At 37.3% G+C, this 72,089-nt stretch overlaps 1 protein-coding gene across 7 annotated transcripts; it reads right to left on the minus strand.

Moving 5' to 3' along the window:
- Window positions 1–8,494: 8,494 nt before the first annotated feature.
- ZNF239 (zinc finger protein 239) lies at window positions 8,495–27,417 on the minus strand. Of its 7 annotated transcripts, XM_016158857.2 has the most exons (5): window positions 27,310–27,417; window positions 26,507–26,543; window positions 20,177–20,303; window positions 15,929–16,034; window positions 8,495–11,831 (listed from the first exon to the last, which is right to left on the minus strand). In XM_016158857.2, the coding sequence occupies exon 5, from the start codon at window positions 11,735–11,737 to the stop codon at window positions 10,352–10,354; it is 1,386 nt and encodes a 461-aa protein (XP_016014343.2). In that variant the 5' UTR covers window positions 11,738–11,831; window positions 15,929–16,034; window positions 20,177–20,303; window positions 26,507–26,543; window positions 27,310–27,417; the 3' UTR covers window positions 8,495–10,351. The 7 variants fall into 7 exon arrangements, with proteins under 7 accessions (XP_016014343.2, XP_016014334.2, XP_016014353.2 ...); XM_016158848.2 differs by lacking the exon at window positions 15,929–16,034; XM_016158867.2 differs by lacking the exons at window positions 15,929–16,034; window positions 27,310–27,417 and adding an exon at window positions 26,720–27,288.
- Window positions 27,418–72,089: the final 44,672 nt, after the last annotated feature.

A 72,089-nucleotide genomic window follows, 5' to 3' on the forward strand; every position in this document is an offset into this window, starting at 1 on the left:
CCAGGGCAATTTGTGGGTTATGTGGGGCGGGGTCTCAGGGAGACAATGGCCATCAGATCAGTACCGCATCAGTCTTTCTGCAACTTTTGTAACCTTTCACTCATTCCCACATTCCCACAAAAGTCCCTGATCACAGCAAGAGCGGCTTCTGTCTGGGACTGGCCCATGGATCCCTGAGATCCACCCAGGTTTGTTTTGGCAGCAGTGATCTGCCTGAAACTGTCTCCAAAATGTGTACTCAGCGCTGGCTGCCAGCTGCAGATATTTGGCCCTGAATCAGTGCAGGGTGTGGCAGCCATCCAGTAACAAAAGCCCTGGGCAATCTGCAAGCTGGGTGGGGGGAGGGGGGGCAATCTCAGGCTAGAGCTTCCTAATGGCCCTGTGGGAGGGGTCTGCTTGTATGGTCTGTAGACTGCCCCTTAGGGTGTTGACTAAGGTACAGTGATGGACGCCCATTCAACCTTTGCTTTGGAGCCAGGAAAGGCAGTCTTACCCTAGGAATCTTACGGGAGCCTCTGACCCACCACCAGTGCCACAGGTGAGTGTCCACAGTATAGAAAGTCTGTTTGTGAACCCTTCAAAGAGGTGTCTAGGGTTTCAGTCTCCGTCTGTCTCTCCTAGATGGACAGAATCCCCTCTGGTTTTTATAGTTAGAGTTTTTGGAAACTCCTCTTCCCTGAGCTGGAACCCTGGGCTGGTGAGTCCCTGAATGAGGCTAGGTTCTCCTCTCCTTCAGGAGAGTCTCTGTAGCTTCGCTCTCCCTCCCGCATTCCTCCACCACCCTTGGGTGCAGTCCAGCTCGATTTGCAACTGTACCCTTCCTCCAGGCTTCAATATGGCTCCTTTATATTATCATATGTCTGTGTTGTGATCAGCTAGACTTCAGGTGATTCTCTACGTTGATTATTCTATAATTTGGTTGTAATTTCAATGTGGACCTGGGAAGAGGCTAAACCTGCTTTTATATATCCACCATCTTCCCTTCTCTCCTCCTTTTGTTGTAGCTGCCAGCCCCCGAAAGACACACGGACCACCGGAAATAGGAAACACTTTATTCAGCCAGCTGGGCCTGCCAGGGGTACACAGACCCCAAATTAAGCAGACCCGAAATGTAAAGGTACAGGGGTTTTAAGCCCCAAATCCCATTCTTCATTCTGTCTAAACACAAAGGTCTATCTTTCTTCTATTTACTACCTGTCAACTCACAGGTCAGGTGCATAAGTGGGGTACAGAAGCAGAAGGCTTGTTTAGAATGTTATGTTCCTATAATCAAAGGCCTATGTGCCCATAGCGATAGTTAAACAGTAATTTCCAGTAAGAGTCAATTTTTCAGCCACCACACTTTATTAGTTTTTAAAGATGAAACATTATTTGCGCTCATTCTTATTTTTTGAGATAGTCCTGTAATGATAGGAACTTTCCGCTATTTACTGATTTTTCTGTGTCCCGAAAGTTTCTATATGTTGTACTATCATTATCATTCGTTTCTATGTATCTCTAATCTCTCTTTTTATTTCTTTTCTGATCCAGTCATTCTTTAGTAGCACGTTATTTAATTTCCATGTATTTGTGACTCTTCCCACTTTCTTTTTACAGTTGATCTCTATCTTCAAGGCATTATGATCAGAGAGCATTGCTGCAGGATACTCGGACAGAGAGTTGGGACATTGAGGCAATATGCAGACAGTAGCATTTATTGGTGCCGGCACCGGCTCAGTTGGATTCATATCCAAAGGCTGAGCCCAATCGCAGCGGGGCTTTCCCTTTTATACACATCTTATACTTCCTCATAGTTATAGATTTGAATGTTCTTCCTATATAAGGGAAGTGTATTTTGATTGGTTGGCAGGCTGTAAGGGCAAGTGAGTAACTTTCAACAGTCCTGGGAAGCAGTTAGCTCAGGCCTTTCTACCACATTCCCCCCTTTGATGCTTGAGCCCAAGATTGGGTCAGAGAGCATCATCCTCATCCTGTTCTTCATCTAAGCGCTGGTATTTCCATGCTGTATGACCTGACTCCCTATCCTGGTTCCCTCTTTACATTTATAGTTTTAGGGGTCGCACTCAAGGATGAGCTTAGTAGAAACACAAATAGAGCCATTAGGGGTATGTTGGCTATCTTGATGGGGTGTCGCCATCCTCAGGCTTCTGTGTGTGGATTGGTCAGCTTCCGGTGTGACCAAAGCAGGGCCAGTGTTCTTTCGATCTGCAAGTCCAGTTGACATCTTCTTTCGGAGGGTTAATCTGAGGGACTCTGTAATGCACTCCCAGTCGGTGGCCATTGGCTTTAGCCTGCTATGGTGAATCCAAGGTATCATCTCGGCAACCTTTATTGCAGTGGGAGTGGACAAGATAACAGTGAATGGGCCCCTCCAAAGAGGCTTTAAGGGTAAGACATTCCATTCCTTGATGCACACCGAACCTCCTGGCCTAAAGGAATGGGCCTCAGTAGTCAGACTAACAGGCAGCCTTTCCCTAACCCAGTGGTTGAGAGCCTGCAAAGTGTAGTACCCAGGGCTTGTAACTGCTGTCTCAGAGTCAATTTGCCTGTTTCCTGGTCATGGTTTCTTCTCCCTCCAGAGAGTACTCAGATGACTTCAAGAGCTGATCAGACTCCTCTTCTGCTTTTTAGGGGTAGGTCAAATACTTGGACCCAGGTCCTCGCTAGTCTATCAGGCGGTGCTCCTGCACTGCTTCCTGCGTCTCACCGGTTCTATTGTGCTCTCAGAGCCTCTGCCCCGGTCCAGAGGAAGATTCATTTTTCCCTGCAGACAGCAGGTCCACTGGTGCCAGGTGGAGTCTGCTTCTCCCAAGCATCCCGGGGGCCAAACCCTGATGACAAGGGAAGTGAAAGCTCGCCATCTCTGATCCTGGATAAGCCCCCAGAAATGTTGCAGGATACTGGGACAGAGAGACAGGACACCAAGGCAATGAGCAGCAAGTAACATTTATTGGTGCTAGCACCAGCTCAGCGGATTCACATTCAAATGGCTGAGCTCTGACTGCAGCGGGGCTTTCCCTTTTATACACATCAGGAAGTAGTGTTTACAGACTTGCATGTTCTTTCTATAAGAGGAAAGTGTATTTTGATTGGTTGGCAGGCAGTGAATAACTTTCAAGAGTCCTAGGACGCAGTTAGTTTGGGCCTTGCTACCATAATATAGTTGGTATGATTTCAACCTTCTTATATTTGTTGAGGCTATCTCTGTGTCCTCATATGTGGTCAGTCCTTGAGAATATTCCATGTGCACTAGAGAAGTATATATAAGAAGCTGTTTTGGGATGAAATGCTCTGTAAATGTCAATTATATTTAGTTGGACTAATGTGTCATTTAAGAATGTTATTTCCTTATTGCTTTTCTATTTGGATGATCTGTTCCTATCTGACAATGGGGTGTTTAGGTCCCCTACTATGATAGTGTTTTGAATTGTTTTTCCCTTTAGTTCTATTAGTAATTGCTTTATATATTTTGGGGTTCCCTGATTGGGAGCATAGATATTAATGTGTTATTTCTTCTTGGCACATGATTCCCTTTATTGTTATGAAGTGTTCCTCAGTAACTTTCTCTTTTTTTATTTTGAAGTCTATTTCATTCAATATTAGTACCACTACTCCCATTTTTCTCTGTATGCCATTTGCTTGAAATATCATTTTCCATCCTTTCATTTTGAGTCTATATTTGTCTTTGGAACTGAGCTGTGTCTTCTGGAGGCAGCATATGGTTGGGTTTCATTTTTTGATCCAATCTGCTACTCTGTGCCTTTTTATTGTTGATTATAGTCCATTTACATTTAGGATGATTATTGAAATATGAGGTTTTCCTTTAGCCATTTTGTCTTTTTCTTTTTGGTAGCTCGGTGTTTCTATTTTTTCTTTGTCCTTCAGTTTCTGTCTGTTATTTCAATTTGATTGTTGTTGTTTTTTTTTTCCCCCTGAGTTTTCCCTCTGGTTCTTCTTGTTTTATGTTATGTACTTCAGTTCTGGATCTTTACTATGTGGTTACCATTATATTTATGTAAAGGATAGTTATGTATACATACATGCATACATATAGTAGCCTATTTTCTTCTGCATGTGCTTTTTCTTCATTTCCCTTCACAAATTTGGATCTTTGAAATCTTCCCTGTTCTGTTATTGTTGTCTCAAATTGTCCCTATGTATGCTGAATGTTCATTTCTATCTTGCAATAGCAATTGTCTTATTGTTTAAAGCGTATAATGTCCTGTTCTTGATAAGGGTTTCACCACTCTACTTCTGTCTGCCTGCTAATTGCCTTACTCGTAGTTAGGATTTTTTCATCATTTTGTTTTAGGTGGGCTGACCCCTTTCAGTATTTCCCATAATGCAGGTCTCATAGCAGAGAATTCTCCCAAATTTTGTATATCTGTAAAGGTGTTTTATTTCTCCTTCATATTTAAAGGAGAGCTTTGCTGGATACATTATTCCTGGCTGGTAATTCCATTCATTTAATAGTTTGAATATTTGGTTCCATTTCTTTCTTGCTTGTAAGATTTGTGTGAGAAGTCTGAAGATAGTCTAATGGGTTTTCCTTATATGCTACTGTCTTCTTTTCCCTGGCTGTTTTGATAATTCTTCCTGTCATTAATTTTTGTCAATTTTAATATAACGTGTCTTGGAGAAGGACTAAATGGGTGTTCTGTTAGCTTCTTGGATTCGAAGCTCTAGCTCATTCTTTAGATTTGTGAAATTCTCCTCAACTATTTGTCTGAAAATGGTTTCTGATCCCTTCTTTTCTTTTCCTTCTGGAATGTTTATTATTCTTCTGTTTCCTTTCCTGATGCTATCATCTCCTTCTAGTCTTCCTTCCTTCCTTCCTTCCTTCCTTCCTTCCTTCCTTCCTTCCTTCCTCCCTTCCTTCCCTTCTTTCCTTCCTTCCTTCCTTCCTTCCTTCCTTCCTTCCTTCCTTCCTTCCTTCCTTCCTTCCTTCCTTCCTTCCTTCTGTCCTTCTTTCCTTCTTTCTTTCTTTCATTCTTTGTTCTCTCCTTCCTTCTGAATTATTTCTAGATTCCTGTTTTTGATATCAGTGATCCTTTCCTTCATTTGGTCAACTCTATTTCCTAAGCTTGCTATTTCATTCCTCATCTCTTTTAATTTGTTCTTTATCTCCAGAAGTTCCTTTTGTTTCTTATTTAAGGTTTCAGTCTCCTTGCTAAAAAACTCATTCTGCTGGTCTAATTTTTTTCTCAACTTCTAGAATTTTTAATGAGATATTTTGGATCTCATTGAGTTTTTTCAGAATTACCATCCTAATTTCTCTGTCATTTAAGTCGCATATTTCTATATTTAAGCTTTTTTTTTTTTTTTTTTTTTTTTTAATGAAGATTTTCCTCTTTCTTTCTCAGGTGTTTTGTCACCTTGGTTGTTTATGGTGTTTGATGGACTGTTTCTTCGCCTGGGCATTGATGAGGTGTATTTTGCTTCCCACCACCCCCTGCCCCGGAAGATTTATTATATAGAGATCTCTATTTACCCTGTTGCTAAGAAGGTGTTTTTCTTTTGATTTCCAGTAGGAGGTGTCCAAGCCTCTTGGATCCCTGCTTTGAGACTTAATAATGCCTTTTTTTTCTTATATTCAATTGTGATTGCTTCTTTCGGTTTCCATCTCTGTCAGTGTTAGTGACAGTTTTGGTAGCATTTGCTCAAATTACCCTAGGGCTCCGTGGTGTTCCGTGGAGGACATGCGGTGGAGGGAGGGCACATTCTGGTTGGGAGGTGGGGGTTACTGTTAGTCTTTGTGTCTCGGCCTTGCACTTTGCAACCATGGCTGCTTAGACCCAGCGTTGCCCCTCTGTACTTAGTTACGGCTACACTTTCTGCCTTGATCCCTGGAATCTGCTGCATAGAGCTTATAGATCTCACAGGCAGGGATGTTTGTTGAACCAGCACAGTTTCTTCCTTCCCCCTTCTCCTGCAGGGAGCTCCAGCCACAAGAGGTAGCTTCTTTGTTCCTCCCAATATACTCCACAGATTCCCATGGTTCTGACCTCTGGAAGCTCTCATAGATCACTCACTTAGGCATGCTTGTGTACAAGGTAGGTATTATTTGTTGAGTTGTAGATTTCAGCTTATTGTTATTTCAAGGGGAGAGATCCAGGGACATCTCTCACTCTGCTAGGCTTCTAACTTCACTCTCGTTTGTCTTTATAATGATGTCAGATAGTTGTCGTAGAATTCTTTTACTTTTTAAAATTTTTACTTCTCTCTCTTCTTCCTCTTTGGTCAGTCTAGGTTTCTATCTTTGAGCTTGCTTAAAATCTTTCAGTGACTGTGTATCGTTTATAGGAAAAACTCTACATCCTTATGTGACATACAAAATTATTTGTAAACCCCACCTACTCAAGATATCACTCACTGCCACCCATTCTGACTACCTTCTTGTATTCCTTTAATCTGATTTGTTCTCCTTTGTACCTCTTTATGTGTTACTCTCTCTATATGGAAGGCTCTTCTCATCCTGTTTCCTCATTTATTCAAAATCATTTAAAACATTACCTGTTTGAGAAACCCTCTCTGAACCCCTAATTTTGACAAATATGCTCCTCCTACTCCTCATTGTTATTTAAGTTTATTCACAGCCCTCCTCCCAATAAACGGTGGACATCATCAGAATTTATTTACCAATAAATAAGTTATTCATTTACTCAACTCCTAAACCTAATATAGAATGAGTGAATGGATAATTTAATGAAATAATGAAATTAAATGTATTAAAAATAGAAAAATAGGGTGGTCAGGGAAGAACATAACATGCTTGAAGAGGTGTCATTTGAGCAAAGGCCCAAATAAAATGGGTTATAGATCTGTAATCAGTCTTGGGGAATCCTGGCATAAAAGCCTGTGATAGGAATGAGCCCATGTGTTTGTGGAACAGCTAGAAAGCTAGTGCAGTTGTGGAAAAGAGCAGTAAGTAGTACCATAAGATGAGGTTAAAGGGGAATAGGGCCTAGAGGACGGGTTGAAGAATTCGGATTTTATTATGAGTGTAATGAAAAACCATTGGAGGTTTTTTGAGCAGGGGAACGATGTAATCAGATTTGTGTGTTTTAAAAGATAATTCTAGAAGCTGTGTGAAGATTAGTTGTGAAGGCCAGAAGTGGAGTTAGGAGGTGATTGCAGTAAAGCCAGATTAGTTATGGTAGCCTGATATTGGTGGAGGTAGTGGGGTCAGATTTAGGACATATTTTAAAGACAAATGGTAGGACTTGCGATGATCTGAATGCATGGTATGAGGCAAGGAGATAAATTAAAGATGACTCCTTGGTTTTAGACCTGAAAAACTAAACAGTGGTGTCACTACCCAGATAAAGAAGGGGAAAGGAGCAGGTTTGGGTTTGACAGACACTAAGTCTGGAGCTCACTCAGGAGGACAAGGAAAGAAATATAAATTTAAAAGTTCATTCACAATATGTGTAGGAGCCCAGTAAATAAGGAATCAATATTTGTTGTGTCCCTTCTTCATATATGCAAAATCACAAAGCATGAAAGAACAGAGGCCAAAACCCGGTTCAGTAAACAGTTTTTCTGAGGCGAAGAGTGTGAGCAGTACATTTTTTTTCTAAAATTTTAAGTCCCCCTCCCACATGCATGCACACATATAATATGTAAGTATATGTGCATATATATACAGTTGTCCTCTCTTATCTGTGGTTTTGCTTTCCATGGTTTCAGTTATCCATAATAAACCACAGTTAGAAAGAATTAAATGAAAAATTCCAGAATTAAACAATTTATGTTTTAAATTGTGTGCCATTCTGAGTAGTTTGATGAAATCACATTCAGTCCTGTCTGGGAAGTCAGTCATCCTTTTGTCCAGCATATCCATGATGTATATACACTGCCTACCTGTTAGTCACTTAGTAGCTCTCTCATCAGGTCAGTAGTAGCCTAACGTTATGTCACAATGCCTATGTCAGTCACCTCACTTCATCTCATCACTTAGGCACTGTATCATCTCATATCACAAGAAGGGTGAGTAGAGAACAATATATTTTGAGAGACTGCATTCATATAACTTTTATTATAGTATAGTTATGTTGGTATAGTATAGTTATAACTATAGTATAGTTAATAGTTGTTAATCTCTTACTATGCCTAATTTATAAATTAAACTTTATCATAGGTATGTATGTATAGAAAAAAGTAGTATATATAGGGTTTGGTTCTATTCACTGTTTCAGGCATCCACTGGGGGTCTTGGAACATATGCCCTGTGAATGTGTGTGTGGGGGCTACTGTACACACTTTCGATTATGCAACAATGTGCTCCTTGAAAAACAGAACTGAATGAATATGTAGTATCCACTTTGCTCCCTGATACACAGGCAGTATTTGCCCATTAACTGTTGATATAAATAACTTTGATAACTGCTGGTGTGATGAGCCTCTAGTTTATTAATGTATTTTTGATAGCCATTGATTCATTGTAAACATTAATTGGTTGCTATATCACTGAAATATGATTAAGAGAATAAAGTTACTTTTGAGATTTTTTTATTGCCATTTTCATTCAAACATGCATTATGACTCATGAGCTCTTGATATTAAGTGTCCTGTGAACAAATAACTTTAAGAAATCCTAAGTTGGTGAGTTTCATAAATATTAATCCTTTAGATTTTTGTAAGAGATGGAGATGAAAATGGCATAGAATAATATGTTGATAACACTTGAAACTGAGTGATTAGTTCATGAAGCGACCTTTTTATTATTCTGTCTAGTTTCTGCTGTTTGAAATTTTCTATAATAAAAAGGTTAAAAGAAAATGAAGGTAAATGAACCTTAGGAAAAAGAGCAGTATCTCATCAAATTCCCCCAAATGAGGACCTAATGGTGGATGTTCAAGAGGATGAAGCATCATAGGACTTTTACAAATCAAGATTTTAACTCTTGCAACGTCCTGAGACTCATGCAGACTCAGAACTTTGGGGGAAAAACTCATGTAAATGAATCAAAGTGTTCACAGGAAAATAGGGATTAGTTGGTGGCCCAGGAAACCCGTCAACAAAAATTTGTAGGGAGAATGTTTCCCTGAGCTCCTAGAAACCTGTTGGTTTGATAGCAGAGTAAGTCCAATTTTCAACAGTATGACAAGTTGTATTGTAACTTAGGATTTAGTTATGTATTTGCAATCACTTTCTAGTTTAAACTGTTGCATGAGTTTCTTATATTAACTCCTAGAGGATAAATGCCTAACTTTTTCAGTTATCCTAGCTTCATACCCAATCCCACCCCAAGTGAATTATGTATGATACAATGCGTATTTTAGGCTTATCTTCCCAGACTTACTCTCCAAATATGGTTTAAAAGTTTTTACATATCTATTTTTATATGAAGTACTTTTACTCAAACATAAAAATAACTTTATAAATATGAGTTAGATGTCTACAGTGAATTTTAAAGAGGCTGGGAATCTTGCAAAAACAAATTACTTTTTTTGGAGGACATCAAATATTATAATATAGAGATATGCCTGAGGAGACAAATATTGAAAACTTTCTCTCCTTTTTTTTTTTTTTTGCTTAGTATAGAACATGGTAGTGAAGGAAATTAAGGAAACAAGAGGGAAGTATTGAGAAAGGAATTAAATTCATTTAAATAGGTTTCACTTCATTTGACATGTTTCAACATGGTGTATATAACCTACTCAGCTTTAGTTTGGGGAAGTCATATGAGATGGTGATAGACTAGCTGAAACCAGGAAAAAGAACTACAGTACTTATGGTCTTGAGCAGTTGCTTTAGGGGGATGAGGAAGTTCAACATCGTATAAAGTGGTATATAGGGTGTACTACACGAGTAGCTCTTCTCCACCTCCTTGTTGTGTGGCTACAGACTGTTATACATTTTTGCAATAAACATAAAAAATTTCCATGTCTATTTTATCTCCAATCACCCTCCCCCGGCCTAAAACCAACAATCATAGTTTAGACAGAGCTACTCAAGGAGGAGGACATATGAAAATCACAAGGCACATGATTTGGTGACAAGTCAGAGTTCTGATTTCTGAGAGCGTGTGAACAAAGGGAAACATGCTCTGCTTGGATAAATAACAAGTTCTTCCCGTTGTAAATACTGGGTAGGATAGGTAGTTCTAATAACACTGGCTGAACTCCTGAGGACAGATGTGTTCATTCTACCCAACTAAGGAACTAAAACAATCAATTCACTGCATAGCATAACAAAATTCTTGGTACTTAAATCCTTTAAATGAATGAATGATTTTTCAGTGAGGGAACCTATCTGAATAATTCTTATTTTCTCTCTCCTGCACTGAGTATAAAAAGTGATGTTAAAAACACTGAAGTCTTGTACAAGCATGTGACTGAAGAGCTCTTTAATGGGGATCTTTCCTGTGAACCCGTTGGTGGATGTGGAGGTTGGAGCTCTGGCTGAAGCCCTTCCCACACTTGTTGCACTCATAGGGCTTCTCTCCAGTATGTACTCTCTGGTGGATGAGGAGTTTGGAGCTTTGGCTAAATCCCTTCCCACACTTGCCACAGTGATAGGGCTTCTCTCCAGTGTGGACTCTAAGATGGATGCGGAGATCTGAGCTCTGGCTAAAGCCCTTCCCACACTCATAGCACTGGTAAGGTTTCTCGCCCGTGTGTATGCACCGGTGAATGTGAAGGTTTGAACTCTGACTGAAGCCCTTCCCACATTCTCCACATTTGTAGGGTCTTTCTCCTGTGTGGACTCGTTGGTGGATATGCAGGTTGGAGCGCTGACTGAAGCTCATTCCACACTCCCCACACTCATAGGGCTTCTCACCAGTGTGCACTCGCTGGTGAATATGCAGTTTGGAGCTCTGACTAAAGCCCTTTTCACACTTGTCACATTTATAAGGTTTCTCACCTGTGTGGACTGCATGGTGAATGAGAAGACTTGAACTCCTTGTGAAGCCTTTCCCACACTTGTCACACTTATAAGGTTTCTCATCTGTGTGGATTGCTCGATGGATGAGGAGACTTGAGCTCCTTGTGAAGCCCTTCCCACACTGTTCACATTTGTAAGGTTTTTCTTCTGTGCAGTCTTTTTGATGAAGTAGTAGTTCTGAGCTCTCACTGAAGTCCTTACCACACCGACTATATTGGTATTGTTTCTCTGCAGTGTGGATTTTCTTATGTAGATGACTATCTGAGGTGGTGTTAGGTATTTTCCCACAGTCGTAACAGTTATAGGGATGCTCCTCTGTATGAGCTCTCTGATGACTGACTACCCATGATTTCCACCCATAAATGTCTTTGTGGTTACAGTCAAAGGGATCTGAGGATTCTTTTGATTGGCCATTTTGGCAGATTGCCTCACCACTGATCAATGGTGACACCAGTTCTGTTACATCAGATGTAAATTTAATATGATGGTTCTCTGAACAATGGTCTATGGGAGGACTTTTTCTTCCTGTCAATTTTCTTTTGGTGCTTTCTTCAGTTACAAACAGACTTCTGATTTCTTGAGGATCCTGGAGCTCATTCTTACAGAATGTCACTGAGGAGTCCTGTGTGGCCATATGATTGGGAAATTTCAAAGACAAATAATCTTCACTTTCTATATTTTTGAAATCATCATTTTGAAAGGTTACTACACTGCTCTTGTTTCTGGAAATGTGAGAAGATAGTTCTCCCCACTTTTGATAAGGGGAAAGATCTAGTTCAGGGTTTCCGTACACTTCCCCTTGAAGATTCACAATATAATCCTGACTACCAGTTATCATACTGGCCATCTCTTCAAAATTAGCCGGTAGGAAAACTCTTTATATAACTGATCCCTAAGTCCTTTCTCTTGAAGACTGTCCACAGAATTTTCATTCAGGTCTCCTAGAGAACAAAGAGAATTCAGTGATAAGAACAGAGCATAGATTTCAAGATTTTAGAACTGGAGTGCCTAAGTTCTGAAGACTTAGCAATGAGGAAGAGTTCGGTCTTGTTCTTATAGTAATGTCCTTTGGGTTATATCAGAGAGAAGGCTTGGGTACACATGACAGAAATCTTGTTTCTGCTTTTAAACATAGCCAATAAAAGTATTCCTCTCTTAACTCTGTAGAAGGCTATGAATCCCATACCTTTGCCATAAATTACATTTAATTTCACTTTACTTCATTTTATTTTAATTAAATTTGCATTTAATTGGCAACCCCAAAATAGATGCTGGGGAAATAGATACAAGGAAGAAAACAGAAATCTCTTTGCTTAATAAGCTAGTGCCTACTGGGAAGGAAGACAAACATATCGACAAAGATAACATCATATTAGTGCTACAGTAGACTCAGGCACAACCAGACATGGGAGTACAGAGTAGGAGCATCTGACCCAAACCTGGGGACAAATGTACAGGAAGAAAAGTGCAATGTGGAGAGAAAAATATGACATGTTCAGGAAAAGAATAAATGACATCTCGTGAAGTAGATAAAGCAAATGATAGTGGTAAAAAGTAAGTCCTGGAGAGGATGGCAGGAACCAGACTAAAGGGTTTGATGTGTACTACTAAGAATTTAGGGCTAAAACCCTTAGGATTTCAAGCTACTCAAGGATTTTGATTGGGAGTGAAATGACTGACTTGCTTATCAATGAGCAAGACTTTAATTAAAGAGACAACTGCTGTAGTAAATCAGGAGAAAGGTGATAAGGATGATGAGTATGGAAAGAATGGGAGAGAGAGATTCTAAATCATATAATGGCTGACTAAATATAGAGGGGAAAGAGGGCACCAACCATGGTCCCACATTTCTTGCTTGAGTGACTAGGGTGCTATGTAATTATATAGGGAATATAAGAGGAAAAGGCTGGAGTGGAAAAGGAGGACAGATGACAAATTCTAAATCTGATGTTTAATTTATGGTGCTGGTGGAACCTTATTGCACTGTTCAGTAAGCAGTGAGATATATGTGTCTGGAACTCCTGAGAGAACTGTGCTTGAATACAGATTTTGAACTTAACTAGTATATATATTGGTCAAAACAATTAGAGTGAATATCCTAAAATTACATTGATAACAAAAATGAAATCAGTAATAGTCTTGGGGGAAAAAATGTTGTTATCACTAGAATAAAAATGTTGAGGAAGTCCTAGATGATAAAGAGCAGATGGATTAGGAATGATTGGAGAAACTAGGAAAATAACGTACAACTCAAGTCATGTACAGGAGAAGCCTTCTTGAAGGAGTAAGAGATCTCCTCAAGAAGCCCTAGAAATTCAAATTCCAAACTCAATCAACAATTATAAAGTAAGATAGGTTTATCTTGGAAATTCAGGTTTGTTAACTCATGTTAGACATTTCTGATGGCTGGACTAGTTGTTGCCATCAGCAGCACCACTCTCCCAACCATCCTCCTCCCCACAAAAAATGAAATATTGGGTGATTAACAAAAGTGGCCCCATACAAAATCTCAAGAACAAAATAAATGATCTGCTAAAGAAAGACTCTTAATTGTGTTTGTTAGGCTGAAAAGAGAAGCAGAAGTTGAGGTAATACTGAACCTGCACAATGACAGGTCGATTAAGGTACGAAAAGAAGCAATTGACTCCACATGTGTCCAAGACAAAGCCTCAAGGTAACCCCTGAAGCAGGATTTCTGACAATAGATAACCCAGAGCTGGAGATCAAAGCAGGGCATGCCCCAAATAACTGACCTGCTTGAAGAGGCAACCTCAAAAAAAGTGGTCTACACCACTCATCATCTGGGTTCTTACTATATCCATCCCAAGCCCAGTCAGCAGAGGTGATCCCTATAAGTAGAATTTGCATGTACCCAAGAGGGCTTGGCGTCAGCTGAGGAATTACACTCCAGTATCATACTGTGAACATAAGACTTTAAAAAAGAGACTAAAAACTGTAAGTGGACAAAAAAGTAGAAAGTAATTTCAACAAAGTGGCACAAACTCAAGAAATAGTGAACAGAGGAAACAGAATTTAAAAGGTACATAACTAAAACCTCAGAGAAGTCTGAGAGGATATCACATCTAGAAAAACAACACAATCTAAAAATGTAAACACATGCCATTAAAAATAATCAGATTCTTCTAAATCAATAAAAGGATTGAAAAAGATGGTAATCATAATAACACCTACTCTGCTGATCTGAAGCACTCAGGCACTAGCTAGCTGCACGATCTGATGTAAGAGGAACTATTAGGATACCCATTCTATATACAAGGAAACAGAGGTTGATTCTAAGGCCTGCAATCTAGATGGGCTGAATAGCACAATAAACACATAGCTAATATGGGAGACCGAGGGATTCTCCTAGAATGTGAAGTAAAAGGAGTGATAGATGGAGGGAAAAGGTAAACGCCCATCTTGTAAGAGTTCTATGCATATAGTGGATGAAAGGAAATAAATGATTAAAGAAATAACAACAACAACAACAACAAAAACCTAAAATATTTCCTAGAACTCAAGATTCAGGTCCCATTGAATGTTAAAAATAGTACATGAAACCTCAGGACTTTAAGAGAAAAAGAAATCCCAGAAAATGAAAATACATGAGAATTATACTGACACTGAACTACTAATCAGCAATACTGGACACCAGAAGATAACTGAGAAGTATCTTCTAATTTTGGAGGAAAAGTCATTATGAAATTAGTATTCTATACCCAGCCAATCATTTCAGTGGGAGAAACAGATAAATACTTTTTCAGACAAGAAAGGATTTAAACAATTACTGAAATAATTACTAAGGAATGTACCATAGCAAAAAACCTTTTAATTGCTTTAAGAAAAAGGTGATAATGATATAAGAAATAGCAGTGATTGTTATTTACAATAGCCAAGATATGGAAGCAATCTAACTGCCCATCAATAGAGGATTGGATACAGAGGTTATGGTTCATATATACAATGGAATATTACTCAGCTATAAAAAGATGAATTCCTACCATTTGAGATGACATGGATTGACCTAGAGGGTATTAAGCTGAGTCGAATAAGTCAGACAGAGAAAAATAAATACCATATGATATCACTTATATGCGGACCATAAGGAGCAAAAGGAACAAACTCAACAAAAATAGACTTACAGATACAGAGGACAATCTGGTGATGGCCACAGGGGAGGAGGGGGTTGGGTGAAAAAGGTGAAGGGATAAAGAAATACAAATTAGTAGTTACAAAACAGTCATGGGGCACATAGGGAACAGAATCAATTATATTGTATGGGTGCTAGAGTAATCGGAAAAATCACTTCATAAACTATATAAGTGTCTAATCAATGTACTGTATACCTGACACTAATATAAAATAAAAATAAAAAAGAACACTACAGGTAATAGCCAGAGTGTACTGAAGAAAAGAGAAGTTGAGTTTTTATAGTACAAAGTAATTTGATAAGTTCCTTGTTAAAATAGAATGTACCTAAGAACAAAGACAAATAAAAAAAGGAAATAGCAATGATCAAAGAAGTCAAAAAAACAGAAAATTAAGTTGAATAAATTGTTGGCACATAAAAGAAACAATAGTAATTAACCAAATTAATGAAAACTCTATAAAACAGTATGAAATGAAAATCTCCCTAGTTAAAATATATTTTAAAAAGCAAGTATGAGCTTTAGGAACGAAAAAAAAGGAACTGTAATCATTGTATACTACTTTGCAGGGAATACGAATTACAAAGTCAATATAAGCATTAATCACTGATGAGACTGACAAATTCTTGGGAGGATGGGCATGTAACGTAAAAGAGCTAGATCCTCATCTATGATATAAAGAAGTCAATAAAAAATATCAAATATCTATAAAAAATAGCAGTATATCATAATATAATAAATTCAAAAGAAAACTATACTGAGGTACCAATTTCTACCAGTTACGCTGGCAAAAACCCAAAGCCTGAGGACATACACTATGAGTGTAAATTGGTATCACCCTCCTAAGAAGGACATTTTGATAATTATTGATCAAAAGCACAAACATATACACTTAGCATTCTGGCTTGGAAGCTTCATTCTTCAGATTTCCAGGTACAGTTGTGAAATGATATTTGCATAGGATCTGCAAACAATCAGAACCTGGGTAGAGTGGAGCTGGGGACATGAAAGAAAATTTTCAGTATGCACCTTTTTATTTTTTATTTTTGCAGTGTAACTTTACTAATTTAAAAACATTTAGCATACTTGGAGATTTTACTTATTTAAATATAATTGACAAGTAACATTGTACACCTTTTTATGTTTAATTCTTTTTTTAAAAAAAGTAGTAGCTGCATATTATTAGAAATACGAAGGCAAGCACAATAAGGAATAGCTAAAAGAATTAAAACTGAGAGCCTCCAAGAAGGAACGGCGGAGCATGGAGATGGGTTTTTATTATTAGCCTTTCCACATAATTTGCTTTATCTAGCTGAATGTATTTCTTTGTTTGTAAAATTTAAAAGTAATGGCAAAAAGAAAAAGGAAAAAATGATAAAAGTAAAACAGTGCAGTTTGGAACAGTTAAATCATGAGATGGGCCAAAATTATTAAATGGTCAAAGGACACTGCTTCAACATCCTAGCTGTATAATACTTGGAAATAGCTGTGGAAATGACAGGTCTATGAAAATCAGTGGGCAGGAATTATATTAATGGTAGGTATTATAAGTAGTAATAAAACCTTGTGATATTAGTTGTTTCAAATATTTAAAGTATAATTAAGAATGAGTATATAATATTAGAAGAAAATGCTGACATAATGATAAAGAGGTCCTTTTATAGAAAGTTAATATAACAAAGGTTTCCAAGACATACTGTAGAAAATACCCAATTGAAAAATACATACAGTATAATCTTAACACATATATTTGTAACATATACATGAATGTATGGAGTACACAGAAAAAACAGGATAAACAATTACTGGTGATTTTATTTCATATAATAATTCTGTGTTCTTTGAATTTTTGAGATTTTTAAATCTTGCATAAAAAAATGCTAGACAACTATGTTCAATTTTATATCAATTTAAAAGAAAAACTTAGGGCAGAGCTTGAAATTAGGGGCACATATCCCACTTTGCTTTTGCCCCTCTGCAAACCACTCTCTACAGAGCAGTCCCAGTGATACTGAGTAAATCAGATCATACCACCCCATTGTTCCACTGGCTTCCCACTGAACTTAGCATGAATCTACACTTTTTACCAATGCCTTCAATGAGCCATGAAGGAGCCTGGCCCTGCCCACCTCTTCCCACACTATTCCAGGTCTTTGGGTCTTCTCTCACACATCTCTCTGCCTGGGATATTCTTCCTCTAACCAATAACTTGTTTAATGTCTATTAATCCTCTAGATCTCAGTTTCAATGTCACTTCAGAGGCTTCCTCTGAAACCAAACAATTTACACATCACCCTCGTCCCATCCCATGCCTTTATTTTCAGAGCACACTGTCTATCCTTCATAGGACTTATCAATTTATAGTAATATATTGTGTTTACTTAATGTCTCTTTCATAAGACTGTAAGAAATATTTCTTTCCTGCTAAACATAGCAGGCAATTTTTAAATTTTGGCCATGTATACACAGTACAGGAAGTAATAGATACATTGTTTTCCTTCCAGAAACCTGGCTGGAACAAGAAAAATAAATCAGACTTGTAGACCCAACAGTTAAAATGAAAGCATACAAAAGCATACACAGGTCTGAGACTGTGAGATATAAATTTAAGGTTCTGAAAGAAGAGGAGGGGCGATTAAAGGTTTCACACAGACAATGGACCTTGAATAAAATCGTAAAGGACAAAATCAGGAACCAGAGCACGATATAATCAAAGGTTCCAGAGCTAAGAAGCATGGAGGACCTCAGGAAGACAGGCTTAGCTGGAAGGAGGGCAAAATTGGGACATCAGAAAACAGTGCCGTGTAGGTACCAGCAGGGCACAAAGGGCCTCAAAAGCCAGATGGGAGTTTAGAGGCTCTATACCAGCAACTAAAGGTAATTCCAGTTTTTTATCCAATGTGTGATATTATAAATGATATGCTATGAGAGGAGCGGGGGGTGGATAAGTCAAAACATCTAACTTGAACTTGAAGAATAATACCAACAAACTGGCTAATTGTTGCCACAATGCAAGCATCAAGTGGCCCCATTTTAGGGTGACATCTGTGGGACTTACGGTATTAATAAATTAAAAGAATTTAAAGTAAAAAAGAATTGGTAAGAGAATTGCAGATACTGAGGACAGGGAGGGAGAATCTGAGTAAGGGCCTATTTTTAAACTAGGGGACGGACGAGAAGAATGTTAATATTGACAAAAGTAGGCATATGATAAAAGAAATTAAAAATGAAAAGAAATTTGAAAATTCTCAATACACTGAATTTGAAGTGACATTGTATATTCAAGTGTAGACATCCCGTAGCCAAAAAAAAAAATACCTAGGAATAGAATTTAATACAAGGATAGGAAATAAAGACATTAGGGTTATCAAAGTAGAAAGGGAAGTTGAAGTCATTTAAATGTATGATAGCTCTTTGAGGGATACAGACAAGTATATATATACAGTGTGCATTCATGACAGGAGCACTATTGTCCCCAAGGGAGTAAGAACTGATTCTTAGGGGGGCAGTGATAACAAAATTGGTTGAGAAACACTGATATATAGTGATCAAAGGAATGAGATTTTTGGGATTTCCAAAATTAAAGACAGATGCCAGTGAATATGCAGAAAAAAAGAGGCCAGAGGAAACAAAAACTATAATTTCATACAAGTCAAAAAATTTTAAGATTAAGATGAACACTATGAAAACCATTAGAAAAACTGGTAATAGTAAATACTTTGAAAGAAAAATTTAAAAAGGAAAAATTCTGAAAGGGACAAAAGTTTAACAGTGACCTCCATGTGAGCAGTTTTGGTACAAGGATAGAGCACAGGCAATAGGTTTATAAAAAGAAAATGGAAATGGATGGCTCTCAGCACCTGCAGAGAACACTTAGCTCTGTGGTGCTCATCTCACTCCAGGTTTAGTTGAAAATAATGGTTTCTGAGACACGGTTACTGAAGGAAGAAAACCATATGGACTAAAGCAGGAAAAAAACCCTAAAAGCCACCATTACAGGATACTTTTTTTTTTGTTTTTATAGAATGTGTTTTTTACTACAAAATGGAAATTTCACATGGTTCATCCTTGTAGGCAGACATGTATCTTCCCAATTAAAAACTCGTTATCAGTATATTTTTTAATTGCCACAGATTTTTTTTTTTTTATGATCTCCCCTATAACTTGTGTAACCAAGCCCTTCTGATATATTTGGTAATTTTTTCACTATTTTAAATAAATAATTCTATAATGACTTATCTTTGTTTATAATTTTCAGTTGGAGTTACTGATTAATTCCTCAGGACAGATATCAAAAAAGAATTATTACATCAAAAATGGTTAAGACTTTGCTTCGAGCAGTCAATATTTCTGAGAAAAACTATATAAATTATACTCCTATCTATCTCTATGGTATGTGATTTTGTTGCACCACAATATTGTCTTATATTCAGAAGGAGAGTTGGATGAATCTATGAATGTGTAAGAAAAGAAGCCATGGAAACGAGATATTGTAGGGCAGGGGGATTTTTAATGAAAATAAAATCCAATCAAAGATAGTACAAGACCATGTGGGGAAAACATAGGAAAAGAGAGAGTACACATAAGAGAGGGTCAACATGAATGAAAAAGGCTAAAACCTTCTGAAAAGGAAGAAGGGAGAGTAAGTGAATAGCTACAGTTTGTGGAAAGTATCCTTGAAGCCTCAGCTTTCTCCACCAGAGAACTTCAAAGAGAACTCCTGGAACATTTAAAAAAGGGACTCCTCTCATGGATTAGCCTGGGTCTGTAACTTGCCACAGTGCCTAGCTGATTCCTTTGAAGTTTGTTCTCCATTACATAATTATTTTCAACTTGATTTGAGAGATCACATTGGGGAAACACACACAGGTGGGGTAATTGTGCAGAAAGTAAAATCAGCTCCAAACTCTGGTTTATCAGGGATGAACCAAGTATGGTTTCTCAGACAACTCAGTAAAGCTACTATTCTCCAATTCTTATAGTTTTGTAGCTGCTTAAAATAACCAGAAATATCCTTTCGTGCCAAAAAGAAATTAGGAAACTTTGATTTCTGAATCATAACTCCTGGGTCCCCATCACTATTTAGAATAGAAGAAACAAAGACTTCAATGGTCAGGTGGCCAGGCTCATGTTCTTACCCACTGAGACAAAGCGGCTGTAGTTCTCCAGCATCACAGCTCTGTGCAGCTTCCTCTGAGCAGGGTCCAGGTGACCCCACTTCTCCTCAGTGAAGTCCACAGAGAAATCCTTGAATATTACTGGTTCCTACAACATTAAGCACATTCCTCCTTAACTGACAACCATCTGCACAAACACCCTGAAAGGAAGGTGAGGATGATAGCACTGGAAAAGGTTAGAGGAGTACAGAAGTGTGCAGTTTAGGGATCTAAGGGATCTAAATCAAGTTTTGCTGGAAATTCTTTCCTTTCTCACGTACTTTGCTAAGTCTTCCAAATCCTTCCCCTTCTGCCCACAAATCACTCAAGCTCAAGCTATCCAGCTACTGAATCTTTCCGTATCACTACCATCTTGTGGTCATTGCTGAGTTGTCCTTTCCACCCCATTCCGACTATTGTCCTCAAAACTCAACACTCATAAGAACAATTTACCCAACACTCTAACATCACCTTCTTAAATTTTTATAGTGCTAATGATCTCTGCCTCATTTCACACCCAATAACCATATCATTTCACTATTTGGACCACTCTACATTTGAAATATTAATATCTTGATATCCACACCTTAAAAACATCTTCCAATTCTTTCTGCTCTTCCTTTTCAATTACATCTGCTTTATCAAAATAACCATCCTTTAATCCCTTTTTTTCCCTCTTAACCAAAGTGTACTTCAGATCTCAAATTTTTCCTTAGTCATATCAATCATATGTCCTTTCTTCTTCTAAACTTAGTTGAACATTACTGGAAAAAATAACATAGCATATGTACAAACAACCAGAATACACTCTCTTTTGGTATTTGCAAATACTTATCTCCAGCCCTAATCTTTCCCCTTAACTCTAGGCTCCAACTTTCCAACTAACATCTATCCACACTTGGATGTCTAAAAGGACCTAATAGGCCCCATTGAAACTCTTGCTCCCAACAATCTCCAATGATATCTGCTCTTCCCTAGTTGTCCCCCTTTTAGTAAATATTCATATGACTCAATTTCTCAAGCCCAAATCCTAGAAGTCTCTTCTTTCTTCCTCACATTTTATCCATTACCAAGTCCTATCAACTCTACCTCTAAAAGATATCTGAATCTACCCACTTCTGTTTTGCACTATTATCATTATGAGCCCCAGCTGTCATTAACTCTCCACATCCTCATTTGTCCTTCTTGCTCTCCCACACAATGAATTTTCCACATAATAGTGAGTGATCTTTTAAAACACACACATCAGGCATGAAACTCTGTAAAGGCTTTTCAAAGGACATTGAGTAAAATCCAGACTTCATCCTGGCCTGCAAGGCTTTACAGACTGGCATCCTGTCAATTCTCCAACTCTGAGTCACTCCTACCTGATATGTCACATTTGGCAGATCCTTGATCACCTCAAACATCCCAACTTAGAGCATTTGCACTAGTTGTTCTCTCTGCCCAGAATGTTCTTTTTTTCACATCTTCATATGCCTGGTTCCTTGTTCAGGTCTCAGCCGAATTGCTACCTCCTCAGAGAATCATTTCCTTGACCACCTAATCCACAGTAGAACCAAAAAACTGGTTCTTGGTACTTTTGCCATGGCAACTTTGCCACAAGTATTTTTGCCGCAAATATCACTGTATAACTAACAGTAAGGAAATTTTGCTGTAAAAATGATAGAATAGCTGGTTGATAGTTTGGTTTATTTTTTCATTGATAAATCAATCAACTGCTGTAAAAAAGATAAAATGGTTGACTGTATTTTCTTTGCTTGGTTTCACTTCTCCACTGACAAATCAACTACATTCAGTAGACTAATGTATTTAAGCCAGTTGTCAGTTTGGTTTCATTTCTCCATTGGTGACATTCGTGGTCATTCCCATTTTTATATTATATGTAAATCTAACTAGCCCTTATAATGGTGATAGGTAGTTGTGGTCGTGGTAGTCTTAGAACAGTTAGCATTTCTATTAGATGATGATGATTTGCCCCAAGAACTGGTTTCTTATTTTTAAACACACTACAAGGGGAGGAGAAAGGCTGAGTGCTTTCTTGGGGGTGCAAAGTTGAACCCACATTTCTCAGAGAATGAAGACAAGTGCTTAGGCACAATCCACAAAATAAAATCAGTTATTTGAGCAGTATTGCCATGAATCTACACACACGTGAAATGTATTCAAGTAGTTTGTATTTTGCAATTAAGTATTTTTAATTTTATGTCTTTTAATGCCTCTTTTATTTTCTGTGATTCATATCTTTTTTTTTACAGAAAAATTGCTTTATGGCTAATTAGTTATGTTGCAAAATGTTTGTGGCAAAAATGCTGTGGCATTTTAGATGACTATGGCAAAAATACCAGATGCCCCAAACTATCACTTCCCCTGTTTTAATTTCTTTGTACTACTTATGCCTTATCTCATTTTCTTATATATTCATCTGCTTTATTTACTGTCTGTCTCTTCCCACTAAGATATAAGTTCCCTAAGAACAGAAAGACTGTCTAATTTGTTCATGGCTGTGTCCTCAAGGCCTCACACAGACCCTGGCACCTAAGAGGAGTCCAAATATTTAGTTAACTTCAAAGTGAATCTGTTCCCTCAGGGTTCTTTCTGGCAATGGAGCAATACTTTTCAAACTGCCTCTTGTGAAGACCACTTTTTTAAAAAAAAATTTCTAATTATGTCACAGACCGATAGTTTTGTAAAATACAATAAAGACATATAAAATATCAATGCCAATTTGTAAAATTATTAGATTTGACAGATATGAAAGTGTAAAACTCAATTTCTGTCCTTATGTCTTTGCAGACAAGCTGTTTGTGGGCTGGCACCAGTCTACAGGCTACACACAGAAAAAAAAAAAAAAAACCCAGGACACTATCCACACAAAACAACTGAGAGCCAAGTGAAACCCAAAGGAGCAACTCGACTCTGAGCCAGGGAAGTGCTCAGTAACTTTCAGAAGAGCTCACGAGGCCTAAGGCTGAAGTGGCACTACCAACTCCCTCCTTAACTTCCCTCCCCCACAATCCCTCAAAGGAATGACTTGACTATGCTATTAGTCACCAGTGGAGAAGGTGATAGTGAGGCAGGTGGAAGTTTCCCCTCAAGGTCACAAGCCTCCACTGTGTCTGAGGAAGAGGGATGAGATTGGGCTAGAGAGGCCTGCAAGTCCCTACTGCAAAGGTGGGACAAAGAAATGGAAGTAGAGGGTGCTGCCTTAGAGTGACATAAACAAACCCGTTAGTACAACCTGGTTTAGTGAATATCAAGCAATCAGATTAGCCACTCCCCAGACTTTTTCTTCTTAACCTCAGAAAAAAAGTTTTTCTGCCCAAGGTTAACCTTTCCCTATGTATGTGTTCTAGATTGAATCTTTTCCTCCCTCCTGAGATCAAGTCCACCAGTTATCTTTGTTATCCATCTTATATCCCACAATCTGGATTGTCTAAGACTCCTTCCCTAACTCAATAGTGTTCAGATCTTGTCAATGCTGTCTCCTAAATGTCCTTCCAATGTGTTACCTCTTCTTTAGTCCCCCTGCCACTGTCCTAGGTAAGGCCTTCATTTCTTATTTTGGTCACAATAATTCCTTGCTACGTCTTCAAAGTACAAGTTTTGTCATCTTTCAATCCATAGATTGGATAATCAGAATTAGTAATTTTTTAAGATCCCACAGATAAAGTGGTGAGGAGAAGTTTGTGTTGAGAATGGAAAGGTTATGTTGATGGACTACAAACTTTAGAGTAGGCTGAATATTCCAAGATGAGAAATGGTATGACAGTGGACCAAATGAAAGGAATTAGTGTGATAGAGGAAAGGAAAAAGAAAGAAAATAGTGGTCCTGCTAAAGCCAGAAAAAGTTGTGACTAAAAGACTCTGAATAATAAATAGTCTCCCCTGGTATTTGTGGCACTGATGAGTTACCCCAAGGCGGAACTCATGCTTACTCTAGGAAAGCGGACTCAATATCCTCAAGGCCAACCAAAGTAGGTCATGCGACAGTAGTTTCCTGTCTAACCCCTACCATGACAAATGTCAAACTCCTCCAAATTACATACATCACGTAGCTTTCCACTTTCTTTCCAGAGCCCATCACTGCTGGATTGAACAATTTACTTAGGGCAGGAAACAGGCAGGAGGTGGAAAGCAGCTGAAGTCACATTGGATTACCTGTAGTCATCCAAACATCATGCCCTAATCTAAAATAGCCCTTAACACATTGCTTCTGCCCTGACTTATATTTCCCTCATCCATTTTGGAACTTCTTTCAGTTTAGGACAGTCAGCAACCTCTTTTCTGAAGCATGAGGATGAGTCAGATGTTTCCTCTTCCTCCATCTCACAGTATCTTTCATATACCTCTACTATAGCTATTAAATCTGTCTCCTCAATTGGCTCAAGATTCTAAAGGATAGGGGCCATGCTCAACTAATCTTCAAATCCTCAGCAACTAGCACAACTGACTCAGAATCTAAAGGATGAGTATTTATAAATTCACATTCAATTTACAAGAATAATCAAATGCTATAAGTAAAAGAGAACCTCGAGATCCATCAAACTCAACACTCATTTTCAGATGAGAAAACTAAGGTTCATAATTGTGAAGTGACTTATCCAAATCACAGAGGGGGGGTTAAATTGGGACTCCCACCTTTCAGTAGATTCAAGGACAATGTCTGGTACGTAGAAAATACTCAGCAAGTATTAGTCGGATGAAGTCCTTTCTTTAAATTCAAAAAGTTATTAATATATATCACAATCTCAAAATTTGCTATACTAGCAATCCTCAACTTCATCAGTAGTGAATAAATAATCTTCAACAGGAAACAGGCAGAAGAGAAGGAAAATATAGAGAGCAGTGGGTCTTACTCATGTTAATCTCCCCTTAAGTCCCCAATTACTTTTCAAGGCACAGAGATGGCATGCTCTCAGTACCTTGAGGCAGTTTAACGCCCTCTTAATAAACCAATTTTTATAGGAGTTCACAGTCTTTTTCCATGTATGTGCAGACTGTATTCACCAAGTAAAAAGATGGTCTTAGTGGTGGTGGTGTTAGAACCATTTATTTTTCCTTAAAATCCAGCCTGATATTTTGTTCAAAAATTTCTGGTGTGAAGACCTGTTTAGTTATGGAAAAAGAACAGCCTGGAGTTAGAAAACATGGAATTTACTTCTGGCTCTGCTGTCTGCAACAGAAGACATGGTGCTTCCTTTGAGCTCCCTCAGAATTAAAACTCTCCTCTGTAATGTGATGACATCCAGGCAGAGAAGGGAATGGCTGACCCCTTCCATTTCAAGCATTCCATGATTCTAAGTGCTGATATTGAGGTAACGTTCTAGAAATGGTTTTATAGAGATAAAGGAGGAATCAGTTTTTTAAAAAGCGCTAGTTCATAATTTAACAATTTATTGTACTGATTAAACATGTAGATATGTTGGTAAAGGGAACAAAGCAACCAAAGCATAAAAGACAAACATCTTACCTACATTAGAGATGCTCACATCAAGCATGTAGAGAAATATATGACAATAAATGCAACAAATCTATGGATGTACAAAGATCAATGGGATAAAAAAGGAGTGGAAAAAAAGTGAAATTCTCTTTTTAGTAGGTCTAGGAACCTTAATTTTGTAAAAAAACACCACAAATAATTCTGATGCACAGCCTGGTTGAGGACCACTTCTGGGAGTGACTTGGTAACTACTGTGTTATTTAACAAATTTTCTCATGTTCTTAACACTTACATATTTAATAAATGATTATTGTTAATGTGCATTTTTTTCATACATGTAATCTGCTCATGAAGGAAAGCACTGTAGTTTTTAATGCTGTTTGTTTTCCTAAGACTACTTAGCACTGTATTGAGCATGTAATAGCCTTGAATGACTTTCATTGTGAATGAAATGTCTGATGGGAAGAGGCAGACTTTGAGAAATTACAAGGCAACCATGCTGTATGTAGTCTTACAACAAAAGAGCATAGCCCAGTGCTCTGGGGAGTGGGCCAAGTTCATGGATACAGGATCGTTCCATGAGAATTGATGTGGAATTTAAAGCCATCAACCTGTGCAGATCTTGACAACATCATCTGATAGCTACGTGGTCTTACAGATAAATGTTCCTACACCCATATTAATAATAATAAAAAAAAAATGCCATATGTCTTACACTGGAGTCTGACAATATGGACAAAAAATAGAACAAAGACAGGACCTGACATCAAAAAGGTACTCAATTAATACCGATGCCCTTCCTTTGTCCAAAGAAAGATTACTTTTATTCTCAGAGAGATAGCATTTTTGGAGAAGTAACCTTAACTCACCTGGAATTTGGTCATTTACTCCTCTCTGGACAGAGTCCTGGAAAGTTAGAGTTGGGGAAAGAGAAAAAGCCATGAAAAACAAGTCCAGCAAGACTGTAGGGAAAAAAGTCAGCTCCTGCCACTAAGCTCTTTTCAGTCGACCCTTCACACACTCTGTCCTGTCTACCCATCAAACAGGCCAAGCCCCCGCCAACCCATGGGATTACATCTCACTTGGCTGCTCTAAGATGTGTCCATTTATTCAGGTTTTCCGACGTCTGCCTCAAGTTCTAGTTAGAGCAATAGGAGCTCTCCCGTTGGATGCATCGTCTCTCGGGATGGATTTTGGATGCCTGTGACACCTTCCCTGACTTGACTCCTTTCTGGGGTGTAGGTGCTCAGATGCAGCCTTTTAGCGAGGAGAGTACTGTGGGGACAGAAACCTCAGTCCCTCACAGGAGCCTAACATCCCCTCGAAACCTCTGGAACAAAGCCAGTCACCAGGGTGGAAAAGGCAATCATGAAGCTTCCAGGCCGGCCAAGGCCGGAGCTCAGCCAAGCGAGATCAACGGCCTTTCCGAGCCTCGGCCGCACTAGGGGCCGTCTCAGGTGACCGCAGCTGGATCTCGGGGACGCAGCAGCGGTCACAGCGCTGGAACACACGTGCGGCCTTGGACTGCACCCCGCCAGGTCGCGCGTCCTTCCACTGCAGCCCCTCCAGGCTTTCGGGTCTTGGCCTAGCACGTCTCGCGCGGAACTCCCACATCCCCACCGCCGGATGCCGCTCTGCGGGCGGCGCCAGCAGCCAGACAGACGCCTCTCACCTCCCGCGGGAATCCGACACCTGGAAGCGCAGGATTCCGAACTGTGACCCGGGCCGGAGAGGAGCGCGGGGAACGACAAGTCCCAGAAAGCCGCGGGTGGGCCACGCCCCCTGCCTGTTTGTTCTTCCGGTGCTGGTCCCTGAGCCCCGGGTGGCGCCGGGCCAAGGCTTGCCCCCGGCGGCGGGGCGCTGCTTTTCATTGAATGACTTTTTGATGTAAACGGCTGGTTCTTTCGCGTTATCGTCCTGTTTTTTGTTTGTTTGTGTTTAAATTATTTTAGAAATACCCATCAAAGTGTTTTTTATTTTGTTAGAGTGCTGCTGGGGGAAAAGGACATAATGTCATCCGTAATTTCATCTTTACCATTAAAAATATGCTGAACCGAACTTCACTCGCCTCTGAAGCTCATTAATTTAGCAAACATTTGAGGACGTACTGTGTTCCAGGAACCGTTAAAGACGCGTAAACCAAAAGTCACTTTGGTTGTTAAATTTTAGTGAGGGAAACAAGCAATAGATATTTATGATAAATAAATGATATAGTGTGTGATAAGGTGTTATTTATGTATTACGGAAATGGAGCTGTGTCTGAGGGTTGAGGGATGCTGGTATGGGGGTATGTGAGTTGGGACATGCTTTGCAATTTTAAGTAGGGAATATTGGAGCAAAGACTTCGAGGAAATGAGAGAATCGGTCATGTGCCACTCGGCAGTCAGAACTCTTTCCAGGACTTTTTAGTTATAGGAGGGAGGACTTGGGAGAAATAAGGCTATTCCATCTTGACTGAAACCAGCGGTCCTTGTTTTAATTTTTCACCTATTCTTTCCCATATGAATTTATATTTATTTTATTAGAGGAAGAATGCAATTCCAGGCCCATTGATGTTGGGCTTGGCAGCATCACTTGCTTTGGTTAATAGAATTTGGTAGGTGTGATACAGATACTTTAAAAATGCTTGTGAATTGGCCTTGTTATGTAGGATTTCTGCTGCTGCCATGAGAAAAACATGCCCTGGGCCGTCCACTTGTCCCAGAAAAATAAGACCTGAACCCAACCTGTGGCCTGAGGCCAAGATTAATTATGCCTAGCCTAGATGGCCAGGACCCCAGCTGACTTGTAGATTCCTGAGCATGAAACAAATAAATTTTATTGTAAAATACCCCACCACATTTTTGGGTATTTTGTTTCATAACATTGTTGTGAAAATAGCTGAGGGGTACACTATTGCACCTTACTTTAAAAATTTACCTTGACACATTATTTATCATATTGTCCCCCATATGCATGCTTCCTCTACACATATACACTTTCTTATACTCATACCTCATACTTGCCCATATACTATACCAATTGCATTCCTTGGTCTCAGGTTTTGTCTCTCACACTCCAGTCTCACTCATATAGACTGATAGTTACTTGGTTCTCATACACACACGTCCTATAGTGACATACATACCTGTTTTAACTTTTAAGTAGTTATACACAGACATGAACACATCTATACTGGCATGTTGATTATACAGTTTACCCATTCTATGAGGCTTCCAGGGGATCACCAGGGATCACACTGGAGTTGTGCAAACTGGACTGGTACAAATCCAGATTCCATAAGGAAACCTCATCATTATTAATCCCAGGAAGACTGTAAGGTGATGGCAGAATTAGAAACAATTACTATGAAAAGCTGAGGGCCATGGGATCATGGTAAAGAAAGCGAGAAGCTAGCCTGAATAATATGGGGCCAGGGGACAAGTGAGAGGTGTGGTAGATGAAATGAGCAGAAGAGGCCATGATTCCAGTAGTCCTTGGCTATGTTAGGCAGGCTCATGTGAAGCTGAATTGTTCCATGATGGACATGGAGCTGCTCTGTGCCATGTGAAGACTCTCATGCGTGACATCTTAAGGGGCATCCCCCAATCCAAGGTTAAATGTATTTTCTTAGGGTATCCCTAAAGATGTAAAAATCTGAACCAAAGAACTGTGGCTTTTTATATGTTGTATGAGGATAATGGAAATATACATTTAAAAAATTTATGTTGAATCTATGTTGAATGAGGAGGTAGCAAATGACAATACAGGATTCCCAGTTACATTTGAATTTCAGATAAACAATGAATAATTTTTTAGAAACTGTGTGTCTCTTGGAGTGTTTGTCTGAAATTCAAATATCACCAGGAATCCACTATTTTATTTGGCAACCTTAGAAGAGGGGCATGCTTCCAAGAGCTCCCTGAAAAGTACTAAGGGGTAATTGCTGTCATGTTAACTAATGTAAAAGATGTACTAAACCCTACCTCAACTCAGTCACCTACCACAGGGAAAGATACTGAGACTCGCTGCCCAAAGATTCTTAATACAGACCAACGCAAGCAGCCCCTTCTGCTTATCTTCTCCTCCATGCTCTCTCTTTCCTTCATCTTCAGTGAAAATTCACATCTTCTCCATTTCAGAAGGCTGAGCAGAGCCAAAGGCAGGAGCTGTGGAGTGATAGAACTTGGGTTTATCAATGTTACTAAGCACCAATTTCCTCCTTTGTAAACTGAGGCTAACAATACCTTCAGGTTGTTGTAAGGAGGACATGAAATAACATATGGATGGTGCTTTTCACAGTGCCAGGCAGTAAAAGTTAGCTGTTATCATTCTCATCATTGGCCTTCAGCAGCAGTCAACTAGAGGCACGCACTTGGAGACCAGGGCACCACAGGAGGATATTTCATGCCAGCTCCAGGTGTGTGTGCCCTTGCTGTGTTCTCTGTGGCATCTCTCTCCCTGAATCTGACTTTTCATTTATTTTCTTAGTTAAATCTCATAACAGTCCTGAGAGGTAGGCAAGCAGAAATTGTTGACCGTTTTACAGACGAACCAACTGAGAATATGTTATTTAGCCTCTCTAAACTTTCTTCATCTGTTAAAAAAAAAATGGGGAGTGGGATGAGATCCCGATGACAGCAGAGTTTTGAATCTCATCAAATTGCTTTTAAAAGTAGACCAAGTCACTAGTGTATCAGGAGAAACATCCTGCTTGACATCTTCAACAAAACCAGGGTCAGGATATTCCCATAAATCCCAGGATGGGTGGAGTCAAACCACCCCCACACTTCAGCAGTTGTGCCACAATAGCGAGGGTCCTGGAATCCAGAACATGGAAACTGGCAACTAATAACAAGCTTCTATAGAAGAGAGCCCCACTGTGAGTGAACTTGTCAGCAAGAAGCTGAGAATACCTTTGAAACTTGGCTGCACCACAAGCTCCAGTTTGTTGGCAAATCCATGAGATAGGAGGGAACCGAAGAATCCAGGCTGTTTGGAGAAATGGCTGGTTCCTGAGAAAGCAGGGTTTGTGCCTGGGACAACTTGTCTGCCAGAATCAAGGAAGCACCAATGATGGATACCATATGTCTTAAGAACCCAAGGCCAACTTGAAGGGCTCTCCTATTTGATTCCAACAAACCAGATATAAAAGAAATCTTTAAGGCACTTAAAGAGATTTGAATATGAACTAGATATTAGATATTAATGAATTTGTGGAAATAAATGAAGACTAATTGAATGAGAATAAGCAAAGGGTATTTATTCAGAGCTTGCTATGGCAAAAGAATCAGCCATTGTCACTTGCATTTTGGCAGAGACTCAAAGGTAGACAGAGGAATGGGAAAGCTTGATAGTGGTGAAAAGGGAAGGCTTCAGATATTCCCTGAGTGGAGGCTGTTGGCAAGGGGAAATGATGCTGCTAACTAGAAAAGGGCATCTTATGTGATTGGTTAGGGGATTTGTCTGATTGGTTCTAAATTGGAAGTGGGGGCAATAGTAGGGGTACTCTCAGTTATTAATCAAGGCCTGGATGTTGGGAGGGCAATTGTTATAGGAGTTATTGTTTGGTTTCCTGGAATCATTGCTTGAGATGCTGTTCTGAATTCTTACAAATCTGAGAGTATTTAACTTTATCTGAGCCTGGTGCTTTTGGAAAACAGCACAGTCTAAGAAATTCCCCAGACTTTAGTTTTCTGAAATCTACCCAGCCTTTTTTGTTTTAGAAAATGTCTGACTGCAGAAAACCACCCTTTCTTGGTTGTCTTAGATATGACACACACCTATTCTTCCTAAAAGTTTCTTATTTACTTGCCTTTCTAACGCCCCTGGCCTCCTTCCTTTTTTTTGAGACCATCATCATGAATAAAATCAGCTCCTCAATTGTATGGTGCATTTTGTCTTTTACAATACACATACTGTTTTTTGTTTTTTATTTGTATATACGGTACTACAATTAACATTCTCCCACATGCACCTTTAGACACTTGACTGATTATTTCCTTAGAATAAACTCCCCAAAGTAAAATCACTGTGTCACAGGATGTGTTTACAATATATTCTCATATTCTTGGCTCCAGTGCCCTTACTTAATTAAAGTTCTTACTATCCTGGGTACCCCAGAGTAATCTTTGAGAAACAAGGCTAGTCATGACTCATGATATGTAAAACCTTCAGAGGCTCCCCATTACTTACCAAAAAAGGTCCATACTTTTCATTCTGGCTCTCTGGGCCTTCACCGCCTGGCCCAACCTATTTCCAGCCTTGGTGTTGCCCACTAGCTGGCAGGCCCTGAGCTCATTTGAAAGATGGGAAGGGATAATACCACCTACCTCTTATCAATAAGTGACTAAAGAAGTGAAGAATTTAACCATTAGCACAGAGCTTGTCACTCTGTAAATCTTTGGTAGTAGCTGAAATAATGAGCTTCCCATTTTGAGTCTTTAATCTTTATTATCAGTAAATAACTCTTTTTTCAAATGATAGGCTTACTGCTTGCAAGCTCCATTCCTAGCTGCCTGCTGGTATCTGAAACTTTAGCCAAGCCTTGATTGGGGAGCACTTCCTGTGGAGTATGCTAAGAGAGGTTTTTTGTGGGGTGTCTTGGGTTACAGAAAGTAAATTGATATTTCAGTTCAGTCAGGAAGGATGAGAGGAGTTGGCCAGGACAAGGGTGGTATTAGAGTGGGCCAGGCAGAAGGAAGAACTTGGGCCAGCTACCTAGGTCAGGTGAAGCTCAGGTGAGCAAAGGGCTAAAAGAAGCCATTGTGGCTGAACTACATAAGTAGGACAGGCTTGGGGAGAGATGAGGATGGTGAAGTAGGCCGGGGAAGGTCATACAGGACCCTGTACGTCAGGCAAGGAGTTTAGACTAAATGAAGAATGATGGAAAGCTAATGAGGCAATTTTGCTTTGGGGTCCAACAATGAGTGTATCTCAGCTCTGCTGTTTACTAGGTGAGAGACCAAAGACAAGTTGAGTGAGCCCTTCCTAATCTGTGAAAAGAGAATAATAATTGTACTTCCTTTGGTAGTAGTTAGGATTCAGTACAATGATGTATGTGATGTAAGGTAAGGGCCTTTATATATCCTCTGGTATACAATAGGCTTAGGATATATTAGCCATAAGAAAAAATCTTAGGGCCTGAATCAGGTTCCCAAAGTAAGGAAAAGCTAGTTCTTTGACACTCTTGCTGGAAAGAAAATGGTTCAAAATGTGATCCCTTTGGGAACTGGTAAAATAGTAGTAATAGTAATCATTACTATCATAACCACATTTACAGACCCAGTTTAGATTCAGGCCTCAGTCTTCCTTCCTTCCTTCCTTCCTTCCTTCCTTCCTTCCTTCCTTCCTTCCTTCCTTCCTTCCTTCCTTCTTTCTCTCTCTCTCTCTTCTCTCTCTCTCCCCTTCCTTCCTTCCTTCCTTCCTTCCTTCCTTCCTTCCTTCCTTCCTTCCTTCCTTCTCTCTCCTTCCTTCCTTCCTTCCTTCCTTCCTTCCTTCCTTCCTTCCTTCCTTCCTTCCTTCCTTCCTTCTTTTCCTCCCTCCCTCCCAAAAATTTGTTTATTTATTTAAAAAATTTTATTATTTTTTAATGGTGATATTGGTTAATAAAATCCAGTAAGTTTCAGCTGTATACTTTAACAATAAGGAATATATATGTTTACACTGTATGTTCACCTCCCATAGATTTCTTTCTGTCACTACATATTTTACCCCCTTTACCCCATCTACCTTCCCCCTCCCCCGCCTCTGGTAACCACTAGTCCATAGGCCATGTCCATGAGTCTCTGTGTGTCCTGTTCATTTGTTGCTTTTAGGTTTATATCCCAGATATAAATGATATCATGTGATTTTCAACTTTTTCTTTCTGGCTTATTTCGCTTAGCATGATTATCTCATGATCTATCCATGTTGTCGCAAATGGCAGTATTTCATCTCTTCTTATGGCTGAGTAATATTCCATTGTATATATGTACCATAGCTTCTTTAGCCGATCGCCTATCGTAGGACACTTCAGTTACTTCCATGTCCTGGGCACTGTGAATAATGCTGCTATGAACATCGCTGTGCAAATATCTTTTTGTATATGAGTTTTCGAGTCTTTGTGGTAAATACCCAGCAGAGGGATTGCTGGATCAATTCTTAGTTTTTTGAGGAGCCTCTATACTGTTTTCCATAGTGGCTGTACCAATTTACAGTCCAACCAAACAGTGTATGAGAATTCCATTTTCTCTGCATCTTCTCCAACATTTGTTATTACTTGTCTTGTTGAATATAGCTATTCTAACAGGTATGAGATGGTACCTCACTGTGGATTTGATTTGCATTTCCCTAACACCTCGTTATGTTGAGCATCTTTTCATAAGTTTCTTGGCCACTTGTGTGTCCTCTACGGAGAAGTGTCTGTTCAGATCCTCTTCCCAATTTTTGATTGGATCATTTGTATTTTTTTGTTGTTATTGAGTTGTATGAGTTCTTTGTATATTTTGGATATTAGGCCCTTATCAGAGGTGTTGGTTGCAAATATATTTTCCCATTCAGATGGTTGTCTCTCTACCTTGCTGACAGTTTCTTTTGCTGAGCAGAAGCTTTTTTAGTTTGATGTAGTCCCATTCATTTATTTTGGCTTTTACTTCCCTTACTTTTGAGGTCAAATTCATAAAATCCTTTTTTTAAGTCCAAGGTCCTTGAGCTTAGTTTCTATGCCTTCTGTGTGTTTTATTGTTTCAGGTCTTATATTCAGGTCCTTAATCCATTTTGAGTTAATTTTTGAATGTGGTCATAGACAACAGTCTAGTTTCTTTCTTTTGTAGGTGGCTTTCCTGTTTTCCCAGCACCTTACTCCACCATAATTTTTTTTGCTTTTTTGTTGAAAATTATTTGCCCATATAAATATGGGTTTACTTCTGGACTCTTGATTCTGTTCCGGTTTAGGCCTCATAATTTTTTGATGGTGGATGTCTTAATCTGCTTGGACTGCTATAACAAAATATCATAGACTGGGTAGCTTAAACAATAAACTTTAATTTTGCACAGTTCTGGAGACTGGGAGGTCCAAGATCAAGGTGCTGGTAGATTCAGTGTCTGGTAAGCAGTCTCTTACTGGCTTGAAGCAGCTGCCTTCTCTCTGTGAGAAGATGGGGGAGAGAGAGAGCAAGCTCTTTTGTATCTTTTTTTATAAGGGTACTAAACTCTCATGACCTCAGATAAACCTAAGGCCCCATCTTCAAATACCATTATGTTTGGGGTTAGGGTTTCAACATATGAATTTTGGGGTGATACAAACATTCAGTCCACAGCAGTGGATTTACAGACCATGTTTATGATTACATGGCCTCTTATTTCAGATCACACCAGGCTTACTTCCCGAACATGTCCTGCTCCCGCCTTCACTTCCACTTATTTTCCCTCTTGAACTCTTCTCTACCTTGGCAGGGAGAAGATCTTGCAGGTCATTACACAGTCTGAAGGATGAACAAGGCCATTGCAAAGGAGATACTCAGAGAATTGGGTCAGCAGTAACTCTGTATCTGTTGAGGAACATACTTTTTCATTGTTTGAAGTCAAAACAGGAGTACTGAGAAACGAACCATAAACAGCTAGCCTAAAGTAACATGAAACATATCTTGCAGATCCTCATCCATTTCTAGTTTATGGTGCCAATCTTGGCTGCAAATCGGAAGCACTTGGGAGCTTTAAAACATTCCGATGCCAGGACCAAATCCAGAGCATTAGTTCGGAATCTCCGGCCTTCAGACCCGGGCACAATTACTTTTTCAAAGCTCCCCAACTGATGCCACTGTGCACATTGATGGGACTGGGACTCCAATGCCTGAACTATGCCCCAGACTACATTTCCTAGTGGCCTCCATGATCACTTCCGTTTCCAGCCCTGTAGGTCTCTGCGAGTGGTGCATGCACGGTTTGCTCCCGGTTCTGGGCAGCAGGTAGCACTGCATGTAGTAATGGTCTGGCTGAGTGAGTAGCTCACAGCCCAGCCCGTCGGGCTCAGTCAGGGCACAGACAAGGGCGGGCTGGAGTTCTGAAACCCAGCTCGCCTCTCTTTTCCTGGGGCATAGGGGATAGGGGGAGGACAGGTGAGAAAGGAGTGGGTTAGGAGGGCACAGGAAGATGTGGCCCACCCACGGAAGCTGGACCCAAGTGGGGTTGAGTGACTGCCTGAGACTGAGACTGGTGCATCACAAGAAGCATAGAGGCTTGTGCTGAGGCCCAGAGATTGAGTCGCCCACCTTGGGAAAATACCTGGCTGACTCAGCCAGAGTTTGTTTTGGATCATGCTGCTTGCTGCAGGTGGGTTCTGGGTAGTGGTTCCGTTGCCTTTTTTTTCTGACCTTAACCACCTCCACCTGTCTACCTTTGCTGAGTGTGGGAAGAATGGTGGACTGATCTTGTCCAGCTTGCAGAGAACAAGTTCTAGGTAGCATTGGACTTAGGGAGACTTCCTCATATTTCCTTTCTTTTTAAAAATTAAATAAATTTTTTTTTCAATTATAGTTGACATACAATAGTATATTAGTTTCAGGTGTACAACACAGCGATTGGACACTTATATGAATTATGAAGTGATCACCGGGATGAATCCAGTACCTGTCTGACACCATACATAGTTATTACAATATCAGAGGCATTGCTTGCAAATATATTTTTTCATTCAGATTCTGTTCCACTAGTCCACATGTCTCTTTTCCTGCCAATACCATGCTGTTTTGATTACTGTCATTTTGTAGTATAATTTGAAATCAGGCAGAGTGATGCCTCCAGCCTCATTCTTTTTTCTCAGGATGACTTTGGCAATTCGAGGTCTTTTGTGCTTCCATACAAATCCGATGATATTTTTGTTCTATTTCTTTAAAAAATTCCAATGCGATTATGAAGGGGATTGCATTAAATCTGTATAATGCTTTAGGTAATAAGGTTATTTTAACTCTGTTGATTCTTCCAGTCCAAGAACTCAGAATATCTTTGCATTTCTTTGTATCTGCTTCAATTTCTTTTAATAGGGTCTTGTAGTTTTCATTATATAGGTCCTTCACATGTTTTGTTAGATTTATTCCTAGGTATTTTATTCTTTTTGTTGCAATTGTGAAAAGAATTATTTTTTCCACTTCTTTTTTTGACATTTAATTATTAGACTATAGGACTGCTATGGATTTTTGAACATTGATTTTGTATCTAGAAAATTTACTGTATTTGCTTATTGTTTTTGGTAGTGTTCTTGTGGAGTCTACATAGAGAATCATGTCATCCACAAATAGTGACAGTTTGACTTCTTCGTTTCCTGTTTGGACACCTTTTATATCTTTGTCTTGTCTGATTGCACTCACTAGGACCTCCAATGTTATATTGAATAACAGTGGTGATAGTGGACAGCCTTGCCTTGTTCCTGATCTTACAGGGAAGGTTTTTAGTTTTTCACCATTAAGTATAATGGCTGAGGGCTTGTCATATATGGCCTTTATTATTGTAAGGTACTTTCCTTCTATACCGATTTTGTTAAGTGTTTTGATCATAAATAAATGCTGTATCTTGTATTTTTTCTGCATCTACTGATTTGATCATATGATTCTTATTTTTTATGTGTTTATGTGGTGTATCACATTAATTGATTTGTGTTTGTTGAACCATCCCTGTGCCCCTAGGATGAAGCCCACTCGATCGTGCTGTATAATCTTTTTAATACATTGCTGTATTTGGTTCACTAGTATCAATTTAGGATGTTTGCATCTGTGATCATGAGAGATATTGGTCTGTAGTTTTATTTTTTTGTGTTATCTTTTTCAGGTTTTGGTGTCAGGGTGATATTGGCAGAATTTCTTAATTTTAATGATCTTCAGTTTATGAATCTTTTCTTTTCTTGTAAGTACTTTTTGTGTCCTGTTTAATAAAGCTTTCCTTTCCTCAAATTCATGAAGATATTATTCTGTATTACTTTCTAGAAGCTTTATTGTTTGTCTTTTACATTTAGATTTACCTTCCTCTTAGAATTGATTTTTATATGTGGATTAAGGTAGGGTTCGTGTTTACTTGCCTTACCCCCTGCCAAAAATAATGTGCCAATATAGTTTCCTCTTCCTTACTGCTCTGCAAAACTACATTTGTCATAGAACATGTGTCCATATATGTGCTTTTTCTTTTCATAAGACTAATTTCCCTCCACATATCTTTACAACCAACATCTTGAAATTTTCTCTGGTTTAACCATTTCACATTAAATGAATATCCCATCAAAAGCCATTTGAATGATCTGGGCTGTTTCTTGTGAGGTTTCAGCTGTAACTTGCTCTAGTATCTAATGTATTAGAATTTCTCCCCAGGCTAAAAAATATAAATATATGAATATATATTTTGTAACATATGTGCATATGACTTCTTTTTATAAGAAAATTTATTCAGTAAAAGATTTGATCAATGATTATTGATTTATCACAAATTTGACTTCTTTAGTTTTTCAGAATCTCCCTGTCAGAATCATTTTGTATATTTTCTCTTGGGTCTTGTGTCTGTACTTCATAAACAGCTAGAAAAAAATCACGTAGTTCAACTTTCGATTCGTATGTTCTTTTGTAGATATGTTAAAAACTTATATTACAGTAAAATCTTTTGGCCTGAGGACTATTTCAATTCCTTAAGTATTTTGTCTATTTTTTTCTCTCATCATTAAATATGGGTTCTCTGTTAAATTCACAGAGAAATGTTATTCTTAACATTCTTGGAGACATTACAGTATTCTCAGCTGTACCACCCCAGAGGAATCTGTGCTAGTCAAACCTACTCAAATTTAAGGGGGAGGGAACACAAACTACCCTTCTTTATGGGATGAGCATCAGAATCACATTGCAAGAAAAGACATTAGAAGGAAGATATTATTGTGACCATTTGGAAAATATAGTCTGCCACTGGAATATGATACAGCCAATAAAAAGAATTGAGTAGATGTGCCGAGTAAAAAAAAGTAGATTACAAATAGTATCTGAAAGCTGTATGACATATTAATTACGAACATAAGCTTTGAAGTTAGGGTACATGATGTAGCTCACCTCTTTATATATTTTGTAAGACCACTGGTGAGTTACATAGCCCATGATAGCATCTACCACATGCAGATAAAAAAATTTTATTAGCTTGCTTTAAAGGATATAATGTAAAATATTTAGCTAAATTTCAGATGCATAGTAAGCACAGGTAAATATTGGCTGGTACCATGTGAGTGATAATGATTCCCCTGGGTTTGTGTGTGTGTTTGTGTGTGTGTGTGTGTGTGTGTGTGTGTGTATGTATGTATGTCTGTGTATGTACATATATATTAATATATGAGATGTCTCTGAATTGATTAAAGGTCTCAACATGCGCCATCATCACCTACATGTACACAGTTCAAGAGGTGCCAGTGGTTTTGTCCATAGTGAAGTACCATGAACATAGTCTGTGTATTGGCTGGCCTTCCTCATGTGGCCTACCTTAACATATGAAAAATAATAAAAGCTTTAAAAATGGTAATTGTATATATTAGATTCTTGATAATCATGTATTTTAAAGTAAAAGATTTTCCATTTTAAAAGGATATAGCGTTTATTCAAAATAAGGAAGCCGACCATAATGTTTCATGAGCATAAAAGCAAAAATCCTCAACAGAATATCAGTGAATAAAATTCAAAAAATGTATAAAAAGAATAATACACCATGACCAAGTGGGGTTTATCCCAAGAATTTAAGACTTCTTCAATATTTGGAAATGTTAATGTAATCTACATTAAGGAAGATTAACAGCTAAGAAAGAAAAACCACATGTTAATACCAATTGATTTAGGAAAAGCATTTGAAAATGCAACACCCATTTATAATAAAACCTTTCAACTAGTTAGGAAGAGAAAGGAATTTCTTCAACTTCATAAGGAGCAACTACAGAAACCTAGAGCTAATATCATCCTTAACAGTGAAAGAATTAATGTTTTATTCTAAGGTTGAAATAAAGTAAGGATGTCTGCTCTTACAACTCTTACTCAACATAGTACTGGCAATCCTGGGCAGTGCAACAGGGCAAGAAAAAGAAATAAAAGGCATGCACTTTGGAAAATAAAGAATGTAACAGTTCCCTTTGGCAGATGATATAAAATCCTAAGGTAGCTACAAAAACACAAAAACTAAAACTAAAGTAACAACATAGATACACATACCCAAAACATTATCAGAAAGCCAAATGCTAGAACTGAGTTTACCAAGGATATAAGTTACAAAGTCAACATACAAAAATCAACTATATTTCTGTACACTAGCAACATACAATTGAAAGCTGAACTTAAAACTATTTATAGTAGCTCAAAAATAAAATTCTTAAGTATAAATCTAAAAAAGTGTACAGGACCTGTACACTGAGAACCACAAAATGCTGATGAAAGGAATCAAAGAAGACCTAAGATACCTTGTTCATGGATGGGAAAATTCAGCATAATCAAGATGTTAGTTCTTCCAGATCAATATATAGATTTAACAAAACACAATAAAAATTCCAGCAGGATTGTTTGGTAGATTTTGATAAACTGATTCTAAAACTTATACGAAAGGACAAAGGAACTAGGTTAACTAAAGCAGTTTTCAAAAACCAGAAAAAACTTGGAGTTCTCACATTATACAACCTAGGAAGATGGTGGACTAGGTAAAAGCAAGGTTTGCCTCTTCCCAGGTTCACAATGAAATTAAAATCAAATGATAATCAACATGGAGAATCACCTGAAGTCCAGCTGGTCATAACATGTATGTCTAATAACATAAAGAAGGAGCCACATTGAAGCCAATAGGAGGGGCAAAATTGTGAATCGGGCTGCCAATACAAACTTGAGCAGATCTCAGGGATCTGTGGGCCAGTCCCAGATAGCAGCTGGTCTTGCAGTGACCTGGGACTCCTGTGGGAATGCATGAACAGTTACTGAAATTGCCATAAGACTGAGGTTGTATTGATCTGACTGCCATTGTTTCCCTGAGACCCTGCCCCACTCAAGCCACAAATTGTCCCAGGTGGCCCATTGACAGTCAACCCCCACTGCCCTGTCTCCCAATCCACACAGGCAACAAACTTTGGCTAGCACAAGGTGGGCACTGCAGGGAAACTAGTTGCAAATAGAACTCTACTGCCTGCAAGAGTTGCAATATTGTGTCTAGGGAGCGCAGGGGTCTGTGGGACTGCCCCAGATGGCAGCTGGTCTCACTGTGATCTGTGACTACAGCAGGAATGCCAAGGCACAGAAGTTACAGCAAAACTGAAGGTGCATTGGTCTGATGGCCCTTGTCTCTCCGAGATCCTACTTCACCCACACCACAAAGAACCTGCCGCCCATTGACAGATGGCTATTCCTGCCCTAGGGTGACACATTTAAGCCTGGGGTGAGTAGCAGCTGACCTTGACGTGATTGGAAACTTGTTTAGGGAGCCACAGAGATAGCGCTGGCATATCAACTACAGTGGCAGAGGGAAATTTTCTCAATAGATCCAGGAGACCCAGGGATCCCTGCACCACCTAACATGATATCACCCAGAGACTTCCAGTTTCAGAGACTTATGGGCATGGCAGGCAGTGTCAGGCCTTGAGGAGCACTGTTTCTTCTGCTAAACTGCCCTAGGACAGGGATGGAAAATAACTGGACCACTGCCTACAGCATTGTCTCTTCTACTTATAGAGTCAGCATAAGCAACAACCATCTGAAGATTACTTTATAGCTCCCTCCACATAGCCCTGAGCAACCCAAAGCAGCAGCTGACTTTGACCTGCTGGGGAGCATTTCCAAGGGGTCACAAAAATCGATGCACCCGGAAGCTGGCACTAGACTACAACAGAACAACTCCTGACTAGCCCCATTAGCAGTACACACAAAGGTTGGTTGCAACAAGTACACAGGCTGCTAGTGCAAATCCCACTCAGTGGTGTCAGCCCCCAAGCAGCAACTCTTACCCTGTGGGTGTACCCAGTTCCCACAGTTAGCCTGAGTGTTAATGCCATCCATTGTACTAACAATAATAAAGGCTTGGCAACAACAGAAGATCACACACAACCTACACAAAAATCAAGTCCAGAGCCCCTGTCATAGGGGAGCAGGAAGAGTACATCACCGGGTCACACAGGACACCTTTCACATTAGGCCATATGGCCAAGGCTGAGAGATGAAACAAATATTCCTGACACATAGAAATGAACACAGAGAGGCTAATAAAATGAGAAAACAAACATGCCACAAATGAAACAACAGGAGAAATCTTCAGAAAATTAGCAAAATGAAATGGATGCAAGCAACCTACCAGAGACAGTTCAAAATAATGCTTATAAGGAATCTCAATGAACTTAAAGGGAGAATGGATGAGCACAATGAGAACCTCAATAGAGAGATAGTAGCATAAAAAAGGATATAGAAACCATAGAAAAGAACCAGACGGAAATGAAGAATACAATAACTGAAAGGAAAAATACACTAGAAGGATTCAACAGTAGATTGGACAAAGCAGAAGACTGAATCAGCAAACTAGAAGACAAAGTAGCAGAATACACCCAATCAGAACAACATAAAGAAAAAAGAATTTTTAAAACTGAGGATAGTTTAAGATACTTCTGGGACAACATGAAATTGTAACAATATCCACATCATAAGAGTACCCCAAGGAGAATAGAGACAGCAAGGGAATGAGAATCTATTTGAAGAAATAATGACAGAAAACTTCCCTAACCCAGCAAAGAAATTACATACAAATTCAGGAAGCACAAAGTATCTCAAACAAGAGGAATTCAAACAGACCCACACCAAGACACATCATAATTAAAATGCCAAAGGTCAAAGACAAAGAGAGAATCTTAAAAGCAGCAAGAGAAAGGCAGTTAGTTACTTACAAGGGTACCCCCATAAGAATGTCTGCTGACTTCTCAATGGAAACTTTGCAGGCCAGAAGGGAATGACAAGAAATATTCAAAGTTATGAAAAACAAGAATCTACAACCACAAATACTCTACCCAGCAAGGCTTTCGATTAAAATGATAGAAGGTTAGATAAAGAGCTTCCCAGACAGGAAAAATCTTAAAGAAGTCATCACCAAAAAGCCAGCATTACAAGAAATGTTAAAGGGTCTTCTGTAAAAAGAGAAGGGGTAAAACAGAAAATAGAAGAACAAATAAGAATTATAAAATGGCAGTAACTATGTACATATCAGTAATTACTTTAAATGTAAATAGAGGCTGGTCCCGAAAAATGGCGTAAATGATAGAGGTTCTATTCATCCCTCTGGTGACCAAATGAAAGTTGTGATGGAAGCAAGGAGCAAACAGAAAGGAAAATCACCTAGGATCTTGATGAACAAGCCATACAACTAGGGAGAAATCCAAGAAATCACCATGCAACAGCAGAAGGTAGGACGGGGTGAGGATGCAGGGCTGCTGGGTCTTGAGCAGCTGAGTGAGATGGAGCCTGCGGCAGTGGCAGAGGCAAAAGCTTCTTAAAGGGGTTGTATCAGTGAGAGGATTTTATGGCGATGGAACTGCTTCGCTCTGAACACCAGAGCTGATTTGGTTGTGTGCATGGGGCACCAGGAACTTACAGGAAGACATTGTTGGAGTGAGGGCTAAGCTGAGACTCGCTCTATACAGAGTGCTGGTGGTATATTTACATTGTTTCTTGTTGAGCCCTCCCCACTACCAGTGTGTATACTCAGCGCCGCCATACTCTTGACGTCGTCAAACTGGATAACAGAGGTCACTTCGCCCAAAGGATTCCCTGAAACCCCACCTCCCCCAACTTATGGCCCCACCCAAGCCACATCCAGGTATATCCTCAGTGAGTCCCATTCTCCTTGCTGAGCAGCTTGTAGACTCATGCTGGTGGCAGCTGGCCTTGGTTTCTGGCATGGCCTCTTGAGGCAACTATAAGGACAGCATCTGTGGATTGCTTCCTGAATCTTAACAAGTAGCCCTGGTTGGGCCAAGCTTGGGCTAAATTTGGCCTGCAGCCGAGCCCCTCTCAGGACTGGGCCACTGGACACCTACTTCACAAATCCACACTAATAAGACCAGGAGACTTAGGAGCTTTGCTTAGTACATAGAAAAAGATGCGCAGAGGCAGCCAAAATGGGAAGTCAAAGAAGCAGAAACAATATGAGATAACAAAACAGAGATCCAGATATAATGGAGTCAAGCAATCTAACAGAAGCAGAGTTCAAAACACTGGTTATAAAGATGCTCAAATACTTTTGGGAAGTGTAGATAAATTCAGTGAAAATTTTAATAAAGATAAAACACATAAAAATGGAAATGGAAATTATAAAAGAGAACCAGTCTGAGATGAAGAACACATTGTCTGAGATGAGAAGTATATTAAATGGAATAAACAAAAGAATAAACAAAATGAATAAAGAAAGTTTCAAATGCCCTATCTAGAAGACGGGAAAGCCAAGAACACATAATCAGAATGGCAAGAGGTAAGATGCCAAGACTATAAAAGTAATTTAAGAAACATATGGGACACTATTAAGGGTCTAATATCCATCTGATCAGTGTAACTGAAAAAAAAGCAAGATGTTAAACAGCTGTGTGAGGAAATAATAATGTAAAACTTCCCTAACCTGGTGAAGGAAATGGACATAAAACTCCAGGATATTCAGAGAGTCCCCAAAATCAGGGATCCAAAGAGGCCCACACCAAGACCCATCATAATTAAAATGCCAAAGGTAAAATACAAAGAAAAAATCTTAAAAGCAGCAAGAGAAAAACAAATAATTTACTTACATGGGAACACCTATAAGACTGGCAGCTGATTTCTCAAAAGAAACTTTGCAGGACAGAAGGACTTCACACAAAATATTCAAAATGTTGAAAACTCAGGATCTACAACCAAAAATAATTTATCCAGCAAAGCTATCATTTAGAGTTGAAGTGTCAGGTAAAGAGCTTCCCAGATGAAAATAAGCTAAAGGAATTTATCACCACCAAGCCAGTACTACAGGAAATGTTAGAGGGACTTCTTTAAGAAAAACATGTATCAAAAACAGGAATAAAGAATGGTAACAACTACATTCCTATCAATAAGTACCTCATATGGAAAAGAATTAAGTGTTCCAGCCAAAAGAGAGCGGCTGAAAAGACAAGAAAACAAGACCCCTACATATGCTGCCTATGAGACTCACTTCAGATTAAAAGACATACAAGACTAAAAGGAAGAGGATGGAAAAAGATATAGCTTTGATGGACCTAGAAGGTATTTAAGTCAAAGATAAACACTATATAATTTCACTTATATGTGGAATCTAAGGAATAAAAAGAACAAACTAATCAAATTGTCCACAAAAGTAGTGGACAATTTGGTGACAGACAGAAGGGAGGGGGGTTTGGGAGGTTAGGAGAATGGGGTGAAGGTTTAAAGAAGTACAAATTAGTAGCAGATGGATGGTCGTGGGGATGGGGACCATGGCATAGGGAATGAAGTTAGCATTAATATGTTGGCTAGATGGAGGTCAGGGGAGGGAGGGAGCAATTGGGGGGGATCATTATATGAACTATATAGATGTCTAACTAATGTACTGTATACTTGAAACTAATTAAAATAAATAAATTTTTAAAAAAGTAAATGGATTAAATGCTTCAATCAAGAGACATAGGGTAGCCAAATGGATAAGAAAACAAGATCCATGCATATGCTGTCTACAAGAGGCTCACTTCAGATTAAATGACACTCATAGACTGAAAGGAAAGGATGGAAAGAGATATTTCACACAAATGGAAATAAAAAAAAGCTGGGGTAGCAATACTTATATCAGATAAAACAGACTTTAAAACAAAGGCTATAATAAGAGACAAAGAAGGGTATTATATAATGATAAAGGGATTAAAAAATCAAGAGGACATAACCCTAGTAAACATATACACACCCAACATAGGAGCACCTACATACATAAAGCAATTACTGACTAACACAAGAGGAGAGATAAACAGTAATACACTCATAGAAGGAGACTTTAACACCTCATTGACACCAATGGACAGATCTTCCAGACAAAAAACTCAACAAAGAAAGAATGGGCTTGAAAGACACATTAGAACAGATGGATTTAATAGATGTTTTCAGAGCATTTTACCCCAAAGCAGCAAAATATACATTTGTCTCACATGCACATGGAACATTTTCCAGGATAGAATAGGTTAGGACACAAGACATGTCTCAATAAATTTAAGAAGATTGAAATCATAACAATGTCTTCTCTAATCACGATGGCATGAAAGTAGAAATCAACTACAAGAAAAAACTGGAAAATACACAAACACATGGAGGCTAAAGAACATGCTACTTAACAATGGATGAGTTATCAATGAGATCAGGAAGAAATCAAAAGTTACGTAGAGACAAGTGAATATGAAAATACAATGACTCAAAATCTATGGGACACAGCAAAAGCAGTCCTAAGAGGGCAATTCATAACAATACAGGCCTACCTCAAGAAACAAGAAAAAGGTCAAATAAACAATTTAGAAAAAGAACTACAAACAAAGCCCAAAGTGAATAGAAGGAAAGAAATAATAAAGATCAGAGTGGACATAAATGAAATAGAGTCTAGAAAAACAATGCAAAGATTAATAAAACCAAGAGCTGGTTCATTGGAAGGATAAACAAAATTGACAGACACTTAACCACACTCATCAAGGAATAGAGAGAGAAGACTCAAATAAAATCAGAAATGAGAGCGGAGAAATAACCACAGACATCACAGAAATACAAAGGATCATAAGGAAATACTACAAGCAATCATCCATCAAAAAACTGGACAATCTTGAAGAAATGGATACATTCCTAGAAACATACAATCTCCTCAGACAGAGTCAAGAAGAAACGGAATATCTGAAACGACCGATACCACCAATCAAATAGAATCGGTAGTCAAAAACCTCCCCCAAATCAAAAGTTTTGGACCAGATGGCTTCATAGGCAAATTTTAACAAACATTCAAAGAAGAATTAACACCTATTCTTCTCAAACTATTCCAAAAAATTTAAGAAGCAGGATGTCTCTCTAATTCCTTTTAGGAGGCCATCATTACCTTGATTCCAAAACTAGACAAAGACATTACAAAAAAAGAAAACTATAGGCCAATATCTCTTTTGAACATTGATGCAAAAATACTTAACAAAATATTAGCAAACTGAATTCAGCAATACATTAAAAATATCATACACTATGGTCAAGTTGGATTTATTCCTAAGATGCAAAAGTTTGGTACAATATTCACAAATCAATGTGATACACCAAATTAACAAATTGAAAGATAAAAACCATATGATCCATATCAATAGATGCAGAAAAAATGTTTGACAAAATCTAGCATCCATTTATGATAAAAACTCTCAGCAAAGTAGGAATAGAGGGAACATACCTCAACATAATAAAGGACATATAGGACAAACTTACAGGTAACATCATACTCAATGTGGAAAGGCTAAAAATGTTTTCATTAAGATCAGGAACAAGACAAAGATGCCCACTTTCACTACTTCTCTTCAACATTTTATTTGAAGTCTTAGCCACAGCAATAAGACAAAAAGATAAATAAAAAGTATCTGAATTGGTAAAGAAGAAGTAAAACTCTTGTTATTTGCAGATGACATGATACTATATATAAAGAACCCTAAAGATTCCACCAAAAAACTGTCAGAGCTGATCATTGAATTCAGTAAAGTAGCAGGATACAAAATAAATATTCATAAGTCGTGGCATTTTTATACACCAATGATGAACTTTCAGAAAGACAAATTAAGAAAACAATCCCATTTACAATTGCATCGAAAACTATAAAATACTTGGGAATCAAATTAACCAAGGAGATAAAAGACATGTTCTCAGAAAATTGCGTTATTGAAAAAAGAAATTGGAAAAGATACAAGTAAATCAAAGCATATATCATGCTCGTGGGTAGGAAGAATCAACATAATTAAAATGGCCATACTATTCAAAGCAATCTGTAGATTCAATGCAATCCCTATCAAAATATGAATGGCATTTTTTCAGAGAGCTAGAACAAATAATCCTAAAATTTATATGGAGCCATAAAAGACCCCGAATTGCCACGGCGATCTTGAGAAAGAAGAACAAAGTTGTAGATATCACACTACCTGATATCAAACTATACTACAAGTCTACAGTAATCAAAACAGCATAGTACTAGCATAAAAACAGATACATTGATCAATGGAACAGAATAGAGAGTCCGGAAATAAATCCACACCCATACACTCACTTAATATATGACAAGGGAAGTAAGATAGTCTCTTCAACAAATATTGTTGGGAAAATTGGACAGATACATGCAAAAAAAAAAAAAAGGAAAAAAGAAACTGGACCTCCTTCTTACACTGTATACAAGAATAGACTCAAAATGGATTAAAGACTTAAATGTAAGACCCAAAACTATAAAACTTCTAGAAGAAAACAGGCAGTAAACTCTCCGATATTGCTAACAGTAATTTCTTTTCAGATATATTTTTTTGGATAAGGGAAACAAAAGAAAACATAAACAAATGGGACTACATCAAACTAAAATGTTTTTGTACAGCAAAGGAAACCATCAACAAAACAAAAAGACGATGAACTGAATGGGAAAAAATGTTTGCTTATGATACATCTGATAAGAGGTTAATATCCAAAGTATATAAAGAACTCATACAACTCAACAACAACAACAACAACAACAACAACGAGAACAAAACAATCCAATTAAAAATGGGTAGAAGACCTGAACAGATACTTCTCCAAAGAGGAAATATAGATGGCCAATAGGCATATGAAAAGATTCTCAAGGTCACTAATCAGAGAAATGCAAATTAAAACTACAGTGAGATATCACCTTACACCTGTCAAGACAGCTATCATCAATAAATCAAAAAACGAGTGTTGGCAAGGATGTGAAGAAAAGGGAACCCTCATACATTGTTGGTGAGATTGCAAATTGGTACAGCAGCTATGGAAAACAGTATGGAAGTTTCTTTAAAAATTAAAAATGGATATACCTTTTGACCCAGCAATTGCACTTTTGGGTATTTATCCAAAGAAAACCAAAACAATAATTTGTAAAGATCTATGCACTCCAATATTCATGGCAGCACAATTTACAATAGCCAAGATATGGAAGCAACCTAAATGCCCATCAGCAGATGATTGGATAATAAAGTTATGGTTTATATATACAATGAAATATTACTCAGCCATTTAAAAAAAAATCAAATCCTTCCATTTGCTATGGCATGGATGGACCTAGAGGTTAGTATGCTGAATGAAATGTCAGACAGAGAAAAATAAATACCATCTGATTTCACTTGTATGTGGAATCTAAGGAAGAAAAAGAAAAAAACTAATCAAAACAGACCCACAAATATAGAGGACAATCTGGTGACAGACAGAGGGGTGGAAACTTGGGGAGCTGGGAGAATGGATGAAAGGTTAAAGAAATACAAATTAGTAGTTGATAGATGGTCACGGGGATGGAGAGCATAGCACAGGGAAAACAGTTAACATTAATGTACTGGCTAGGTGGAAAACCAGAGGAGAGAAGAAGCAATTAGAGGGATCATTTTAGAAACTAAATAAATGTCTAACCTATGTAATGTATACTTGAAACTAAATATATTTTTGAAAACTTACTCTAAAAATACAGTAATTAAGATGTTGTCACAAAGGTATAGCAACACAGATTAGCGGAACAGGGTAGAGAATCTAGAAATAGACCCACAAATATGGCCAATTTTTTTTTTACAAAGGTGCAAAAACTTTTTAATAGAGAAAGCATAGCTTTTTCAACAAATGATATTGGAGTAGCTAGACATTCATAAAAAATGACCATTGACCTCAACCTAACACCTTATACATAAATTAACTTAAAAGAGATTGTAAAGATGAATGTGAAGCATAAAACTATAAAACTTTAGAAGTCAACATAGGAAAAAAATTTTCATAATCATTGGTTAGGTAAACAGTTCTTGGACATTACAGAAAAGCACAACTCATGCAAGAATAAATTAGAAATTGGACTTCATCTAAATTAACAACTTTTGCTCTTTACAAGACACATTTAAGAAGATAAAAAGACAAGTTACAGAATAGGAAAAAATCATGTATCTGACAAAGGGCTTATGTCTAGACTATAAAAAGAATCGTAAAACTCTACAACAAAACAAAACCCACTTTATAAAATGTGTAAAATACATGGATACTTTACTAAAGAGGATATGAAGATGGCATATAGATACATGAAAATTTGTTCAGTGTTATTATGCATTAGAGAAATACAAATTACAGTCATGAGATACTACTACACTCCTATTAGAATAGCTAAAATAAAAAATATACTAACAATACCAAGGGCTGATGAGGATGCAGAACAATTGCAACTCTTACGGTGATAGGAATGCAGAATGATATAGCCACTCTGAAATGGTTTCGCAATTTCTTATAAAGTTAAATACACTTAGGTTTGCTCTAGCAATCCCACTTCTATATATCTCCTCTAGGAAAAAAAAGAAAATTTACCTTTATATAAAAACCTGTACAGGAATGTTGATAGCAACTTTATTTGTAATAGTAAAACACTGGAAACAATCCAAATGTCCTCCAACAGGTAAGATAAACTGGTTTATCCATACAAGATAAGACTACATTAAAAAGGAATGAACTATTGATACACAACAACTTGGAAGAATCCCAAAGGCATGTAGGATGAAAGAAGCCATTTTCAAAAGGTTATATATTGCATAATTTCATTTATATAACATTCTCAAAAAGTTAACTGTAGGGATGAAGAACAGAACAGTATCTAGGGGTTGTTGGTGGAGAGGGGAAGACTATAAAGGCAAGGGGGATAAGAACTGCATTGGTGTGGTTTGGAGTAGAAGGCCTTACTGAGAAGTTATTTGAGAAAAGATCTGAAGAAAATGAAAGAGCAAATCATTAGACTACCTAGAGTAAGAATGATCCAACATGAGATACCTGCATATTTAATAGCAGTTATAGCAATAAGGCCAGTTTGGCTGAGAGGAAGAGTGGTAGGAGATAAGGTGTGTGAGAGGTAATGGAGGCCAGAATATTATGTTTTGCCTTTTGAAAGAAATACGAAGTTATTGGAGAGTTCTGAACAGAGCAATAAAATGTTCTGGTTTATGATATTTTAGATATGTAGTCTCAGGAGAGTTTGCTGTCCTTAATTCAAAGGAAGAAAGTAAATAAAGGAGAAAGGAATGATCAAATTCTGTTGATAGATCAAGAAAGATGATAGTCAAGTACTGAAAATTGATTTTTTTGTAACCCGGAGAGTATAAGTGGCATTGACAAGAGTAGTTTTGATGAAGTAGTAGAGGTGAAATTTTAATTAAAGTGGGATCAACAGAATGGGAGAAACAAATGTCTTTTCAAGAGTTTTGTTTTAAAGGGGGAGCTTAGAAATGAGGTAATAGTTGGAGGGCCTGTGGGATAGGAGACTATTTTTTTTAAAAAGATGGTAGATTTTACATCATATTTGTATAATAATGGAAATGATTCGTTAAACAGGAAAAATCTGATAATACTGAAGATAGAGCAATAGGGGTTACCCATCTGGATAGCAGAAAGAAGAAAGGATAGAGAAGAACAGATCCTCAGAGACTACTGGGATGACATTCAGTGTGTATCAATATACATATATTGGGAGTACTAGAAGGAGAGCAGAGAGAGGACAGGGCAAACAAACTTATTTTAAATAATGGCTGAAAACTTCCGGAATTAGTAATAAACAATCACACAAAAATGTATAACAAATTCCAATTAGAATAAACACAAAGTGACACACAAGTAGAAATGTCATAGTTAAATAATGGAGATGAAAGGCAAAGTATTTGAAAATAAGAGAAACACAATCACGATGAGATTAACAGTGGGCATTTCATTAAAAGCAGTGAAGGCCAGAAGACAGTTAATGACAAATTCAGAGTGCTGGATGAAAAAGAAACTGACAACCAAGAAACTCATTGACATCTAGCAAAACTCCTTTAAAAGTGAAGATGAAAATAAATAAAAATGAAGGTGCAACAAAGACATTTAAAGGTAAACTATGAATGAAGGAATTTGTTACTTGCAGTCCTGTCATACAAGAAGTACTAAAGGAAGTTTTTCAGGCTGAAAGAAAGTGGCACAAAACAGTAACTTGAAGCCATATGAAGCAATAAAGAGCACCAGTTAAAGTAATTATGTAAGTAAGTTTAAAAGACAGCATGAATATGTTTGTCCTTTCTTATTAAAATGCACAAAACAGTAATTATAAATTGCACTGATGGACTTTTAACACATAAAAATGTAATATATGTGTGCAGAATAATACAAAGGAGGGGAGAGGGAATAAAGCTACATTGGACCAAGAGAAAGAAACCAGACAGTAACTTGAATCCACAAAAAGAAATGAAGTGTATCGAAAATGGTAAATATGTAGATTAATATGAAAGATTCTTTAATATAGATTTCTATTTTCTTCTTGGGTTCTTTAAAACACAAAAGACTGTATAAAGCAATAATTACAACACTACTGTTAGGATTGTAACAATTACATAATAGGATTGTAACATAATTAAGATTGTAACATAAATACATATGCTAATACCACAAAGAAGGGTGCAGGGATCTATACTAGAGTGAAGTTTCTATATTTCACTTGAATTTACTTCAGGTGAGTATTGATAGCTCATGATAAAATGCACATTGCAATCCACAGAGCTATCACTAAAAAAATTATAAAAAAATATATAGTTAAAATATTAACAAAGGAATTTAAATGGTGCCTTGGAAAATAGCTACTTAATACAAAAGATGGTGATAAAGAACAGAAACTCAAAGATATTTAGAAAACTCATAGAAACATAATAGGTATAAATCCAAACATTAATAATATTAGATAAAAATGGATTAAACATTCCAATCTAAAGCAGAAATTGGTAGATTGGATAAAGAAAAACAAGATAAAACCACATACTGTCTACAAGAAACACTTTAGATTTAAAGATACAAGTAAGTTGAAAGTGAAGGATAAAAAAAGTACACCATGCAACCAATAACCATAATAGAGTGGAGTAGCTAATATCTGACCAAATCGATTTAAAGACAAAAAAGATGACCAGAAACAAGGGATATTCCATAGTGATAAAAGGGTAGATTCAGGAAAATATAAAAAATATATACTTATGCCCCTATATACATGAAGTGAAAATGGACACAACTGAAAGAAGAAATAAACCATTTAATAATTACACAAAAATAGTTGAAGACTTCAATCTCTCATTCTCACTGATGGATAGAAAAGCAGACAAAATCAACAAGGAAATAAAAACACTTAACACTATAAATCACCCAGGTATTACTGACATCTATTTAACACTCTACCCAATAGCAGCAGAATATATATGCTTTTCTCAAGCACATATGGAATGTTGTGGTGGTAAAAACATATACCAGGCCATAAAATAAGTCTCAATAAATTTAAAATTATTTAAATCATGCAAAATATGTTTTCTAGCCACAATGGAACTAAATTAGAAATCAACAACAGAAAGAAATATTACAAATATTATATATACATGAACTTTAAACATACTTTTGAATAAACCATGGGTCAAAGAAGAAACCATAAAGGAAATTAGAAAATATTTTGAGGTGAATTTATTGTAGATATTTAAAATTTTCTATATATTATTTTTTTGCTCTTTTTAAATTTTATTTATTTTTCTTTTATTTTTCCTTTTTTATTTTAAATTAAGTTTATTGAGGTAATATGGGTTAATACAATTATATAATTTTCAGGTATACATTATCATTTGACATCTGTATATTCTATTGTGTGTTTACCATGTACATTATGTTTTGACATCTTAAAAAACCTGGCTAGGTAGAGACTGATCTTCCCAGGGCTGGCCAATTCTTAAAGATAGCAAAGGGCCTAGTTGGGAGCATGTCTCTATGAAAACTAACAAAGCCAGACGCATACCTCCTCTGTTTGGCCCATGCACCCCAGGAGGTAATATATCTCTGCCTTAATCATCCCAGGGTCGGGTTCTAGGTAACCACCCCTATAGCCTGAAGCCTTCCCCAAATTATTCAGACTAGCCAGTTCTAAGATGTTCACCCTGCCCTGTCTTACCTTTCTTGTAGAAACCTCCCAAAAGGTAGTGGCCTACACCTTCCCTTCTTTCCTCCCTGCTACCTCCTGACCACCCTCATATCTTTTCCATTTGGCTTCACTTGACAGGACATCCCTCATGTCTTTAGGACCTATGAGGATAGTAAGATTTTTTTTCCCCTGGGCCTCTCCTGTTTCATAAAAGAATATAAAACAGTGAACGAACACAAAAACTACACATTAATTTGTGAGAAGCAGATAAAGCACTGCTTATAAAGAAATTTATAGCTGTAAACACTTATGTTGGAAAAGAGTAAAGGTCTCAAATCAGTAACCTAAGCTTCCGCCTTAAGAAACTAGAAATAAAAGAACAAACAAAATCTAAAGCAAGCAAAAGAAACAATAAAAATTAAAGCAGAAATTAATAAAATAAAACCATAAAAATAAAACAGAAGAATATCGATCAAACCAAAAGTTTTTTTTTTAAAAAAGATCAACAAAAGTAACAAATCTTTAACTAGACCAAGAAAAAATATAGAGGACACAAATTACTAAACTCACGAAGAAAAGAGGGGACCTTAATTTTGACCCTACAAAAATTAAAAACAATATGGTAAATAATAGAACCATGTGATAGCAAACTACACAATTTAAGCAAAATGGAAAAAAATTATAGAAAAGTACAAATGATAAACTGATTCAAAGAAAATAGAAAATTAAATATGCTCTTAATAAGAAAATAAATCGAATTAGTTATTTAAAATCTTCCAACAAAGAAAAGCTCAGGCCTAGATTGCTTCACTGGTACATTCTACCAAACATTTGCATAAAAATACTAATTCTTCCTCAACAAAATACTAGCAAACCAAATTCAACAGCACCTTAAAAAGATCATACACCATGATCAAGTGGGGTTTATACCTGGGATGCAAGGAGGGTTCAACATATGAAAATTAATAACTGTGATATACTACATGAACAGACTGAAGGATAAAAATCATATGATTATCGCAATAGACTAACCATTTGACAAAATTCAACACCATTTCATGATAAAAACTCTCAACAAATTAGATATAGAATGAATGTACCACACGATAATAAAAACCATATATGATAAATCCACAGATAATATACTCAACAGTAAACAGAGGAAAGCTTTTCTTTTAACACAAGAACAATAGGATGTCTATGATCACCACTTCTATTCAATATAGTACTGGAAGTCCTAGCCAGAGCAATTAGCAAGACAAAGAAATAAAAGGCATTCACATTGGGAAGGAAGAAGTAAATTGTCTATTTTCAGATGAAATGATCTTGTATATAAAGAATCCTGAAGACTCGCTGAAAAACTGTTAGAAACAATAAATGAATTCAGTAAAGTTGTAGGATACAAAATCAATATACACAAATTAGTTGTATTTCTATACAATAACTATGAAGAATCTGAAAAAGGAATTAAGAAAAGAATATTTATAATATTCTATTTATAGCATCAAAAATAAAATACTTAAGAATAAATTTAACCAAAGAGCTGAGAGATTTGTACACTAAAACTATAAAACATTAATCAAAGAAATGGAAGAAGATACAAATAAATGGAAAGATATTCCATGTTCACAGATTGGAAGAATTAATATTTTAAAAATCTATAATTCTCAAAGTGATTCAATGTAATCCCTATCAAAATTCCAGTGGCATTTTTTACAGAAATAGTAAAAACAATTTTAACATGCATATAGAACCACAAAGAACTATGAATAACAAGAAAATTTTGAGGAAAAAATCTCAAGCTGGAGGCATCACACTACCTGACTTCAAAATATACTATACTATAGCTTGTAAGCTATAGTAATCAAAACAGTGTGGTACTGGCATAAAAACAGACACACAGACCAATGGAACAGAATAGAAAGTTTAGAAATACATCCACACATTTATGGTCAATTGATCTTTGACAAAAATGTCCAGAACACATAGTGGGAAAAGGATAGTCTCTTCAATAAATGGTTGAGAAAGCTGGTTATGCATATGCAGAAGAATAAAATTGGATCCCCCTTTAACTCCCTAAACAAAAATCAACTCAAATGGATTAAAAACTTAAATGTAAGATCTGAAACTGTAATACTACTAGAAGAAAAAAGGGAAAAAGCTTCGCGACATTGGTCTGGGCAATGATTTTTGGATATGACCTAAAAGCATAGGCAATAAAAGCAAAAATAAGCAAATAGGATAGAAAATCAACTTTCAAAAATCCATAGTGTTACTATACTCTAATAATGAAGTGTTAGAAGAAGTGGAAAAAATAATTCCTTTTGCAATTGCAACAAATAGAATAAAATACCTAGGAAGAAATTTAACGAAACGAGTTAAGGACTTACATAATGAAAACTATAAGACCCTATTAAAAGAAATCAAAGAAGATACAAAGAAATGGAAAGCTATTCCCTGTTTTTGAATTGGAAGAATCAACATAGTTAAAATGACCTTATCACCTAAAGCATTATACAGATTTAATGCAATCCCCATCAAAATCCCATCAGCATTTTTTAAAGAAATAGAACAAAAAATCATCAGATTTGTATGGAAGCACAAAAGACCCTAAACTGCCAAAAAAGAATGAGGCTGTAGGCATCACTCTGCCCAACTTCAAAGTATACTACAAAGTGACAGTAATCAAAACATAATGGTATTGGCAGTAAAACAAACACACAGATCAGTGGAACAGAATCAAGAGTCCAGAAGTAAACCCATGTTTATATGGGCAAATAATTTTTGACAAAAAAGCCAAAAACATACAGTGGAGAAAGGAAAGCCTCTTCAATAATGGTGCTGGGAAAACTTGAAAACTACCTGCAAAAGAATGAAAATAGACTGTTGTCTATCACTGCACACCAAAATTAACTCAAAATCTATTAAAGACCTGAATATAAGACTTGAAACAATAAAATGCATAGAAGAAAACATAAGAACTAAACTGAAGGACCTTGGACTTAAAGAGGATTTTATGAATTTAACCTCAAAGGCAACGGAAGTAAAAGCAAAAATAAATGAATGGGACTACATCAAACTAAAGCTTCTGCTCAACAAAAACAAACAAACAAACAACAAACCGTCAGTGAGGTAAAGAGACAAACATGTCAATGGGAAAATATATTTGCAAGCAACTCCTCCGATAGGGGCCTAATATCCAAAATATACAAAGAACCCATACAACTCAATAACAACAAGAAGACAAATGATCCAATCAAAAAATGGACAGAGGACATGAGCAGACACTTTTCCCTAGAAGACATACAAATGAGCAACAAATATATGAAAAGATGCTCAACATCACCAGCTATTAGGGAAATGCAAATCAAAACCACAATGAGGTATCATCTCACACCTGTCAGAATAGCTATAATCAACAGGACAAGTAACAAATGCTGTAGAGGATGCGGAGAAATTGAAACCTTCATACACTGCTGGTGGGACTGCAAATTGGTACAGCCACTATGGAAAACAGTATGGAGATTCCTCAGAAAGCTAAGAATTGGTCTACCATATGATCCAGCTATCCCTCTACTGGATATTTACCCTAAAGACTTGAAAACCCATATCCATAAAGATATTTGCATACCAATATTCATAGCAGCATTATTCACGGTGGCCAGGACATGGAAGTGACTGAAGTATCCTATGATAGGTGACTGGATAAAGAAGCTGTGGTACATATATACAATGGAGTATTAGTCAGCTATAAGAAGAGATGAAATACTGCCATTTGTGACAACATGGATAGATCTTGAGACAATCATGCTAAGCTAAATGAGCCAGACAGAAAAAGTTGAAAATCACATGATATCACTTATTCATGGGATATAAACCTAAAAGCAACAAATGAACAGGACAAACAGAGACTCATTGACATGGACTAGTAGTTACCAGAGTGTAGAGGGTGAGGGGGGTGGGGATAGGTAGATGGTTAAAGGGGGCAAATATAGAGGGGTAGTGGGATGGTGAAGTGGGTAAAGGGGATCGAATATATTATATGGTAACTGAAGGAAACCAGATTTGGGTGGTAAACATACAATAGAATATACAGATGTCAAATTATAATGTATACCTGAAAATTATATAATTGTATTAACCAATATTATCCCAATAAACTAAATTAAAGTAAAACCACATTGATACATGACATTAAACCCATTAGAATGGTTATGATAAAAAAAAGACAAGACAGTGATGTCAGAAGCATCGCCGGGTGAGGGGTGCTTTTGATGTCTCCCCTTGAAACTATAAGAAATTGAACAGCCATAATTCAACAGAAGACTCTGAGCCTAACACACAAACAGTTTTTGAGAGATCAGCGCATCAAAATACCTGAAGGAGGGCAACTTAGGTGAGCAAGGGAGGAGGAAAGAAGGAAGCACAGAGTAGGGTGCCACGAAGGCCGCTCCAAGCTCCCTGTAGGACTTTGGGAGAGGGAGAAAATCAGTTTGCAACCCTCAAGTATTCCTGCTGGAGTGATCAGCATATACTGTGGTGGAACCCAGTGATCAGGGCAAAGACAGGATATAGAAGTGTGGCAGCTGTGTTTTAGAAAGTGGAGTCACAAAGCCCAGCCACCTCTTCCAGCCTGTCCAGAGCTCACCTCCCTGCACCTTCACCGACCTAATTGCAGGCCCCAAGGGAAACTCCAGCAGCGGGCGTCAAGTTATGGAGCAGTGAGTCTACAGGCCCGGGAATGAGGAGACAGCTTCTGAGTGACAGACACAGTCTGCACACTGTGGCTGGTCCCAGTGACAGAGGTAGAGATACAGAGGTGAGGCAGCTGAGGTCTGGTGGTTGCTTTACTGGGAGGAAAACAGCTACAGGAACACCGGGACCTCTCCCGGCCCACCCACCCGCCCCCCACTCGTTTAGGCCAATCCTGGCAAATGCACTGGGACATTTTAGGCAGCACGACATTACATGTAGCTGCTGGGGAAGCACCAGGACTCTAGAGGCTCTTCAGTGGCTTGGAACCTCATCGCCCATCGCATTCTCCACCTGGGGTGGAGCCCTGGGATGGAGGCGATCTGTTCACAGAAGAGTCACACACCACTCCAGGGAATAAAGGATACTTTTTTTGGCCAATAGCAGAGATCTGGGAGGCCTGAGTAGTGCAGGAGGCTTGTACTGCCACCTACTGGAAAATAAAAGAAAAACTCATCAACCTGCTGAAGAGGCATCATTCTCAATAATAATTTTTTAAAGCAGAGTTTATTCTCATAAATGCCTAGGCGAAGAAATAATCCATCAAATACTATAAACAACCAAAATGACAAAGCAACTCAAAAATATTTTTTATGCTGTTGTCATACATTTTATTTCTACACGTTATAAATTCCATGTGTTATTTTTTAAAATTTAAACAATTATCTTTTAAAGATATTTTAAAAATGAAGAAATATCTTTACATTCACATATTTCCAATATCTGAAACTCTTTATTTTTTTTATGTAGATACAAATTCCATCTGACATCATTTTTCCTTCTGCCTGAAGAGCTTCCTTTCATATTTTTATAGTTCAAGTATGCTGGTGATGAATTATCTCACCTTTTTTAAAAATTATTTTTTGAAAAATGTTTTTCTTTATATAGAATTCTGGGTTGATGAATTCTTTTTCAGTACTTTAAACGTATCACTCCATTGTTTTCTGACTTGCATAATTCCCAATAAGATGTCTATTACCATTTTATTTTTTTTATTGAAATAAAGTTGTCTATTGTTAATATTTTATGATATTATTGATAATGTCTAATATCATATACTATGTGGAACTATGTGGACCTATGTATGCATACCCATGTTTAGTATATGTTACATTTCTATAATATCATTTATCTCAAATCAGGTATTTCAACTATTAAGGCTGAGAAATATATTCTAAACTCTTATTATTATTATTCTGCCAATTTTTCTTTACATCTTCAAAAGTTTTTTACTATATATATTTTTCCTATTTTTTTGCTTTATTGAGATATAATTAGTATATAATATTGCGTACATGTAAAGTGTACAACATGATTTGAAATACTTGTATTTACTAAATGATTAATAAAGTTAGTTAACATATCTGTAACATCACATACATTCAATTTTGTGATGACAACTTATTTTAATTAATTAATTTTTTATGGTGACATTGGTCAACGGAATGCAATAAGTTTCAGCTGTATACTTTAATAGTTTCAGCTGTACACTTTAACAGTAAGGCATGTATATGTTTACACTGTGTGTTCACCTCCCATCGTTAGATTTCTTTCTGCCGTCACATATTTGACCTCCTTTACTTCGTCTACCTCCCCGCTCTCCACCCTCTGTCCATGTCCATGAGTCTCTGTTTGTGTGTCCTGTTCATTTGTTACTTTTAGGTTTATATCCCATGAATAAGTGATTTAATGTGATTTCCAACTTTTTCTGTCTGGCTTATTTAGCTTAGCATGATTATCTTGAGGTCCATCCATGTTGTCATAAATGTCAGTATTTCATCTTTTCTTATGGCTTAGTAATATTCTTTAGCCAATCATCTATCATAGGACATTTTGGTTGCTTCTATGTCCTGGCCACTGTGAATAATGCTGCTATGAACATCGGTGTGCAAATATCTTTATGGATATGGGTTTTCAAGTCTTTAGGGTAAACACCCAGTAGAGAGATTGCCGGATCATATGGTAGATCAGCAACTCAGAAATAAAATTAAAAATCTTCAAAATATAAACTTAAGATATTAAAATATGCAATTTAAATGACAGAAAATTCAAGATTGTACTTCTGAAAAAACTCAACAGGATGCAAGACAATTCTGACCAACAGTTCAATAAACTCAGAAACAAAATCAGTAAACAACAGGAATACTTTACGAAACAGACTGAAATTTTTAAAAAGAATCTGGAGCTGAAGAACTCAATAAAAGAGACAAAAAACGAAATAGTGAGCTTAGGAAATAGACCTGACCGGATAGAGGAAAGAATTCATGATATCAAAGACAGGAATATGGAAATGATGCAGATGGAAGAAAAGAGAAACTTGAGAGTGAAAAAAAAAATGGAAGTACTCTACAAGAACTATCTAATACCATCAGAAAGATCAATATAAGAATTACGGGTATACTCAAAGGATACAAGAGGGAGAAAGGAACAGAGAGCCTAGTCAAATAAATAGTTGATGAGAACTTTCCAAACCTATGGAAAGAACTGGATTTTTGAAACAAGGAAGCATACAGAACACCTAATTATCTCAATCTAAAAAGATCATCTCCAAGGCACATTATATTAAAATGTCAAAAATTAATGACAAAGAAAGAATTCTCAAGGCAGCAGAAGAAAAGAAGGCAGTAATCTATAAAGAAAAACTCTTTAGATTATCAGTGGACTTTTTAGCAGAAACTTTATAAGCTAGTAGAGAATGGAATGAAATATTCAGACTATTGAAAGACAGAAATTTCCAGTCAGGAATAATATATCCAACAAATTTCTTCTTTATATATGCAGAAGAAATAAAGGCCTTTCAAGACATACAGAAGTAGAGAAAATTTTCTACCACAAGGCCTGCATTACAGAAAGGAGATCATTTTACCTGAAAGAAAAAGACAAAAAGATACAAAATGAAGAGTAAGATGACTAAAAGACAGAAACAGGACATTGTAACTTTTATTCAGAAATAGGGCATTATAAACTTAAATGTTACATAAAGGTTAAAGGAGAAAAATATTTTAAAAGAGAAGAAGACAGTAGTCATAAATAAAGAGTCATAAATGAACTCAGAGCATAAAAAGGGATAATATGAGACCAAAAAAAAAAAAAAAAACAGAAAAAGAGAGGGAGTAGTAAAGGTCTGAATTTGCAAAAAAGAATGGAGATAAGACACACATAGAGAAAAAAAGGACTACTGTATATATGAAATTTTCTTTTACATATACTTAATGATGACCACACACAAAAAAACCAGAACTGAGACACATAACATTAAAGAAAGAGAGGACAGAGGGAAAAGTCATAAAATACCACCAAAATAAAATAACAGAGAGAAACACAAGGGCAAAGAAACAATGGAGACACCAAGCTACCAGAAAACAAACAAAATGGCTATAAGAAACCTTCATATTTCAATAATCACCTTAAGTGTAAATGGACTGAACTGACCAATAAAAAAGGCACAGAGTAGCAGACTGGATCAGAAAACAAAACCCAACCATATGTTACCTTCAAGAGACACATCTCAGCTGCAATGACAAATATAGACTCAGTGTGAAAGGGTGGAAAATGATAATCCAAGCAAATGGCATCCAGAGAAAAATGAGTGTAGTTGTACTTATATTTTATAAAATACTCCTCAAGATAGAAAAGATATGAGAGACAAAGATGGATACTTCATAATGATAAAAAGGACCATACATCAAGAAGATGTAATGTTAAATATATATGTTCGCAATTAGGGAATACCAAAATATAAAAAGCAACTACTAACAGAACTAAAGGGAGAAACTGACAAAAACACAATTTTAGTAGGGGACCTAAATGCCCTACTGACAGCTATGGATAGATCATCCAAACAGAAAATTGATAAGGAAATATCAGCCTGAAATGACACTTTAGCCATTTGTACATAATTGACATCCACAGAGCCTTTCATTCTAAAACACCAGATTGCACATTTTTCTGTAATGCCCATGAAACATTCTCAAGGATAGACCATATTCTGAGACACAAAACTAACTCCAACAAATTTAAGAAGATTGAAATCATACCAAGCATATTCTCTGATCACAATGCTTTGAGAGTGGAGAACCAACTGCAAAAAGAAATCAGGAAGAACCACAAATATGTAGATATTAAACAACATGCTGCTAAAGAATGATTGGGTCAAAAAAAAAGGAGAGATTAAAAGCTACATAGAAACAAATGAGGAGGAAAAAACAGCATATCACAAATTTTGGTATACCACAAAAACAGTAATAAGAGCAAAGTTGATATCATTACAGACGTATCTCAAGGGACACACACAAAAAATCCCAAATAAAGAACCTAATATTATCTCTTAAAGAATTAGAAAAGGAAGAATGAATGAAGCCCAAAGTTAGCAGAAGGAAATAAGTGTAAAAATTAGAGCAGAATTAAATAAAATAAAGAACAGAAGACAATAGAGAGAGGCACCTAAAAATCGCGTAGATGATAGAGGCTTTGTTCGTCCCTCTTGCGACCACATCAAAGTTAGGATGGAAACATGGAGCAAACAGCAAGCAAAGTCACCTGGGTTCTAAATGAATAGAAACATCGCAACTAGGGAGAAAAATAATTAATTAACCTGCAATGATAGAAGGGAGGAGGGAACGAAGATTTGAGGCGGTCCAGCCTGAGTAGCTAAGTGGGGCAGAGGCTATGGCAGTGTCAGCCGGCAACTGCAGACACCTCTTAAAGGGGCCATGTCAGCAGCCAGGCTTTTGCAGTGACAGACTTTCTTGATATGAGCACCAGCACTAGGTCAGCTGCTCGGGAGACACCAGGGACTTACAGGGGCATACTGAGTTGTCCAGTGAAGGCCAAAGTGAGGCTTCTGCTTGGTGGAAGTGCTAGTGGTATCCATCATTCCTCTGTTGGGTTTTCCAACCTCCCAGTGAGCTGACGTAGCTCCACCATAGCTGAGATGTCATCAAACTGGATAATAGAGGTCACTCTGCCCAGAGGATTCCCTGAAACTCCACCTCCCCCAACTCATGGCCCTACCCAAACCACATCCTTACTAAGCCAACCCTAAGACCCACACTGGTGGTAGTTTGCCTCAGTTTCTGGCATGGCCTCTTGAGGCAACTATAAGCACAGCATCTGTGGATTGCTTGCCAAATCTTAACAAGTGGCCCCAGAGTTGCACAAGCTGGGGCTAAATTTGTCCTATAGCTGAACACCTCTTAGGACTGTGCCACTGGACACCTACTTCACAAAGCCATACTAATAAGACTGGGAGACTTAGCAGCTTTGCTTAGTACATAGAAACAGATGCGGAGAGGCAGCCAAAATGGGAAGACAAAGAAGCAGAAACCATATGAGAGAACAGAATAGAAATCTAGGAATAATGGAGTCAAGCAATCTAACAGAAGCAGAGTTCAAAACACTGGTTATAAAGATACTCAATGAACTTAGGGGAAGTGTAGATGAACTTAGTGAGAACTTCAACAAAAAGATAAAAAACATAAAGATGAATATGGAAATTTTAGAAGGGAATCAGTCAGAAATGAAGAACACATGATCTGAGATGAGAAGTGTACTAAATGGGATAAATAAAGTGAATAAAGAGGATCAAATGACCTTTTAGAGGATAGGAAAGCCAAGGACACTCAATCAGAACAGCAAGAAAAAAAGAAGCCAAGATTATAATAATAATTTAAGGAACCTATGGGACACTATTAAAGTTAAAAATATACATGTCATAGGGGTACCTGAAAGAGAACAAGAAATTGAAGAGCTGTTTGAAGAAATAATGATAGAAAACTTACCTAACCTCTTGAAGGAAATAGACATAATACCTCAGGATGCTCAGAGGGTTGCAGAAACCAAGAACCCAAAGAGGCCCACAGCAAGACACACCATAATTAAAATGCCAAAGGTTGAATACAAAGAGAGAATCTTAAAAGCAGCAAGAGAAAAGCAGTTAGTTACCTACAAGGGAGCACCCATAAGAATGGCAGCTGATTTCTCAAAAGAAACTTTGCAGGACAGAAGGGCTTCACAAAAAATATTCAAAATGTTGAAAACCCAGGATCTACAAAAGTTATCATTTAAAGTTGAAGGACAGATCAAGAGCTTCCCAGGTAAAAATAAACTAAAGGAATTCATAAACACCAAGCCAGATTTACAGGAAATGTTGGAGGGACTTCTTTAAGAAAAGCATGTATCAAAACCAAGAATAAGAATAGTAATAACTACATTCCTATCAACCAATATCTCAAATGGAAAAGAATTAAGTGCTCCAACAAAAAGATAAGGTGGCTGACTGGACATGAAAATAAGACCTTTACATATGTTGCTTATAAGAGACTCACTGCAGGTTAAAAAAACACAGACTAAAAGGAAGGGGATGGAAAAAGATAGTGCCTCGATGGCAATAGAGAGGATTGCACTAAATGAAATTAGTCTGATAGAGAAAGACAAATACCACTTGAATTCACATACATGTGGAATCTAAAGAATGACAGCAAGAAAAAACAACAACTAAAATGGAAACAAACTCATAGATACAGAGAACATTTTAGGGAAACTAGATGGGATGGGGCTGTGCGGGGAAAAACAAGGGAAAAGTGATTGAGAGATGCAGGTGGATGGTTGCAGAGTAGACATGGGGATGTAGAGTATAGCATGGGGAAGATGGTTAATAATGTTGGAAAGAATGTGTGTGTGGGGGGGGAGGGCTGCTAGATTTGGTAGGGTGATCGCTTTGAGAGTTATATCGATCTGATCAATGTGCTATACAGCTGAGGCTGGTGTGTTGTATGCCAACTATAGTTGAAAAAAAAATCTCATTGAATTGTACAATGCAAATGCAGGTTGTCTATTGTATTTAAATAAAGACAGGAAAAAAAGCTACCACGAGGCCAAGAAGTATGAAGAAAATCACTTCAGCTCTGAAGCCCGGAAGGAGAAGCTCAGGCTGAGGCCGGGCCAATCCCTCACATCTTCTCCTTCTCTTGCAGCATCTCAGGGATGTTCACCATGGTGTCGGTGAGTCAGTTCTCCAGGTTCTTGGCAAAGTTCTGGATTGCTTGGGTTAAAGGTACTGGTAATGGACTGCAGAATGTCAGGGATAAAAGGATCTCACTAGGTCCTGGTACAGCATGTCACAATCCTTGGTCTACTGCATCACAGGCCAAATTTGGACAACAGTACTAGGCTGGCCTTGGGCAATTCCTTCTCAGCTTCTTCCTGTATGGCCAGCTTTGGTACCTCACTGGGCTGGCTGAGGTTGGTATTTCCAGAAGGTTTTCCAAAGCATCTCCACCAGGGTGAACTGAAGGTTCACCATGATGTCAATGATGGCTTTACTTTGTTTCCGGTACAGGACCTGGAAGGCTTTGATGTCTCTGGGCTCCATGGCCTTGGGCAGCACTTTGCCCTGGAGGTCAAGCTCTGAGAAGTCAAGGAGACTCCTTGAGGCATCCAGGAACTCTTGGTACTGTTGGACCTGGGAGCTGATGTCGGAAAGCACTTCGGGAGGGCATACAGTCAATGCCGCAGCCTCGAGTTTATTTAGCGCAGCCTTTATATAAGTTTTTGGATACAATAGCAAAGCACAGAGTACAATAGCAAAGCATAATTTACATTACCATAGGAATGCTTACATTTACATAAGTTCCTATATATCCTTCCCTCAGGGTACAAACATTCTTTTCTGGGCTGTAAAACATTCCACTATCTTAGGAGGATTTCTTTAGGCGGCAAACCTCCCCTCCAGTAGTCTTTGGTAAAATGTCCATTAATATCCTTTTTAAAACAGATTTATGGAGATGTTTCACATATACAATTCACCCAGTTCAAGTGTATAATTCAATGTTTTTTTTCACATATTCACAGAGCTGCGAATCACCACATCACACCACCACCAAAATCAATTTTAAAACATTTTCATCACCTCAAAAAGAAATTCAGTACCCATAACCAGTTATTCTTCATTCTTCTTACTTCCATCCTTCAACTTTTGGAAACCACCAATTTACCTTTTGTCTCTATATATTTGCCTCTTTTGGAAGTTTTATCTAAATGGAATCACACAATAGGTCATCTTTTGTGACTAGCATCTTCTATTTAGCATGTTTTCAAAGTAAATTCATGTTGTAGTATGTATCACTACTTCATTCCCTTTTATTGTTGAATAATATTCCATTGTATTAACATGCCACTTTTTATTTATCCATTCATCAGTTGATGGGTATTTGGGTTGTTTCCACTTTGTGGCTATTATGACTAATGTTGTTATGAACATTTGTGTAGAATATTCTGGTAGGTGAAAGTTTTTCATTTCTCTTGGGTATATCCCTAGAAGTGGAATTGCTAGGTCATGTGGTAACTGCATGTTTTTCCTTTTGAGGAACTTCCAGGCTATTTTCCAAAATGAATGAACCATTTCATATTCCTACTAGCAATGTATGAGGGATCCAGTTTTTCTACATCCTCACCAACAGCTGTTATTAGCTATCTTTTTCGTTATAGCGGCCTAATGGGTGTGAAGCAATATCTCGTTGTGGTTTTTATTTGCATTTCCCTGGTGGCTCCTGATGTTGAGCATCTTTTTGTGTGCTTTTTAGTAATTTGTATACCTTCTTTAAAGAAGTATCTATTCAGGTCATTTTCCCATTGGTAATGACTGAACTGTGACCCTTAAAATTTACATGTTGAAGTCCTAATTCCCCAACACCTAAGAATGTGACTTATTTGTCAATAAGGTCTTTAAAGAGATGGATCCTAATCTGACAACACAGGTGTCCTTATAAAAAGAGATTATGAGACAGACACTCAAAGAGAAAACTATGTAAGGATGCAGGAAGATGGCCCAGGAGAGAGGCCATAGAGGAAATCAACCCTACCAATACTTTGATCTCAGACTTCTAACATCCAGAATTGTGAGAAAATAAATTTCTGTTGTTTAAGCCACATAATCTGTGGTACATTGTTAAGGCAGCCCTAGAAAATTAATACACCCATTTTAAAATGTCTTTTATTACTGGGTTGTAAGAGTTCTTCAACTATATCCTTTCATAGTATAAAATTTGCTGCCAATCTATTGCTTGTCTTTTCCACTTCATTGATCATTTGCATTTTTGGATCATTTTTAAATTGGGTTATTTGTCTTATTATTGGGTTGTTAGAGTTCTTTATATAGTCTGGATAAAATCTCATATGAATATATAATTTGTAAATACTTTCCCATAGTGTATGTCTTATCTTTTTACTTTCTAAATGAAATTTAAATTGATATAAATTTATCTAAATGATATATTGGGATGAAGCCCAATTTATCAACTTTTTTACATTGCTTGTGCTTTTGGTGTCATAGGTAAGAAATGATAGCCTAAATCAAAATATTTATAGCTTTAGCTCTCCATTTGGGTTAGTAATCGATCTTGACTTAATTTTTATGTATGATGAGAAGTACAAGTATTTAAACTCATTTTTTTTTTTTTTGCATGTGGATATCAAATTGTGCCAGCACCATTTGTTGAAAAGACTATCCTTTCCTACATTGAATTGCCTTAGCACATTTGTCAACAATCTATTGATCAAAAATGCTAGGGTTTATTTCTAAAAAATCTCAAATCTATCTGATTGATTTATATGTCTACACTTATGCCAGGACCACACTGTCTTGTTCAAAGTAGCTTTATAGTAGGCTATGAAATTGGAAAGTATAAGACCTCTAACTTTGTTCTTTTTTTTCAAAATCATTTTAGCTGTTCTGGACTCCTTGCTTTTCCATGTGAATTTTAAAGTCAGTTTTTCAATTATACAGGAAAAGCCTTCTGGGAATGTGATAGAGATGTCATTGAATCCATAGACTAACCTAGAGAGTTTTGCAGTCATACAATATTGAGCTTCATGTCCATGAACATGGAGTGTCTCTCTTTTATTTACATCTTTTAATATTTCTTTCTGTAATATTTAATATTTCTGTCTGGCTTTGGTATCTGGGTAATACTGTCCTCATAGAATGCATTGAGAAGTATTCCTTCTTTTCTATTTTCCAGAAGATTTTAGAAAAAAATTTTTTCTACAAGACCCAAACACTGTCTTAGACCACTTAAATCGGAGTCTTTTAAGAGTAAAGACCAAGGCTCATCACCATATTATCTCTGGAGATTGCAGGTAGACAAAAAATCATTTGAGTGTTTACTTGGGAGTACTGTATGGTACCATATTGGGGAAAAATTTAGATTTTTGCAATGCATATTAATTTTACACCACACTTTGTCATGATGCATCACGTATTTAATATACTTATACATTTGCGATGAGGCATTTTTATGGATTGTTGATTCAATTTGCTATAATTTTGTGTCTATGTTCATGAGGAATGTTAGTCTACAGTTTTATTGTGATATCTTTGATTTTGGGGTTAGAGTAATACTTCATAAAATGATTTGAGCGTATTCTCTTATTTTCAAAAATATGAATAGGGATTACTTTTTTTTTTACTAGAATGTTTGTTAGTCTTTATTAATAAAGCCATTTTGGCCTATAGTTTACTTTGTATGAAAGTATTTAATTGCAAATTAAATTTATTTAGTAGATATAGGGCCACAAACTTTTCTATTCCTTCTTTTGGCAAGTCATGTCTTTTATTTTATTTTATTTTATTATTTAATGAGTTTTATTTTTCTATTACAGTTGGCATACAATATTATTTTAGTTTCATGTGTACAACATGGTGATTAGACATTTATATATCTTACAAAGTGATTATCCTGATAAATCTAGTACCTACCTGACACCATATATCATTATTACAATATTATTGGCTATATTGTTTATGCTATAGTTTATATCCCCATGACCAATTTGTACTTCTTAATCTCTTCTCCTTTTTCACCCACTCCCCTGAGCACTTCTCTCATCTGGCAACCATCAAAATGTTCTCTGTATCTATGAGTTTGTTTTTGTTTTATTTGTTCGTTGATTTTGTTTCTTAGATTCCACACACAAGTAAATCATATGGCATTTGTTTGACTTACTCCACTTAGCACGATACCCTCTAGGTCACCCATGTAGTTGCAGATGGCAAGATTTCATTCTTCTTTTATGATTATAGTCCATTGTATATGTGTACCACCTCTTTATTTATTCATCTATTGATGAGCACCCAGATTGCCTCAATATCTTAACTATTGTAAATATTGCTACAGTGAGCATATAGATTCACATGTCCCTTAGAAGTAGTGTTTTGGGTTTGATTGGATAAATACCCCAAGTGAGATTACTGGGTCCTTCTTTGTCTTGTTATCGTCTTTGTTTTAAAGTTTATTTTGTCTGGTGTAAGTATTGCTACCTCGGGTTTTTTTTTTTTTTTTTCGTTTCCATTTTCATGAAAGATCTTTTCTACCCCTTTACTTTCAGTCTGTGCGTCTTTTGATCTGAGGTGAATCTCTCGTAGGAAGCATATGTAAGCGTCTTTTCTGTCCATTCAGCCACCCTATCTTTTTATTGGAGCATTTAATCCATTTACATTTAAAGTACTTGTTAGATATGTAGTTATTGCCATTTAAGTATTCATATTTTTAATCTTTCTTCTTTCTCTTCCTCTTCCCCACCCTTCCTCATCCCCCTTCTTCTTTTTTCTTCTAAGAAGTCCCCATAACATTTTTTGTAATATTGGTTTGCTATTGATGAACTACTTTAGCTTTTTTATTGTTTTGTCTCAAAAGCTCATTTTTTTATGTGTCACTTTGATATTTTATTCAATACTATATTGTGAAATCTATTCAAGTTTTAGTTCATTCTAGTTTTCTTTTACATACTATTTCATAAGAATATACTAATGTATCACTTTTTTTTTTTTTTTTTTTTTGCTATTACATATGATGCTGTAGTGAGCATCCTTCTACTTGTTTCTCCCATTGGTATTTAAATTTTTTTAAAATTAGAGTTCACATTTAATATTGTTTATATTCATTTCAAGTGTATGGCATAATGGTTAGACATTTATATAATTTATAAAGTTATCCCCCCAATTACTCTAGCTCCACCTGGCACTATACATTTTGACCATATTCCCTATGCTGTGTTTCAAATCTCTACAAATGTTTTGTAACTACCAATTTGTACTTCTTAATCCCTTCATTTTTTCACTCAGCACCCCAACTCCCCTCCCATCTAGCAATCACCACTTTGTTCTCTGTATCTATAAGTTTGTTTCTTAGCATAATGCCCTCTAGGTCCATCATTTCTTTTTATGGCTAAGTAATATTCCATTGTATGTATGTACCACTTCTTTAACCAATTGTCTATTAATAGACACTTAGGTTACTTCCATATTTTGGCTATTGTAAATGGTGCTGCAGTGAACATAGGGGTACATATATATTTTTTGAATTAGCATTTTGTTTTGTTTTGTTTTGTTTTGTTTTGTTTTGTTTTGTTTTGGTAAATATCCATAAGTGCAATTGCTGGGTCATAAGGTAGTTCTCTTTTACATTTTTTGAGGAACCTTCAGAACCTGTTTTCTATAGTGGCTATACCAATTTGGAAATCCACGAACAGTGCACAGGGGGTCTCTTTTCTCCACAATCTTGCCAATATTTGTGGGTTGTAGAGAGTCAGACCTGAGCTGGACCTGTGGCCAAAGCCTGAGTCAGTACCTATGGTCAAAAGCATCGGCAAAGCCACGATTGTCTGGGTTGCAATCTGCCAAGGGCTGAGAAGCAAAGAACAGAGAACTTGGCAAAGCCATGCTTGACTATGTTGCAATCTGCCAAGGGCAGAGAAGCAAATAAAGACCATTGGCAAAGTCATGCCTAACTGTGCAGCAATCCGCCAGAGGCAAAGAAGCAAAGAACAGGTGGCTGCTTGAAGTTTAGCGCAGATAGATGGGTACAGATAGGCCTTCAGGAGGTTATTGTTGCCATCGATTTTCAAGTTTCGAGAACAAGACTCCCATCCCCTCCTTGATTCTTAGCTGTATGTAATAAACATGCTGAGCTGCTTTAGGGTCACTATATCTCCATTAGAACACAGTGTCCCACCTGGCCCCAGCTTTTCTTATATTATGTCTCTGTGTTTTTCTTCATCCTCCATTGCTCCCCTTCCCCCAGCCCCCAGGTATATTAGCACTTTAGCCATGCAAATCGTGGCAATGAGTGGGTTTTTTCCCCCTCTTTGGTTTATTGATGATAGCCATTCTGACAAGTGTGAGAGGATATCTCGCTGTGGTTTTCATTTGCATTTCTCTGATGATTAGTGACATTGAGCTTATTTTCATATGTCTGTTGGTCATCTGTATGTCATCTTTGGAGAACTATCTATGTAGGCTTTCTGCCTTTTAAAAAAGAGGTTGTTCTTTTGGCGTCGAACTATATGAATTCTTTATAAATTTTGAATATTAACCCCTTATTGGATGTATCTTCTCCCAGTCAATAGGGTGTCTTTTTGTTTTGGTGATGGTTACTTTGCTGTGCAAAAACCTGTTAATTTGATGTAGTCCCATTTGTTTATTTTTTCTTTTGTTCCCCTTGCTCAATGAGATACAACAGAAAAAATATTACTAAGAGCAATGTCAGACAGTTTATTGCCTGTGTTTTCTTC

Source organism: Rousettus aegyptiacus, unplaced genomic scaffold, assembly GCF_014176215.1.
Source record: "Rousettus aegyptiacus isolate mRouAeg1 unplaced genomic scaffold, mRouAeg1.p scaffold_m13_p_6, whole genome shotgun sequence".
In the NCBI taxonomy this organism is placed as follows: Eukaryota; Metazoa; Chordata; class Mammalia; order Chiroptera; family Pteropodidae; genus Rousettus; species Rousettus aegyptiacus.

What these genes read in the sequence shown, in the direction of transcription:
- ZNF239 (XM_016158881.2), bottom strand. Translation starts at nt 11,737, where the DNA reads ATGGCCAGTATGATAACTGGTAGTCAGGATTATATTGTGAATCTTCAA.